This window comes from Mchenga conophoros, linkage group LG15 (assembly GCF_057382185.1).
Source record: "Mchenga conophoros isolate Kocher_MC1m ecotype Shallow Benthic linkage group LG15, M_conophoros_male_GT1.1, whole genome shotgun sequence".
Classification (NCBI taxonomy): Eukaryota; Metazoa; Chordata; class Actinopteri; order Cichliformes; family Cichlidae; genus Mchenga; species Mchenga conophoros.
The window spans coordinates 2,358,401-2,430,056 of NC_140540.1; the positions used below are offsets into that span (position 1 = coordinate 2,358,401).

General features: G+C 41.7%; 3 protein-coding genes across 5 annotated transcripts; 2 read left to right on the plus strand and 1 right to left on the minus strand.

Annotated features, from left to right (window-relative positions):
* Positions 1–30,081: 30,081 nt before the first annotated feature.
* Positions 30,082–33,952, plus strand: LOC146557478 (protein FAM177A1-like). 3 transcript variants are annotated; one of them, XM_085247462.1, is made up of 5 exons: positions 30,082–30,239; positions 30,502–30,714; positions 30,809–30,875; positions 32,608–32,705; positions 32,785–33,952. In XM_085247462.1, the coding sequence occupies exons 1-5, from the start codon at positions 30,171–30,173 to the stop codon at positions 32,995–32,997; spliced, it is 660 nt and encodes a 219-aa protein (XP_085103588.1). In that variant the 5' UTR covers positions 30,082–30,170; the 3' UTR covers positions 32,998–33,952. The 3 variants fall into 3 exon arrangements, with proteins under 3 accessions (XP_085103588.1, XP_085103587.1, XP_085103586.1); XM_085247461.1 differs by having other exon boundaries at positions 30,090–30,278; positions 30,502–30,708; XM_085247460.1 differs by having other exon boundaries at positions 30,092–30,278.
* A 22,831-nt stretch (positions 33,953–56,783) lies between these two features.
* LOC146557479 (proteasome subunit alpha type-6) lies at positions 56,784–62,491 on the plus strand. Its single transcript, XM_085247071.1, has 7 exons — positions 56,784–56,992; positions 57,865–57,959; positions 59,731–59,812; positions 60,204–60,359; positions 60,453–60,631; positions 60,805–60,899; positions 62,276–62,491. The coding sequence occupies exons 1-7, from the start codon at positions 56,917–56,919 to the stop codon at positions 62,331–62,333; spliced, it is 741 nt and encodes a 246-aa protein (XP_085103197.1). The 5' UTR covers positions 56,784–56,916; the 3' UTR covers positions 62,334–62,491.
* Positions 62,492–63,799: 1,308 nt separating this feature from the next.
* Positions 63,800–66,182, minus strand: LOC146557480 (NF-kappa-B inhibitor alpha-like). Its single transcript, XM_085247097.1, has 6 exons — positions 65,880–66,182; positions 65,209–65,314; positions 64,906–65,113; positions 64,703–64,791; positions 64,330–64,590; positions 63,800–64,233 (listed from the first exon to the last, which is right to left on the minus strand). The coding sequence occupies exons 1-6, from the start codon at positions 66,101–66,103 to the stop codon at positions 64,204–64,206; spliced, it is 918 nt and encodes a 305-aa protein (XP_085103223.1). The 5' UTR covers positions 66,104–66,182; the 3' UTR covers positions 63,800–64,203.
* Between the last annotated feature and the right edge of the window lie 5,474 nt (positions 66,183–71,656).

The window sequence follows — 71,656 nt, forward strand, 5'->3', positions numbered from 1 at the left end:
CTCTGTTAAAGCTGCTAAACCTTATTTGATGAAGATATCTCATATGGTGAGGCTCATGAAGTTTGGTGCCGCGACTGAGCCGCAGGTCCACCTAGTGTGGGCCAGATGTGATGTGACGCTTGCACCACAGCTGGCCAGGCTGCACTCGCCATAGCCCAAGTTAGGTCCACTTTTGTGCCACGACTGGCTCGCACCACATTTACCAGTGCCATAACTGAGCTGGAAATGTCAAAATAAAAGCCCAGATTATGTCCAGAGGTTTGTGCTATCTGCTCACATTAAGATCATTTTATGTGCAAAATTCAATGCTCATCAAAAAGCTACTAAAAGTAGACGTTTGTAGAATAACATACTTTTTACACAAAAACATTATGCTGTCATCATAAGCTAATAGTGTGAATGCAAATTCACTTTGAGTCTACCTGAACTATTCTTAAAATGACACAGAAGCACTTGTATCTGATTTCATTCTGCATGTGGGGCGATCGTGGCTCAAGAGTTGGCCGTTCGTCTTGTAATCGGAAGGTTGCCGGTTCCCGGCTCGGACAGTCTCGGTCGTTGTGTCCTTGGGCAAGACACCCGTTGCCTACTGGTGGTGGTCAGAGGGCCCGGTGGCGCCAGTGTCCGGCAGCCTCGCCTCTGTCAGTGCGCCCCAGGGTGGCTGTGGCCACAATGTAGCTGCCATCACCAGTGTGTGAATGTGTGTGTGAATGGGTGGATGACTGGATGTAGTGTAAAGTGCTTTGTGGTCCTTAGGGACTAAATAAAGCGCTATACAAATACAGGCCATTTACCATATTGTTTGGATACAAAATAGCATACTGTACAAAATAGTTTATTTTTGAATAATGCTTATTACTAATATGATTAAGTAAGGACTAATGCTACAGTCTCACTGGGGAATAATTTTGTTGTACATGGACAATGACAATAAAGGGCTATTCTATTTTATTCTGCTAAAACAGTGGCTGGAGATCACAGCATAACCAAATTATTGTTATTATTATGCAACATACTTGATCTAATTTTCAGTGAAATGTTTGCATCAGGACGGGAAGCAGGTCTGCAACCATTCGCAGAAGGTTGCTGTCTACAGAGTAACTTTGGTATCAGTCTGCAATCAGCTTTTTTTAAAACAGGATAAAGTTGGGAATTGCATGCAAACTGTGTAATAACAGGGTAATTAACTGTGATAAATCAACAAAAATCAAAAATGTGTTGTTGTCTATTCCAAATCTGCATACATAGAAATTCATATTAAAAAAGAAATTCAGATTAACTGCTTACACTGACCAGAACCTCATAGATACAGTGGTGCAGATTCTGCAGGGCGCCAAACTGCAGAAGCCACAGGCCGCACTTTTCAGTTAGACTGTAAGGAGAATACAGCCAGATTAGTCGAGCCTCCGATAGCAAAGAGATGAGTTATTGCAACATGTTTAGTCGTAGTTTATTCTGCGTAAAGTATATCAAGTATATGTGTAAGTTGACCCTTACACTCCATAGTGTGTACATACTGTACCTGAACAGGAGAACACTTATTGGGACCTCCTCTTTCATAAAATGCAACAATCTGTCTGCGTCTATAAAGATAGATTAGAGAGTAATTATTTGCTAACCTTTACCAGTCGTGTCAGAGACTGAGAGGATTCGAGAGGGGGAACCTGTGCAATCAGCTTGCGATCAAAAGTGGTTGCCCTGAGGTTGCACACTCAATCTCTGAGTCATCGAACGTGAAAACAATTCAATCCAATCATTCGGCAACCATCGATTTCTCCTCGGAGCCAGCGCGTTGCTGCCCTATTTGTACTTTGGTGTAACTGAGCCGTAATTCGCATTAACCGCATTCTGGAGGTTTGCGGTGTTGCGTCTGACGGCGTGTGGCACCGTGCAGGTGCATGTCGGTGTGCACTGCGTTTGCTCATGACTGGCATTTCATGTTTTTGTTCTCGTGCTCCCGATTTTAATATGCAGTGTATAATGTGTTTTTATTTATCGCAAGGGTCAAAGTCCCCTCGCAGCTGCCTCTGAGTCTCACTGATATTCTGTGAATTACAGCCACTGTATTCTACACAGGAAGCTGTTGTGGTATGGGGCTATTGTTATTCATGGGCAAGGTGTTTTTCACTGTCTCTGCATATTTTTAGAAATTTGAATAACTATCCCCCTGTGGCTCAGACTCTGCTGACCTAATGAGTCAACCTGACTGATTGACACTGGAGACCATCAGAGCAGCCATTCATCATCGTGTGCGGTGAATAAACATTGGAGATTTCATCCTCCCGATCAAGAGTTATTATGACGGTGTATTCAGTTCATGAAAAAGCCCTTTCTGCTGTAAAATTGCTGGTAGCACTAAAAAAAAGAAGAAAATGCTTTATTTCCTTTTAAAAAACTAACTTCAGTTGACAAGTTTAAGAGAAATGTCTTTAGGACAGCAATGAAGTGCAGCACATGACTGGCTGCGGTGTGAGTAAAATGTGCTGGAAGCTGTTTTAATAATTTTCGCCTCTTCTGTATTCAGAGGCTCACATCAAGCTGTCACTGAGCAAGACTTCTCCTCGTACATCACTGCTGGTCTGCTTTTGCCTCAGAATAGAGCCAAACTGCCACCTCTGGCATTGTCCTGTCAACAGGGAAGATTGTTTTAGGTGGACGTGGTGATGCCAAGAAAGGCTTTCATAGCTGCCCAACCACAACTGTCCACAGCCTGGACATCATCCTTATCTTTGGCCTACACTCACCTGGAGACAGGTAATGAACAAGCGGTTCATAACTATGGCTAAATCCTGGTACTCTCATTAACGCACACTGGTTCCCGGTATAGTCCTGCATTATTTACAAGATTCTCCTCCAAGTCTTCCTCCTCCGTGCCCCTCGTGTTCTTCGTCTCTACACACCCTCCTGTAATCTTTGTTCTTCAGACCTTTCCGTGGACCAAAAGCCTTCCGTGTCGGGGCTCCAGCTCCGTGAAACGCTCTCCTGAAATGTTGAAACCCAAAGACAATTTAAGAAATTTCCTCAAAACCCATTTTACAAACTGGCATTTGGTCTTCCCCACAAACCTGCCTGCTGTCCCACTTGACATAATCGTCATACTGTTAGCTGCTTTGGGTATCTCAGAAGGCTCTTTAGCACTAAATGCAAAAACAAACCTGGAAAATCGAGGTAAGAAAGGGAAATAGCACCACAATTATCTAAGTTGAGTAGCTTTTCAGTTTGAAGGGTGAGGTTCAAACGATTCAACGTGCTTTCATTTCACTTAAGTGGAAATGAGAGGTTTGTGTCCAAAGTCAAGCATTTAAATAGGAGGAAATATGTGAGACGCAGATATTTGGTTTGCTGTTCAGAGGCATTGCTTGACACGCCCGCTGTCTTTCTCATTGACACTCGGTTGAAATGTTAAACATCCTTCTTGTGGTTTTGTCAGATAGAAGCTATAAGGAGCACTTGGTTAGCTTGGTTAACATAAAAAAGCCTGCAAAGATGGCCATGGAGGTGACATTGTTCTGCTTATATAAAGCTACAGCACGCGGCTGCGCACAAACATATAGCAGTGGTACAAATCTTTGTGGGAGGGGCGAGGTGAAAAGTATCTCTGATGACTGTGAGCAAAACATCTGTTCAGTTAAGCAAAAAAAACAAATAAATGTGATGAATCGGATTCTAAGCACAGATTTCAGGCATGTGTATGTATGTCTGCATATTTCACGTCTAGCAATTAACTGACTGATGTGCAGCTTTTCTGATTTCCCTGAAATGTTTACTGCAGGAGATGTGGATTGCAGAAATTGCATGTAATTGTTTTTTGATGAAGAGGGCATAAAAACCCCTCTTCACGTCTTCATCAGCATTCTCCCCTCCCCATTTACACTGAAACCATGTATAAAGTAGCCTAATGCCGGCTCTCGCTGAGGAGTGTCCATCGCGTGTCAGCAGGAACTCATTTATACTGCAAGTTGGCCTGATTGCTCAAACTATTTAGCAAGTATGTGGAGTTTGTAGGGGAATTTTCCAACACCCCCCTCAGTCTGAGGATGAGTTGAGCACAGAGTTACTTTAAAAACTGCTTAGGCTGGAAAACACACAGTAGGCTTGCCCTTTATATCTTTGGCAGTTCAATCGTAAAATCCCTTAGGGAGGCACACACCCATTTAAAAGCTGTTAAATGATGATTGATGAGGCATCTTCACGATGAGCGTGCCCCCTTCCACTACTTTGGAAACAATCTGTTATCCCCAAAACACCAAAAGCCAGGCCACTTTGTTATATTAGACCCCCTAATTTTTTTTGCATCAGGGGGAATGGGAGGCATTAGCCGTTTAAGTGACAGCAGAGATCTTCCAAGGGCAAGATGGAAAGCCCTTATTCTAAGTGGGGGTCAGAGGGCTGCCTGTTTGTTGATACCCTCAGGGGGGTTTCTCACTCCACACTCACATGCTCCCTGTTAAAGATAACATATGGTCAGGAGTATATATCAGACAAAAGCAATGAGTGGGGCGATGTTGTTTACTCCTCGGTACACCAGGAGGAGATATCTGTTTTATTTCTTCTCATATTTGGTAGCTTTTGCTGTTCAGATTAGCTTCTGTATGTGACTCTGGGTTGTGCATGCTTTGTAGCTTTGCATCTTATATAACGTTAACTTTTTACATTCATCAGTCAAAGTCACCTTCAAAAATGTCAAACTTTGTTTTATTCAATTTGGTCATAAAATTCTATTCGAGGTAAGAAAATCTGAATTTGCTGACATGTAAAGAAAATAGCTCTTGGTTGTCCTTCAAACAGCACTTAGGCGATGCCACTCGAGCACAAGGTTTCCAGGAGAACAAAGGATTATAATTATGTGGCACACTGGATGTACAGTTTCTGCCTGCAGTACAGTACCTTGGACATATTACACTTGCATACCAACATTACAGTTAGCCTGTTTTATACATGGGTGTAGAAATAATAATCACCATTCAGTTTTTGTATGCTACAAATTGGTTTAAATTATTTTTAAACATATTATTGAACATCCGCAGTGTATTTTATTCTATTATAATTAACAGCAAACATGACACTCCAGCAAAAGATGTAAAAATAGTCGATAATAGCTGATATTTAAACTTTTACACAAAGAGTTTTAATAAATCTATAGTTAGCATACCAGAAGTTGCTGTTAAATGCAGATTTGCTTTTAGTGTTGGCATTTGAATTGTTTACACTATAAGCTACAACAGCCCTACCTTAGCTTGTAACGGCGGTTTGGCGAGGAAGGAGCGGCTACCAGGTCCAGCGGGCATGTGGTGTGCGGGTTAGCCGGACAACTCTGAGGCCAGTCTACAGAATAGCATTTCAGCCTTTAGCTAGTTAACGCAACCAAATTAGATTAATCTTGTGCTAATGGGTGAAAACCTGCATGCTTCTCTCATGCTAAAAAGATTAGGCAGTAGGTAGAAGTCTTTGCTGCAGTGCTTAGTGCAACACTGACACCCTGCAAATAGCTTGTTTGACTTTCTCTTATTGTCAAAACGGAGGACGATAAAGTGAGCACTTTGGTTCCACACGTCCATCAAAACTGACACAACCACAAACACAAATTGCTTGAGACGACAGTGGCAAGATGCAAACAACACATTAGAGGTAAAAAAAAGACTTTTCATTGAGTCCCTGATGTTTTGAGCACAAAGCATGAATTTAGTACGCGTGGTATACATCCCACTTCGTTTCACATAACGCCACAAGTTATAGAAATCATTTCAGAAACTGCTGTGAAAATGGGCACAACATGCCCGCAGCTCTTCTCTGCCTCCTTACATCTTTGAGCTGAGCTCAATGTAATCATTATCTTGTCCTTTAGTGGAGTTTTTCCTGTTACGACGAAGCGAACCCTGTGAACAAAACCACCTCTCACAGTAACAATGTCTCCACTTTTATTTGACTTCCACTTGCATTTGCAAATCCTCTGCTATGCACTGTTCCCTTCTTGTGTTGATGTTACATCTGAAACATGAGACCGGGGTTCAGGTCGGACAAGGAGATAAAATAAAAAGAAATGTTCGTCATTGATTGAGAGAAGCACAGACACGTCTGTAAGATGTGAGATGAAATCAACAATGGAGATACATTTTGATTCGAGACGTAGTCTCGAGGAGAATTGATTGTCAGGAAGGTATTTTCATCCCCCTCCTGTCGCAATAAATTGTCCACTCTGGACTGGTATTGATGCCCCACAGCAAAGGTACAATATGTGAAAACAAGGGAGAGTAACCCAAGAAATAACCCAAAGGATACTCTGAGAGATAGAAAGAGAAAGAATTTCACAGGGAGGATGAATTACCGGGAGAGAAACAAAGACAGAGGAAAATGAAAAGAGTGAGAGGGCTGAAACTGTCCCGGCACCCAATAGAAAATCCGTATTGGCTTCAGCAGCGTGAAAAGTTAAACCCTTTAAAGGATTTTCTTTCATCAATGCAACTAACACCGAACACCCTGACTTATCAGACAGGAGCGCACTGAGCCCTTTGCCCTTTGCCCTCACATTACAGATTTCCCACTGAGAGCAAATGGGAAAACTCGAGTCTTTGTTTTTGTTCTTTCTGGGCACGCAAACTCTGATTACTGGATGCATGTGAGGAGGATACTGAAGGAGGCTTTACTGAAGTTGCTGCATGTCTCTGGTCACTCACAGAACACAGCGAAAAGGCTGGAAAATGATGCAAGTACACGAGAGGAACTATAAAATGCTTGCATAGCTGATCTCACACTAAAGCTCTACTTAACACTCACTGATAAAAGTTCATGAGATTAGGAGGCACATGCCCCGAGGCTCAGAACAACCAAAGCCTCTAAAGCTACAGCTTCTGTTTGTGGTTCATTCATTGATGCTTTGTGTTTAATATATGCAATTAAGGCTCATTATCAATGGAAATCTTTTGGGTTCTGTGTTAATACCGAGGTCTATATTCTCAGTTAGTATCTTGCTATGTGAAGCACAGATTTGTGTCTCTGCCAATGTCAGTAAAACAGAAGAAAACGAAGAAGTTACATAATAATCCGTGAGACGCCGCAGCACGTAATGGCAATAGATAAATATTTGAAAAGTTGTCAGTCTGACCTGAGTCCTGGAGAAGCTTCGGACCCAGATGAAGGCCGAGCATGAGCAGTGGTCAGAAGAAAGCAACAAAGGTACACTGGGCACAAACCGAGCCAAATCCGCTATACCTGGTGCTCAGGGGGAAATGATCAATATGCTTTTTGTGACATTTTCGTTTGGTGGTGTGCCGCGTGATTTTTCTAATTAGGTGCCGTGGCTCCAAAAGGTTGGGAACCACTGCTCTGGAGCTTCTGTGGAGACCAATAATAATTAATTTGCCAATTCTGACCATTAAATGAGTCTGATCTGTTCTTTCCACAACAACAGGTTAACACAGTAAAACACACTTTTCATGTGAAACTTTAGAAATTTGACGCGACAGCCAACACATCGACCTATCGCGTCTGTATCGATCTGACACCGGCGCTGTTATTGATGCTGTCAGTGTATGGATCGATCTGGCCTTTCAAACAGACGTTCCGTGTTTCACTGGTTTACATTCAATCTTGTTTTGTTTCCACAGAAAGATGAAATCAAGCCTGTTGGTAGGAGAACATTCAAAGATCCATCCAGGAAGCAACAATCTTTACCTGCTACCATTAATTAATGTCTGTCCCAAACCTGCAGCGCAGTCTTATGTCAGTACATCCTGATCCATGTGTATGAATTAAACGCATGTTTAGTTCAATATAATCATTAATGATATTGCAACAGATTATAGATTTAATAGGAAAACTCTGACCGTCTTACCGTGTGCTGGTTGCGTGTGGTAAAAGAGGCAAATACTGCGCGCACATAATCAATTCAGCAGCCACAAAGCTCACTGCTCTCTGTACTCTCTACCTTGGGTCTCCTGCCACCTCTACCCTTTCCTGCCTCCCCATCCTCCTCCTCGCCTCTCACCTCCCCTGCCCTCACACATCCTGCAGTGTGGGCCCCAACCTCCACCCCACACAGTTCACATGAGGCTTTTCCTTGACCCTGAAGTCAACGGACACACTGCCAGTCTGATCATGTCAGATTAGTGCCTCTCCTTCTTATTTGACTCAGTCGCTCTCTCTCCCCACTTGTTAGTATCTTTGTGTCTCGCTGACGTCTTTTTCTATTTCTCAAAAGATAGCAGACAGCGTGAGGGAGACAGAATCAGGCGGATAAAGGGAGAGGCGAAACAGCCCATTGTGAGGGGCTGACACGACAGCCATTATCATTGCATGATGGCCAATTATAACCTCTTTTTCACTATTTGTGTTGGTGCAGTAGACGGGATTTCAAAGTGTAAGTAAAGTGTTGCCTCTTTAATGACAGTTTACAATGAGAGTTTCTCTTTATCACAAAAGCTTCCGCCAGACAAAGCCAAAAGTGTCAATTTAACACAGCAGCTTTAAGCCTCAGGCACTTGGCCACTGCAGGCTGTAAATGAGTTTCATTGTCATTGCAGAGCTGCAGTGACGACAGTTTAAAGTAAAGGCTTAAGCAAGAAAAAGCAAAAGTGGAGTAAAGTAACAATATGGTTCAGAATTATAATAAACCCAGTCTGATCAACATTATTTCAGATATTGTTTTTGACAGTTCGTTTTAAGATTCCCGACATTTTCAAAGTGATTCTGAAGAAAAAGTAAATGTAAAAGCTCCTGTTACATTATCTGAACTTTCACCATGTCAGGTTAAAATATTCTGGAACACTGTGACCTTGAATCTTTCCAAAGGGATATCTTGACATTTAAGTACAGCGTGTAGTCAAGGCTCAAAATCCATGCAGCCTCCTGCCGGTAACCCACTTTTACCTTTTTAGCATGAAAAATGTTCTCGTCTCTTCTCAGGCTGTTGGAGCGGCAGTTTAACAGGCACTGACACGGCAGATTCACACTGTGCCACTAAGGGACTGTTTAAAAATGATTGGGGTGGGGACAGATGCTTGAAGTTAATTCATAAAAATACGCTGCTCTGTGCTAATCATGTCAGATATTCAAACTGCAACAGCGTCCCCAGCACCTCACGGTGGGAAATACAAACAGGATTCCCAGATGTGCTGTAAGACTGTGCCCAACATATGAATGCTCATGTTAATGTCATCATGCTCACAGTCAATCACACTGTTGTGAGCAATTAACGGTAAACACAAAGTCATAAATAAAGAAAAAACACATTTTTGGACAGTGACAGAATTTTTGTTATTTGCATCTGCACCGAATTTTAAATCAAGTAATCAAGACGTGAATGAAGCTTAGTTTTCAACAGAAGTATTAACTGTTTAGGAATTACGGTACTTTTTATACACAATCCCCCATTTTCTGTCCCATGTTTCAGTTGGCTGCCCTTCCCCGAACCTGGTTCTGCCATAGGCTGCTTCCTGTTCAGAGGGAGTTTTTCCTTTCCACTGTCGCCAAGTGCTTGTTCATAGGGCTCGTTTGATTGTTGGCTTTTTCTCTGTAAAATTATGCAGATGGTGTTTTTCGCTTACAATAAAAAGCACCTCGATGTGACTGCTGTTGTGATTTGGCACTATATAAATAAAACTGAGTTGAACTGAACTAAACTGGATATTTATCCCATAATGAATTAAGTATCTGGAGTTGATTCCAGTGTTTGAACCTGCATTTGGTAGCTTTTCACTGGAACTTTGAACATGAGATCCAAAGAGACAGATGCAAGTGAGGCCCGCCATCATTAGACTGAAAAGGAAAAATGTTTGGATTCTTACATAGAATGACTGCAAAGGCCAGCTCAGCAAAACCAAAAGGCCCAAAAGACGATCGGAGACAACTAGCATGCATGAAGAAGTTATAATGAAAAAACTCCTTCACAACTTCTAGTCAAGTCCAAACCATTCTCAGGGAGGTTGGCATAAAGTAAACATGTTGTCCATGAGTTCAACATTTCAGACCGTCATTGGCAGCTAATGGTTTTCAACCAAGTGTCCAATTACTTTTGAGCCCCTGAAATGAAGGGATTGTGTTAAACATGCTCACATGTTTATGCAATGTTTTTGTTCAACTGACTGAATTAAAGCTGTAGACAACCACAGCTGGGACAAAAGGTGTCTCTGTCCAAATATTTATGGACCTAACTGTATTTGACCAGCGGTGGATCTGCTCCACTTGCATTTACTGCTGATAGTGGCTGGGTGAAATGAAGCGTGCAGGGCGACACTCCCTGCTCAGATTCAGCCAAATTAAAAAGAAAACTTCTTTCATTTGGCTAAAGATGGATGAAACTTCTTAAACTGGGTTAAGAAATATCCAGTGCTTTAGTAAAACACGGAAGGTGGAGGTGAAACATCATCTTCAATGAAGACATTTGGTGAAATCATAAAAAATTCAAAAAACATATAAGTGAGAATAAGAGAATTTCCAAACACACAATGCAAAGACTAATTAAAAAAGCTGTGTAGGCTTAAGAACAACACTCCCATCAGACTGCTCACAGAGCTGTGATCTGGCTTCATTTGGTTTGGTTGAGGTTCTGCTATGTTATATCCACACAAACATGAGGTCACCTAAATATAACGATTAGGTTTTTCCATCAGTGGATGTTGTTCTTCCGTGAACAGAGACTGCATCGGGATCAAACTGTGACAGAGATATCATTTTCACTCATGGATTCCCCACCACAGAGTTCAGACCTTAACTCAGCTGAGAGTATTTAGTATGTCAGAGAGATTTTAAACAGTAGTTCAAGTCTCCTTCCATCAGTACATCTGTGTGAAAAATGAATGCAAAAACCATTGTTGTCACACTGCCATTGTGCATGTGTGCTAAAGGTGGTCCAACTAAATATTAGAGAGTGGAACTTCTTTTTTTTTTCATTTCCATATTTGCCTTCCTCACCTCCCCCCAAAAAATGTCAGCAGGGAGGGAGGATGTCTGCCAAACACTAACAATACAATCTGCACCAGATCTGACTCCTTTGCAGTCGCACCCATGTACCCAAAATAAAACCAGAGCTAAACGCTCTTATTCTGTCACAGTGGAGGAGACTCAGTGCACGATGCTCACTTCCAAGTGGTCGGAACTGAATTTCCAAGGTGTGATCCAAATGTAGCAGAAGCCCTGTGAGAGATGAATGCCTGCAACAGATGAACCTAACAGACCAATTTAAACCGGGTACATATTTTGAGCCAGCCTCGGTAGCGACAGATCAGATGCCAGTGCCTCTGTCCTAGACTGCCGTTGACACACATTGAGCGTCCTGTGGGTGGTGGGCCTGCACCAGGATGGGACCATGTCTTCTCTTCGGGCTGTGCCATGAGCTGAAGCTCAGCACCGGACCCAATCCTGGGCTGCATAAACTGGCCCCTTCATTTATTTCCTTCCATTGAGGCAGGCTCTTCATCTGGCCCATCACACAGTACCAGTTCACCTTAGGAGACTCTACAAGGGGCAAAAGCCCCCATGATGACTGGGACATACAAACCCCTCCAACCAGCTATCTATAGTTCAGTCTCGATTTAAGAAGTGGAGTATCTGACAGTGCAGCACCTAGAGAGGATTGAAGAGGTTTAATGGCCCTCTCTTCGCCTTCCTTTAAAACAATAAGAGCGCATTGTCATACAGTCCCTCGCCTGCTTGTAATTTACAGTTTGTGTACGCAGGCACGTGCGACACTTTCAGCATTTGCACGATGACAGATGCAGGAAAGCGAAGCAGCCGCTGTAATAGAGTCAGTCTTTGCCTGTTGAGGGCATTTTAATGAGATGAGACGGTGAAAATATAAAACTGGAATCAACCCCCTAAACAATTACACATCTCCTTAATACCACAAATCAAAGCTTACATCCAATCACTAGGCCTGTCTTTCCAGTAATGTGATTGCAAGAGTGGCATCATATAATATCACAATTGCCTTTTCTGATTAATTGCCCTCCAGATGCGTACTGCATATAGCCCAGCACTCAACTCAAGGACAGCCACCTGGCGTCTGCAGTGTGCTGTGAAGAGAGGTGCCTGCTCATCACTGTTTGATCCTGCAAGCGCCAGCAAACCGGTGTTTTATCGGGACAGCTAATTATAGGCAGAGAAGGATGTGGAAACGGCATCCTGCCTCCGGAGCAACGCGGCGTGCCCACACATTCATTTAAACGCACATGTGCTGAGAGGCATCCGCAGGCTGACTCAGGCCTTCGTGTGATTTGTGAGTGTGTGTGCATGTGTGTGAGTCCTCTGAGGTTCACCACTACCCATCTATCAAGAGGACAGGACAGCAAAATGACACGGCTAACTGCACTGCTGTGGTTGGTCAGTGACAGAAACATTTCTCTGGCCTCAATCTGAGGCCCTTGAACTCTGCGGTCTTTGTTTGTATCCTCCTGTAACCCCTGGTTTGGAGATTTGTCGAGGTTGAACCCAGTTTGGAGAGGTAAACATCTCACTGGACTTAAGTGCAGCCTGCTCTTGCATGCCAAGGTTGCCAGAGTTCACCTGGAGCCCGGTTCACTTTGCTTTTTTGTGCACAGAACTGAGCTCCGTGAGGAGAATTGTGCCTTTAGCTTTGACAGTCACCAGGACGATAATGGGATTTTGTATTATTTATTACGAAAGATAAAAGCTTTTTATATAAATTGGGACTTTTCCTGAAGACAAATAAATAAAATTAGACATTTCTATTCATCATTCATGAATAATTAATAACTGAGTTATTTTTGCCTATTTTTGTTCGCTTTTTTATCTCAAATTACTTTTTTTTTTAAAGAAAATTAAATTAAATACATTAAAAAACAGTCAGACAAACAAATCACAGCTAAAAAGTTGGTTTTTTCAGTCTCCCACACAAATACCAAGGCTGTGCTGCAACAAACTAATCCTGGGCTTAGCCACAGTGAATCTGGATCTGATTTCAGGTCCAGATTCACCTCTGCAGATGAGTTCAGCGCAGGTGTGTCAGCCTTCAGCCCCATGATCCCATCATTCTTTGCAGCTTCCTGTTTTATTTGCCAGTCACACATCAGGGGCTCACGAGTAATAAGGTCTGTGTGGAGTTGAAATGAAAATAATCCTCCGATTTTGAGTATGTACACTTCTGCGCATGTGTGTGTGTTGTGTTCTGCTTTCTGTTCAGACACACTCCCAGCATCTCAAGGATGTTGGGAGACGGCGGTCTTAACCTTGGATGCCTACTTCAGGGCACGAGCCATAAAACCGCTGCTTTCACCTGCTTTGAGTTTTCTTTTGCATTTTTCTCACCAAATTTCCAGCATCTCTCAGAACTCCTCCTCTGAGCGCAGACATGTCATATAAGTTATTATCAATAATTTTTATGGTCATGACAGAGCAGCGTGAACTGAACTTGGCTCCTCTTTGCAGCGGAGGCCCCTCCGTAGGGTCCCATACGGAGCAGAAGATGGAAACACTGATGTGTGCCGTTCATCTTTATGTCAGGTTGTGTGCGTGTGTGCGAAATGTGTTTTATTGATAGATGTTCTGACAGCGCATCATCTTCAGACCTGTCTGAGGAAGAGGAGGCAGCCTGTTCTGATTTGTGAAGAGCTCAGAAGGCGCAGATGTCAGAAAGCAGAACAGCGAGTGGTTTGTGAATTTCTTCCTCTCTGTCTCTACTTCCATCCTCTGTTTAATACTTGAGCATGCAGCTGCAGCGCATTAATGCCAAGCGCAAATATTGACACAGTGGGAAGCAGATTTGCAAATGAAAGAATGATGAGTGAATAAGTGAATGGTTTAAAAACCCCACAGTTTCTAAAGGAAAGATTACCTGTGCTAGCTGTGGCTGAAATGTGATAAAGCATGGCAGCGTGCCACCAATCAGTGTTTGTGGTAACGAAACAATAAGAAAGTAAAAAATCTAAATAAAAGCTGTGTTGAAAGCACCACACAGTCCTATCTGTAGACATCTGTATATAAAAGATGGTCGGAACAGCATATTTAATGTATATTTTTTTCATTTTTTAGGAAACTGCACATCTGAACCAATGATAGGTGCATAGAGGAAAACAGTTTTGGGGAAAATAGTCTCTGTACCTGACAAAGGTCACACAGACCGAAATGCTGTAACTGAATGTGTGCGGACGTTCTATTATAGATTTGTGGAGCTTGAAACTCGCATATTTGAACAGGTTGTCGATCTAAGCTATCTAAAATATCAGTTCCTAAAAGTTCCTAAACATATCTGCTGTTTACAAAGTGTGACGCCAAGAATAACGAGTACTGATCACCTACAGCTGTCTTAGGACACCTGTCAATCAAAGCAGCCACACCCCTGTAGTTGTTATGAAGGGCTCAACTATTCATGGCAGCTGATAAAAGGCCAGTTGTTGTACCAGCCGTAAATGTACTATAACACTGTGAAGTTGGTCATTTTGATTTAGGAGTCTAATTGGCATTGATTTGCTGCAGGTGTGAACAACTGAACATTATAAGAATTGGAATTTTTGTCACTTCAGTATTGGTTTCATTCACGGTATCAGGCCCATCATGTATATATTTCAGCCAAAGCAGCTGTCTAAACAGACACGGCTGCCTTGCAACACAGTTTTACTGCTTTTACTGCTCCCTAGGCGCTGTCAAACACAGGTGACTAACATCTAATATCGTATCATAATGCCTGAAGGGCCAAAACTGCTTAAAACTGATTAAACTGTGTGGGTTGTCTAGACACAGCAACAATCGTGGTTGGGCCCTACAAGGAAAAAGGGTCTGTCCGTATGTATTAATGCAGAATGGTGTCAGAAAAAGGTCCTCGCAGTTTAAACTGTTTCTGGGGACGTTTGGAGCCAGTGGGGTGTCTTTTTGCTGTTTCAGCGCCTGAGCGTATCAGTAAGTCCGTAAAAACGTGAATCTGAATAAACCTGAGCGCTGGGGAATCACCCTCTCTCATTAATAACAGTTTTAGGTTGTTGGTGCATGACTTTACGAGATTATCTGTACTACATTGCTGCTCTTTTCCGCAGAGGCTGCTTGTTAATTGACCAAATTAATCTTGAGGCTTAGGTTAGCGCGCCGTCACTGCATTTTGGATCAATTATTCTTGGGTCTACCTAGTTTTTCTCTTTTTTTGGCTCTTGGCAATCCAGCGAGGGACACAGCAGCGTGTAGAAAATACATGGACGTAAGCTGTAGGTCTGAAAAGGGAAGAGAAAGCAGAATTGCCTTAAACCTTTTTAGGGACCACTAGAGGGAGCTCTCAAGTCTTCCTGTGTACATGTGACATTAATATTGTTAAATTCTGTTCTACTTTAGCATTAATTAACTCATTTTAGCCCAATTTGATCTCTACTGGGTTACACCAATAAACCTAAATACAGACATTTAATCATCACATTTCATTCAAGTACATTCTGTAAACAATCTCATTGCTAATGATGACCAACCGCTCTAATGACACAATCTGTTCTGAGCAACCTGCAACACACTGTGGTGCAAAATACAGTCAAAAGCCCACAAAATGTGTACTCCAGCAAAGGGCTTCACTCTTATTAGAACTTATTAGTTTTTTAATTTTAATATAGTTTAATAATTAACAAAGCTACACAGGCGGCTGTATCAGATCCTTTGTTGTGATTTGTCTGTGCTCACAGGTCATATGCTTGAAACCATCAATGATGAGTTGCTACCACACGGGTGTGACTAATGTCCGCAGGAGCTCAGTCACATCCACCCGTGATATACACCAAGTCAATAACATCATTCAGCTGTGGTCACTCTTGGCTCTTGGCCCCCAGAGGATTCACACTAAAGTCATTTTTAAGCTGAACACATGGACACAATGATGGAGGCCTCCACTGGCCAAACAGGCTGACTTCCTGTTAGCTCCCAAAACACAAGAATGGAATAAAAAATAAAATCAATAGTACAGCTCTTATTATTTAGGTTTTTATAAAAACAAAGGTTATTTGGAGTTTTAGATTGTGACGCTCACTTAATTCATTTTTTAAATGCACATTTTCTGAGTGAAAAGTATTTTTTGAGCTGGATTTCCATGATGCATTGCTAACAGTCGACTTCATGGCACCAGCTATGCTCCTGGCAGGTTAGTTAAGTCACTGCAGCCCTACCCTCAGTGGTGCCTGTAATGAGGTTACCCAGATGTAAATGCAGCTGAACTGTTTACTTTTATTTTATTTAACCTTTTTTATCCCATTAAGAGCCATTGTCTCATTTACAAGAGAAACTTGTTCCAGTCAGCTTAATAAAATCTCAACAAGAAAAAATGAAAAATAAAATAGCTAAAATTTTCAAAGCTTTACAGTTTCCCAGTGATGATTTCACAAAATCATTTATATGTCTTTTTAAGACTGCATGTCAAGACCCGTAAATCCCTTTGTAATGTATTCAATGAAGACAGAGCAACAAAGGAGAATGTCTTCTTTACAAACTGATTAAACTAATGACATCCTGAGATCTGCTGATCAAGCAGAAAATACCTGAAAAACTCTGATTTGTTACAATGGAATATTTCAACGTAAGCACTGTAGACACTTTATAATAGAGCCCTGCAATACTACAGATTTCTGTACTACACCAAGTAACTACAGGGCAAGATACCGATACTAATATTACCAGTACTAATACCAGTACAAGTAACAATGTAAATGTGTCTCACAGCACATTCTGTTGTTTAAATGAGATATTTTCTATTAAAATAATAGTTGTGAGGGTCAAAATGTTCAGACAAGAAAGATAATTCATTTATCACAATCCAGGGAGCTACATACTGAACCCAGAGGATAGAAACAAAGTATCAGTCCTACACTATTGATCAATACCTCTACTGTATAAACATTAATATGTCTCTATGATATGTCTCTGTAAGAACACTGGAGACTGTAACAGCTGTCGACGTGTCAGGTCACATTTCACTGAGTGTTATACCTGTATAACCGTGCACGTGACAAATAAAGAATCTTGAATTTTGACCATCACATGAACACAAATGGTGCAAAAACAGAGATTTGCGAGTGTAAGCCGGTGCTACTGAAACATTCTAAAGCAAAGTATAGATTTACCTGCAGACGGCGACTGCCGAGAGCTGCATGAGGCCATGTAATTCACGATGGACGTCACGATCGCTTTCAGCTGCCGCACTGTCACTGCTTCATCTTCTTTATTTCATGAATTCCAACACGATGCGCTTTCTGCTTCCCCTGACAACAACTCACAAGATAAATATATCAGAAGCTCAACCATGTGAACTGATCTGAGAGTACATCTGGACACAAACAGCCCAACTGGTCCCCGTGTGACAGCTGTGTTTAAGCTTGGAAGTTTAACGCCACGTCATCTCTTTGATTAAAATAGACAAATTATGATGCAGTTTGCTTTCCATGTATTTTGTACACTTACGCTTTAACATAATAAGAGACATTTTTACATAATACAAACACTCACTGGACACTAGATTGATAATTTCAGGATAGACCTCCGTACACCCTCAGAACTGTGTTAATTCTTCAATAAGGTTCAGAAAGGTGCTGGAAGTATTTGTTGCTGCAGATTTGTTGGCTGTACTTCCATCATACAAATCTGCTCCCACTGTGGCAAAGTGGATGAGCAGTTGTAATGCTCTCCACTTGTCCCAGATGTGTTGACTTGTTTTTGCACATTATGCACATTATTCTGTCTCTATATTTAAAGTAACAACGTAACAAAGTAACAAAGTAACAAAGTAACAATGTAACAAAGTAACAAAGTAACAAAGTAACAATGTAACAAAGTAACATGCTCTAACTATCCCGGGTTTGTTTGTGTAAACATTCTGCTGCTGGCAAAACAAACATTCTGCAAATGAAAGCAAATACTCAGTTACATGTTTCTTTATATTTTATTATGTTGCCGATTTTGACATGTGTTCATACTTCCTTTGTTCTTTCTTTTCAGTCTTCATGTAGGTCAGGTGTGAGGGAAAGCCCGCCTAGCATTTCCTGATTTGTCAAACATGACATCAGCAGGTGGAACCAAGAGGGGGGGTTTGTTCTACCATAGAAATGCTTCCTTTTGTTTGTTTCAAGGTCTAAAGGGATTTGTTAGACTTTTTTTTTTTGTAAATAGAGCCGTTTAGTTGTGTAAATGTGATAATTAGAAGTGAGAGCAGATTTTTGTCATTTTTTGTCATCTGTGTAGAGTTTTAGGTCCCTCAGTTCAAGTGAGTGGTATTGGCTGGACTCATTGAGGGGAAATTGATGGGCCTATATATAACCAGTCTCTGCCAGCTTCAGATGAGGGGGGAGGCGTGAGCTGTGTTACTGCATCCATGTACTTTCGAGTTTTGTTGATTAAGGTACTTTGGGGGGAGTTTTGTTAAGTTTCACGTATGATGGAGTCCACTGTGGAAACCTGAAATGTCTGCTTCCCTACCACCTTCCTTGACATTCAAGTCTGACTACTTCACACCCACATCCCACAGGTGCTCTGTTGGTTTGAGATCTGTGACTGTGGAAGCAGTTTGAGGTGATTTGAGCTTTGTGGCATTGTGCGTTATCCTGCTAGAAGCAGGCATCAGCAGATGGGTACAGCGGTCTAAAGGGATGAACATGGTCAGCAACAATTATCGAGTCGGGTGCGACATTTAAACAATGTTCAGTTGATACTAAGGTGCCCAAAGTGTGCCAAGAAACTATCCCCCACGCTATCACACCAGCAGCAGAAATCGAGACTCATCAGAGTAGGCAACATTTTTCCAATCTTCTTTTCAGCAGTTTCGGTGAGTCAGTGTGAATTGTAGCCTCAGTTTCTTGTTCCTAGCTGACAGGAGTGACAGCCCAGTGTCTTCTGCTGCTGTAGCCCATCTGTTTCAAGATTTGACATGTGCTGTGCATTCAGAGTTGCTGTTCTACATACCTTCGATGTAGCAAGTGGTTATTTGAGTTACTGTTGCCCTCTTATCAGCATTCAAGCCACTCTCCCTTGACCTGGCACCAGAAAAATGCTAACTGGATATTTCCTCTGTAAACCCTCGAGGTGTTTGTGAGAGAAAATCCCAGCAGATCACTTCACATTCAAAGTCCCTAAAGTCACCTTTCTTCCTCGTTCTGATGCTCTGAACTTCAGCAGGTCATCTTGACCATGGCTAAATCGACTCTTCCTAAATGTGTCTGGCTGACTGCGCACTAAAACATGCTAGAACAGATTCATACTCCCCTTCATTGTCGTGCTTTGTTTTCATATTTATGGCGTCTGGATCTTTTCTAAAGCTGCAAATCATTCCAACCAGACAGTGATGTCTTTTTAACGTATTGCACGTTTCACATTTATCACTTGATGTCTGTAATGCCAGCAACTCGATCAGCACCTGGGGCACAGATGAAACGTATTCGAGCTTGCCCTGAAAGGTATTTTGAGTTAAGGTGTTTGAACTAGGAAATATTTCAAATGCATAAAGATGAATCGGAGTGCCTTAGCACACAAATAAGTTTCTTTCCCTCTGAGTACTTTTTTTTTTTAATTCTGCTTTTAGCGAATAATCTTATATCCTTGCCTTTTTGCTCTGTTGATTCAGATGTAATGAGCTGCATTAATATGCCCATGCAAACAGCGAGGCCCTGAGTTAACTGGATGTTTTGATGTGTGGACTCAGAATGCAAACATGGGAAAATGAATTTCTGTGATAGGCAGTTTCCCTCAGAGGAAGATGGATCAGAGCTGATAAACACCTCAGAGTCAGAGGCAGTGATTAGGACACACAAATGCTGCCTTATTTTTTTCCTCCTTTAGATGAGGTGTTGTGGATTAAGCCAAGCTTGTTCATTACAGACACCTAGAGATGGAAGAAACACGCCTGTGTGTCTTGGTTGGATGTTTTGGGAGGGTTTGCATCATAGGTTGCGCTCTATTAACAATTCAAATGCATCTACCGCAGCACGAATGCCACCAAAATGTAAAAGGCACATAAACCCGGTGACACCCTTTCTAGCTTTTCATTCTGCTGTGGTTTCACTGCTTGCAAAATCCACACAAAAGCAGAGTAAGCAATGAAAGCCTTTTTTTATCAGCACAGCTGGTGCCCAAATATCCCGTGAAATAGTATTTAATATTCTCTCCCCCTCTTTCACTGAGGAGATGCTGCCTCATTTCCTTTGTGCTCTTGTATTACAGAAAGTCAGACCTGCCTGCGCCTACCTGCTGCTTGTCATATGCTACTCTGATGTAAGCTCTTTTAAAGGTCCTATTAGCGTACTGTTATGATAATGTGCACTGTCGAGCTTTATGCTGATTCTAATAGCTATGCTTGTTTGCCTCTAACATAAAGCAGGGAGTTAAATATTGCCCTGTGTATCGTGATATAGCTGCGGGACCTTTTTCAGGCAACATTTCTTTATATTTGGACGTGCTAGCCAAGTGCTATCAACTACATTCACATTTGGAAAAACTGCTAATTGCTAAATAGCTCATTCTCAAGCAAGTTCTTGAGTGAACAAGTGTCCTTGTTCCTAAGTAGTTTTAAGGACATTTAGGTGCTCATCTAAGGTAGTGATCATGTTAATGTAGCTAAACGCCATCCTTGAGCTCCCCACCGGTGTGTTTAGTTCTGATGAGCGGGCGTGGATACCTGTGGTGCGCACATGCTGGTAGGATGGGAGGAAGCCCGAAGCCACACATTCAAAATACAGAACTTGCGAGTTGCCAAGTGGCATCGCAGCAGAGATGGTAAGCTGTCTGAAAGCTGCTGCCAGCTAGCCCTCACCACGAGTTAGTGTTACATGTCAGTTAGAAATCGTCCTTCTGTTTTTTAACATTTAGAAGCAGACGAGCAACACGTACAGCCTGAAAGCAGTACTGAAGCTGCAGCTGAATAGTACGGGGCCCTGCATTGATTAAATGATCAAGAGATGCTATTTAAACATGTTTTTTTCTTTGAATAATGATTATGTTAAATATGGTGCAAGTTGTGCACGTGTCATTTGTAGTTTTTCTATTTTAAATTCCTGATTTGAAAATCACACAAACTTCCTTCCTGATGATTATCAGACGAACGGGTGTGTGGCTGCGCTCACACTGTCCACCCACTTCAATCACTCATGTGCTATATGTGCTATATCACTCATATTTACTATGATACATAATCTAGTAAATAGGAAAGAAGTGCAGGCAGCTGTGGAGACATTTCACACCCAGAATTATCAGAATAATTTTCTATTATCTTTCTAATTATCTCATTGTATTTTATGCCATAGACTCCTCAACAATGCTATTTATTGACGGCCACGATATCCTTAATCTATCTCTACGGTTAAACACATGTTTTAAACACACGTCTGCGTGTACCTGAGTTCATTTATAACTTTGGTGGAACTGTATCTGCCTACAAAAGCATGACACAAACTGCAGATGTGACTGTGCTATGAAGTACAAATCTGTAACATATTTGCTGTAAATGATCCCATTAAAGCAAAAATAAATAAATTTTAAAAAATAGCCGTTTTTAGCAGGAGTCCCAGTGTGATCAAAGCTGCAAATGTTTAATAAGCAGCTGTCGTATGTGATTCCAGCTGATGTTTAAATAATTGTTTGCTTTTATTTTTAATAATGTTACTCAGGCTGAGCAGAAGGAAAGCATTTCTGTGAGCACTCTCAGCTCACTTGGCCTCTTGTTTTTCTCTAGACCACAAACATCCAGGACACAATGAAAGATGGTCTGGGTGGACTACTTTTTGGCGCGTCATCAGACAGTTTTGTAGTCTGTTATTCGGTGGATGATATAGGCTTATGGGATCCATGTGATGTCAGCAAATTTTGCACCACCTCCAGTGTTTTTTGTGTCTTATATCTGCACATTTATCACTTTTCATAGTGTTACATGACATGCAAGGGTTCAGAATAGGGCTAGCAATGTCAATTGCCCCAAATGCATGATGTGAAACAACACACCACAAAGCATAAAATGCTCCGAATAGCATTCCAGGTGCCTTGGGAGCATTTGGTGCCTTAGTCATATGCTGTTTCGTCATTTGGTAAGCTGGTAACAGTATTTTAGTACCAGCATGGTGCTTTGCTTAAATTTATCATACGTCTCAATTCCAAAATAGTTGAGATGCTGTGAAAAATGGGAATAAAAATGGAAAGCAATAAATATTGTAAATCTGTATTTTATTCAGAATAGAGCATAGAAAACATGTTTAAACTTCATTTAATGGACCGTTGTGTGAAAAACATTACTAACACCACAGTGTAGCATCCCCCTTATTTAACAGTCCGCAAACGGGATTTGGTGAATTTCTGGGAGAGGAATATTGTCCCATTCTTATCGCTGTTCTAAGCTGCTCTACAGTCCAGGGTCGTCTTTGTTGCATATTTTGTTTCATGATGATCCAAATGCTTTGAATTGGTGAATGTGCTGCACTGCAGGCAGGTCAGTTCAGCACCTGGACTTTTCTACTACAAAGCCAAGGCCTTCCATGAAAAAAGACATCATCTGAATGGGAACAGATGTTCCTGTAACACCTGTATATAACTGTCAGCATTACTGGTGCCTTTTGCAAGCTGCCAGTTCCATAGGCACTGAATGTGCTGTCCACTCTTTCCAAAAAAGAACTTAAAATGTGGATTTATCTGCCCACAGAGCAGTTTTCCACTTCTCTTTGGTCCATATTAAATTAGATTTGGTCCAGAGAAGCCGTGTGTTTTTCCCACAGAGATTTCTCCATATTCTCAGACTATGAATGATGTTTTATAGATTAAAGTTTTTATAATTTAAAATTGAGGAATGTTACTCTGAAGTTGTTCAACAATTTCCAGGTGGAGTTAATTGCAGATTGGTGAACTTCCCATTTTTACTTCTTAAAAACTCTATAATATAAACTTTTTTTTTTTAAATTTCATAGCATTTCTTTTCTCCCTATGATATTTAGCTTCCATCTTCTTGTGCGTATCCATTGCAGGGTCATGGGCGGGGCTACAGGCTATCCCAACTACCTGAGAGGGAGGGTACACCCTGCACAGGTCACCAGGCCATTGCAGGACTAACACATAGAGACAGACCACCGTTCATATTCACGTTCTTGGATTCACCAATTAACCTAACCCCAGTAACTGCATGTCTTTGAAGCCATAGTACCTGGAGAACATGCAAATTTCCCACAGAAAAGCCAGATGGTGGATTTGAACCCAGGACCTTCTTGCTGTGAGGAAACTGTGCTAACGATCGTGCTGTGCAAATATTTTTATGACTGATTGTGTTTCAGAAATGATAACAAACCTTCAAATAAATGTGTCACAATAAACTGCTGTAAGCAGGAATAAGAAGCTCGACAGAGGCGACAGCACTATTCATAAATCTTAACTGAACACTGCATTGCAGTCACACAGAATTAAGCTTAATGCATGCTTGACTTGGACTGTCTGTCACGTATGGCTACAGAAGTTTTGAGTACATCTTTTAATTCCCTTTTTCACAGAGAAGAAGGGATTATTTCTTGGACATAACTCTGGTGGTTGATTAGTATTATATCCAGTGGGAAGGAGTAGTTCGGCTGTATGACAGGGAATGTCACCGTTCACTACTTCAGCCTTTCAGTGTGGCTAACCTTCAGCTGAAATACGGGCAGAGCACAATAACTGCCGGGGAGGTGCTAAGACATTTGTTAAAGTGTGACAATGAGCGAGGAGTTAATGCGAGCTGAAGAAAAGTGAGTGATTCATTCGCTGGCTGACTACTGTGACTGTCATTAGTGAAGGGAATGGAGCGTCGAAGCAGACTGAAAAGACTCATGAAATATTTTTCCTTTCAGAAGGTGGCTACGTTTCTGCTGCAGTGCCTCTATAAGCATATAACCAGAACTGATGGATAAAGGAACACTGGTCAGTTTCTGCCTCACTGAGCCCCAGAAAACTTTCCACAATGGCAGATAAATATCAAAAAGAGCTTTTTGTGACGTAATAAGACTTCTAAACTAAAAAAAGAAAAAAATCATCATATAATGCTTCACAGCAAATGCAAATGGACAAATGCATCTGATCTAAAATGTGAGCTGCTCATGTACCTTCTACTTTAGTGCTAAAAGATGCTGAAAGGTTAGCCTCGCGCTGGCGGCTACAAACCACATGGGTGATGACTGTGGCACGCATCACATTTCTAAATATGAATCCTCATGCTAAGCTGACGAATAACAAGTTAACATGAGACAATGGTAGAAATAAAATTAAAAAAGCATCAGACCTGCTACTCATACTTTTCACTGTCAGAAACCACAGCCTGGTTTTCTTATTGAAATCACAGCGTAACATTCAAAGCTGGGAAGACGATCACATCCCTTTCTAAACTCACGTGTGCTGGTCTTTAAATAATGTCAAAAAAATCAGAAAAATTATCTGAAACATCCAAACTGAACAGTCTAGTAGTGCAGGCGCATGTATAGAGTAGAATAGAATAGAATAAACCTTTATTATCCCACAGATGAGAAATTTTGGTGCTACACAGCTCTTATAGCAAGGGGAATATAAAATATAAGAGGGAGACACAAAGTGGTCCTATAAGCAACTTATTGAGCCCTTATACTTTATACACCCTGTTGTCTTAACAACAGGGTGTATAAAGGTTGGTTTTATTATTATGAAACATGATATATATGCTAAGCAAGAATAATTCATAATTTCCTAATAATGTTCTGTTTATATCTTTAAATCTTGAGAACATGGAAACAGCTTAGCTACCCTTCCACCGCCTGCCTCATATACTAAACATCAACAATGACAAAGTGACATTATTATAGTCTCACATACAGATATTCGAGGGTTCAGGAGCCCAAAAAGAAAACTATATTTATAGCTTTTCTATATATAAAAATGGTGTTTTAACTTCCAGTTCAGGTCATGCAGTAACATTTTACCTGATCATAAATTCACATGAAACAACAGTTCTGTCTCAGTCGAGTGAAGCTTTAAACTCGTCCTTACATTTGTCACCGTGTAGAAGTTTGGAGATCAACCTTTAAAACTGCTGCAACTTACTACAAAGAACCAAAAAGGAGCCATATTAATGAGGCTGTTGTTAGATAGTGCAAATAATTTTCCAAACAAAATCAAAGTCGCTCCTACAAAAATGTACCGTTTCCCTTTTCTGATTTTCAAACCAGAGGAGCACAGATGATTGCAGCGTGGGGGTATTTAAAGTGTCACTGTGCAAAAAGCTAGAAAACAGAAGGGGGTTAAAAGGAGATCCATTTGTGTTGCGGAGGTTAAATTATGGAATAATTCAGATATCAGTTTTAAAAAGTTTCCAAATGTATTTCTGAGGCTTACAGGTGCCGTTTCATTTACTTCCATTTTTAGATGGTAGGGGAGCTTTAATAGAGACTTTGGGCCTGACATGTGTAAGTGTGAGCCTGGCCACTCACTCCTTGGTACACGGACTGTGGAGTTTATGCGATTAGTGAATAAAAGAAGTCTAAGTAATCTAAAAGTTAGAGTCTGAATGTGCTGTTAACGCCAGAGTTTGGAGAGTCCCAGCAGTGAGCCAGACTCTGCATGTGGATTTAAGCCATTTCTGCCACGTAACCATGTGTCAGACAGCGTATTTTTATTTCAGCTGTCTTGGTTGAATCATCACCTCTCAAGATCTCCCTTGTCTGTTCCCGTGTTTTGCAGAGCCGTTAACGGCACTCCTACAACCTCAATGAAAGGTATGCGCGAGGCCGTATAAAGCTATAACTATCTGGAAGCAATGGGCCAGCGAGAGGGATGATTCATCTCGACAGCAGAGCTCATATCACTCCGGGTGTAAAAGGGACATCGCTGAGAGAGAGCATGCCATAATATGGATGCCATCATGAAAAGCTGAGACAATGCACTCCTTAGCGAGGAGCACACATACCGTGCAGCGCACAGGATTGTCCTGCACACACACATCATTTCCACAGAGTTTGCTCGGAACACCTGAATAAACTTTGCTCAGGGTTTAGGAATAATAGCTCGGCGCAGTCCTAATATCTGCGATTATACTGGAACTGATTTCATAAATATGCTCTTATCCAGTCCGGGAAGTCAAATCAGTGAGTCCTTATTTAAAGCGCGAACAGCTTCTCTCAAAGCCAGAAAAGGTGAACACATCCACAAACGCAGGTTGTTATTTGGCTGCTGTTTTTTTAACACCTTATTTGGTGCAGCTGAATCAAATCCGGGACTGTTTACCCTCTCGGTGTTGGCTCCTGGCAGGAGTGGAGCACGAGCCAATCAAATCAGATCAGCATGAAACAACAGCTCCCCAGCCAGCCCGACACAGGTGATTTCATGCCACTTCCAACTGAATCCTGGAGAGGACAATTTAAGGTGAGGATCCAGTCAAAAAACAAAAATTTTAAGTGCTCTCTCTGTAGAAAATCCAAAGCCTCGATCTCTCTCAAGTTTTAAAGACAAAGTAAAAAAAATGAAAATAACTTTTAAACTGTACCTACTTATTTAATAAGTAGTGCTGTGCAGCAATGCAAATTTTGCTATAAACACAGATCCCGTCTTTAAAGAGCTTACACAGCTTATGTAGGGAGATGAGGGTCACGAGATGAATCATCATTAATTTGGAAATTCTGGACACATTTAATTTATTTAACATTAGTTAAACACACCTTGGTTAATTTTGAAACTGGGTTTTTTGGAGCCCTGGAATGTAAATGTGTCTAACGCAGCTTCTGTTGTTCAAATGTGCTATAAGCTTTAAAGAAAATAAACATGACAGTCAACACAAAAAGGTTCGACATGTTCCATGCTGCATGTTTATGTTGTCATTTTTCATTTCCAACAGTAAGAATAATTTAGCACAGTTCACTGTGCTGTTTACTGAACTTAAAGGACAGAAACAAAGTATCCTATTCTGCTAGTATCAGCGTAGGTATCAGTGCTATCGATATTTGGACTGATCCCCCCACCTCTGTTAATTAGTGCTTTATTGGAGCAGGTATAATACAAAACTCCTTAGTGTGGTAGCAGATTCTTGGATCTGCAGTGAAACAATATGTAACAACTTCTAACAGCAGTGACCTTTTCCATAATTTTCCACAATGTTTTATCTGATTTCCAGCAGCCGACCTGAGTAATCGTGTGACAGATTACAAATGGCCTGTTTAAGTGCTATTGTCCGCTGTTAATGGGAAACAAGACTGAACAAATGAAAAACAGCGAGACAATTTATGATTTGCTCTATTTCAAGCAAACTAGGTGGGAAGAGGTAAAGCTGTGAATCCCGCGAGAGGGCAAAAGCAATATCCACAGAAAAGGAGGAGGATGTTAAAAGAACCTTAGCGTGAGAGGATCGAGGGACTTTCTAGATATGAGGTAGTCTAGTTTGGCTCAGAACTAATAAAACTGTTTTTAAATGAAGCTGATTTCCGACCTCAAGCAAACATTTTTGTGAAGTCACAAAATGAGGCAGACAGGGATTTTTTATGGGGTGACTTTAGCTTTTAGATCTCATGACATCATAGCTGTGAGAGTTAGTGGCTGCTGGCCCCCTGAGCAAATCCTTCCTGTCGAAGTGATTTCTTTTTTCAGCTACCCAGGGAGGGAATTCGTGACTAAACAAGATGAGTGATTATTCGATGTGCAGATATTCAGGTTCCTGCTCGTGATTTGTATAAATTGGCACCCAGAGCCAAATAATTCACCACCGATTCAATTGCACAGCTGCCTCAGAGAGTTGGATGAATGTCTACTGACATCTACTGGTTGAAAATGTAATTTCATGAGTGGGACCAATCACAAGCAGAGATGATGCAGTCAGAGTTCTATCAGCTGTTAAACGTATTCAAAGTGCCATCAGTGTAAAGTGCTGTGCAGAAGCCGCCAGTCATGTCTTTATATTTTTCTTGCAAAGACACAGACGTTTGAGATAACTTAGTGAAGAATTTTAAATTGTCGCTATGTTACTGTAACAAAAACATGTCATTTGTTTTCATTTTTTCCAAAGTCATTGAAAAATGCCAAAGATAAAACTGTTTGACAGACATAAGATAGTATTTTTCCCACAGTCAAAGAGCTATTAACTGAAAACTTGAGACATCTCTGCATGGTGTGGAGGGCAGGTGGGGGACAAAAGCAGAAGTGTCAGGCCTAAAGAAAACTATCTACAGCAGACTTTATCCGTCTACTGTTCACTGAAGCCTTATGGGCTCAGTGGAAAGGTGGCTGTCAAGAGGCCATTGTTAACTGGGACAAAGGGGTGAGTGTATGTCAAGATACACAAAAACTAGACTGAAAATGAGTGACAATGCAGTGATGAATCCAAATTTGACATTTTTGGTTCAAATTGTCATCAGTATGTCCAGAGGAGGTCAGCCGAGAGGTACAACACTGAGTGCCTACAGCCATCTGTAAACCACGGTATAGGCTCTGTCATGGTTTGAGACTGCGGTCAGCCAGTAGTGTTGGGAATGTTGTCAAATTTGATGGACGTATGATCCCAGAAAGGTACAGTCAGATTTTGATCCTGCAGCACCATCAGGAGAGCATCTGATTGCAGATGGCTTCATTTTGTATCATGACAATGATCTCAAACACACTGTCAATGCAGTAAAATCATACCAGGATAGAAAATCCACACAATGGAAAACTATCAGTCATGGATCGGCCCCCTCAGAACTCAGATCTTATCATTACTGAGGCAGGGTGGATCCTCGACAGAAAACAAAACAAAGGGCAGCCAGCACCCAAAGAAGATCTTTGAATGTCCTTCAAGAAGCCTGAAGAACTAGTCCTGAAGACTACCTAAATACATTACACGAAAGCTTGACTAAGAGAGTTCAGGCTGAAGAATAAAGGTGGTCTTACCAACTATTTGACTTTCAAGCTTTTTAGAATTGTACAAACCAATTTCAATAAATCACTGTAGCTGGTTCTTATGTTCCCAGCAAAACGTTGGTTTTAAATACAGTTGGTCTGGGACTTTTGCACAGCAGGGTAATAATATAGATAATTTATAATAATAGGCCATAATAATGTACTTATACATGAAATAAGGTTCAAAATGAAATGTTACAGCCACTTTAACAGATTCTTTGCCTCTTGGAATATTCCAGCAGGCTGTTCAATAATTCATTCATGGTTAATCCGCAGGTTAACATTAGTTTAAAGCTTTTTTAATGTTCTTTTTCTCTTAACTATAGCTGAGATTTAGTCCTATATTATGGACATGTTCTCTTCTTCCACTGTCTGTGATTACATGAACTAATTCTTTTGATTCCAGGATTGGAAAAAAGAACACTATCGCGTCAAGGCTTTAAATGTGAGTTCAAAGGGGACCAATTATGCTTTTCGTTTGTCTCTTTTATGTCATAAACAGTGTAAGAGGTCAGTGTATGCCTGTGAGCCTAAAACCCAGCGTGATCTAAATTCTCAGACTGTTTCTTCTACTCTTGGCTCGATAATGTCAGTGGGAGTGAATATCCTTAATATGGCCATCTTGGGCACGTGTCTCTGCCTGTGAGCACAGATGTCCCACCAGCGTGGCTGATAAACACTGTGTTTGTGAGGACAGACAGTCAGCAAAAATTTAAATAGGAGATCAAATGTATGTATTTATGTATAACTGTAAATAATGCAAACCTACTATAGTACAGTGCAAAGGTGATATTAACACATACCGTACAATATTTGTCTGAAATAAAATTTTTAAAAAGCCTTCCTGTTTGACATGTCCCCTAGATATTTAGGTTGATCCACGGATATCCCAGTTTAATGGCAGGTCTTTTCTGGTTTCCGTGACACTGAGCACAAAACCAGGACCCTGAAACTTCATCACAGTCGCCTTTATTTGAATCCTGTGATTTCTCTGCTGCTGCTGCTGCTGCAGCGGGGAAAGCCTTGTTAAAATAACATGTAGTTGTAATGTATATTTTTTTTATAATGTTACACCGAAACTATAAATGAAATCTAACAATAAACATTCAATATAAATAAAATAAATCACAACAAATACATAACAAGTCTGACAATAATTTACAGAAAGATTTCAGAATATTTACATATCTGTTTGTCAAACAGTAAAGACGCCTTTTATTTTCTTTTTATGTATTTTTTTTATATTTTATTTTGATATTTGTCGTGAAAAGCGCCGTGACCGTTACGCGCACGAGGCGCGTGACGGCACTTCCGGGCCGGGCCGTACGGAGGCGCGACGTTGCTGTGGGCGGAGCATCCCGAGATACAAAGAAGACGCAACAATGGCCGATATATCCCTCTATCTCACCAACGTTAATGTGTCGATAGGACGGAACATGGACGTGCGGCCGGTCGGTAGTCTCGCCTCCATAATTACCGCCGTTAGCGAGGTGATAGCAGCCTTGCTAACGATGAAAGTGTAGCTTGTTGTCACTTGTCAGCTGTGTCATGGTTGTTCTCCTTGGTGAAGATGTTACTATTAGATATTTGTCGTTTTTGTTTGTTTGTGATGTGTGTTTGTTCACAAAGGCACCTTCCAGCTCCTGGTTTCTCTTATTTCACTGACCTGCTGTTTAGTCTGAATATCTCTGCTTCCTTGCTATGTCTCCCCAGAATCACAGTCCAAACCCTCCCAACGACTTTGAGAGTGTGGAGCTGGAGGAGCTGGATAAAGGAGTGCAGCAGAAGGAGAAGGCACCCCGGCGGATCATCCATTTTTCCAGCGGTGAGACGATGGAGGAGTACAGCACAGACGAGGAGGAGGATGGAGAGGAGAAGGAGCAGGAGAGGAAGGACCTGCTGTCCTCCCCGGTCGATGCGGTGAGGGTGAGGACCAGTGAGCGGACAGTAGATTAGATAACAGAAACTGTGTCGTCTCTTTTTGTTCTTAAGTAACTGTTACATTTGATTCGTGCTGCAGTCAAAGATGACCTGGGGGCCTTACTTCTGGTTCCATATGTGGAGAGCGGCTACGTCCACCATCTCAGGTTTGTGTAGCAACATTTATTTTACATATGCTTTATTAAACTCTTTAGGACACTTCTGACTTTTACTATGCATCGCATCACTTAGGCTCTTATTTTAGGAAATGTTGCAGAGGTTTAATAGAAACTGGAAAAGCGGTAATATTGCTGATAATATTTACCTCTTATTTCTCACAGAAATTAAAAAAAAAGCAGTGATTTGCATATATCTTTTAATTTTAGGAGATTATTGGTTTTGCACAGGTTCAGATCACCTCCAGGATGCGGTTACGTAACTTGCTTATTCATAAATGTGAAATTTTAGTCCTAATAGTCAATTATGGATGTTCTGCCACAATTGAAAGTTTTCCTGAAGAAGAAGTCTTGATAAAAAATAAAACATAGAGTCTTACACAATTTACTGCAGCGTCCTCGGTTATTTTATATTTGGATGTTATCATTTTCACCCAGTAGCGGGTCGTTACAGATGTGTTTCAGCTCCACAGTGTTACAGAACAAGCAACAAGCCATCAGTTTCTAAACCAAGATTGTGTAAATTGATTTAAAACTGCTTTAAACTGGCTGCCCATCCGTTTTATTTAGCAGTCTTCCTCCACATCAAGTATTCCAGGCGGGACACCGAGGCCTTCCTAACCTGGCTGAGAGCTTAATCTCTACAACATGCACTGGCTCCGCCTCAGTTTCTGCACACATGATGCCACTCGCTTATTCCAGATGACGCTGTGGCTAGCATCTGACTGTTAGTGGATATTGGGGAACCTTCTGTTATATTACCCATCACGTCATTTGTCAGTCGCCTGTATCTTTTGCTCCAGTTTGGGTTTTTTTCTTTCGCTACAGAATGAGATTGTCAAGCAGGCCAGCACTGTCGCTACACCTGCCATAAATGTTGCCATACGATGGAGTCAGTCTGCTATCACTCTGTGATTTATGGTGTCAAGTTGGCAGTGAAATGTTTATCATAATACAGCAGTTACCTCGCCTTGTCATCAAAAGCAACACCTTCAAACTGCGGCCAATCATTTAATCGCCACAAGTTGCAGTCGGCTGCAGAGTGTCAGAAAATGAACAGACAGCGAGAGACAGAGCTCTGAATCAGCAGGTAGCTTTGTGGTGTTTCAGGGGCTCGGCTAACATTATGTCAGCATGGTGGTGTTCTTCGTAGTATTGACATTTATTTAATAAGATATCTGTATTTGGTGCTCCTCTATCAATACTATACGCGTGCAAAATATCGCAGCACTACGCAGTGATAAATTAAAGAAGCTTGCTTTGCGTTCTGCTGTAGGAGAAACCAGATTCACGACTGAAGAGCGAACACAGACGAGCTCCTGTCACAACACTGTCCAGTGATATAGGAGGGGCGGGTCTAACACAGTCCAGCTTTATCACAACGGACAGGTACGGCGTCAGCATCACCATCAACCTGCCAATCCTCTTTTTCATCCCTCCACCCCCTGCTTGTGAGGTTCTTGAACTCTTTCACTTGAGGCGGCTGTCGTCGGGCAGTTTGACAGGACCGTGACCTCTGACTCGGAGGTGCTAATTCTCATCTTAGCCAATTTGCACTCAGCTGCAAACTGTGCGACGTGCCAGCTCGAGGTCACCGCTTGATGAAGCTGACAGCCAGCTGTGAATGGCCGACCAAAGCTGGCTAACACTTAAAACCTGACTCACTGCTGCGTGACTTGATCAGCTTGTATTTTATAACCACGTATTCCTTTTGTTTCCACAGCTTGCGACTACCTCGGGGAGAGGATGGCCTCCCTGTTTGGGATAACATCAGCCAAATATCAGTACGCCATTGATGAGTACTACAGGATAAAGAAAGAGGTAGGAAGCTGTCTAATTCAGAGACGATGTTCATGATTATTCTGTGTCATTTAAAAACATGTTTGTGTCATTTGGTCAGAGGGAGGAAGAGAAAGAGGAAAACCGTCTGTCAGAAGAAGCTGAGAGATCCTTCGAACAGCTACGATCCCGGGAAGAGGTGGACGAGCCGATCACTGACCGCGTGGAGGAGGAGGCGGCGACCGCTCGCCCTGATGTCACCTATCAGGTGGAGAATGAAAATCAGGCAGCTCCGAGCACCATCCAGGTCCCTGCCATCGTGACAGCAACCTAACCATCCCTGGAAGAAGGAGAATCTCCTCCCGGTGTCTGTTTTTTAAAGCAGGAACACTGTCTTGGTTTGTGTACAGCACAGCTTTAGATGGGCGGCACTGCTGCTTTGTGGTTGAATGGCGGTGGCAGCAGAGCTGCGACAGTGCAGGAATTAACTCCTGGATAACATGTAGCGTATTTTGATCTTTGAATAAATTCAAATTAACAAGAGGTGTATTGTTAAAAAGAGAGAGAGAAATATAGCTTGGGGAAATGTCATGTGCCAACTGCTAACACAGTTTTCTTTCCATCGTTTGCCCTTTTAGAGCAGGTTTCCTCTTTGATAAGTTCATCCAGTGTGCAGTGAAGCGTCGCTCCCTTGTGCCTCCACCGGTACTGTGCCTAAATCACCGATACAGCCAAGTCAGCGCCACGTGTTGTCATTGCAGACATAAAACAGCCTTGAATTTAGTGAGCGCACTCTACACTGGATAACGTGTTACACGTAGGTTTTGTAGTTTTTGTCGTTCTTGGAGCACCAGACTGCACCAACCAGCTGGCCTTCCTAACACTCCTCACACGCTGATTGGTTCTGTTTTTGTGTTGATGTGTATTAAGCCTGCGTTACGTTTAATGTCTGTGGAAGCACTGAGCAGATTTAGTCCTGGTTACCAGAACAACTACGGATCACAGGACTGACATCTAATTTAAAAAACCAGTGGAAACAGGTTCAGCTGATCTGTGTGGCTCTTCTGCCTCATCCACTGTAAATGTGAACACAGATGTGGCGCGTAAGCCTTTGGTAATGGCAGGGAGCATTGTGACACTAAGTCTGCAAAATGACTTATTTCTAACTGTTTTTATTACCATTTTTATATTTATGTATTTATTTTACTGAACTGACTGAGCACTTAATTTTTGGATTTTTCTATTGTTTTTCATGATAAACTGTTAATAAATTTATTGTCTGACTTTTAGACTCGTCTGTGTGGGAGTTTTTTTAATTTCAGGACGGCAAACATAAACAAGATTAATAGAGGCAGCTTTCATTTTAAAAGTCGATGTTGGCAGTGCTGCTGATTCGTGCCCTTTAAAGGCTCAGAGCGCGGCCACAGTGCGAGCGACATGAGCGATTGGCTTTGTCAGTCCTGACGAACAGCCCGTGTCATTGTGTATGCAGACCGCTCTGAGGTCACAGACCCTGTCCGCTCGCAGCACAATGTGCCCATTTTCAGGCCAGAGGAGGTTTCTGTGGTCATGAACGGCCTCCTCTGCAGTCATTCTGATGACATAAACAACAGTAACGCACGCTTAGCTCAGCTCAGAGGTGGGAGAATATTCAAAACTGGTAGGGTTTTGAATAAGAGGGTGGCACGAATATCCGTCTGATAATATTTCAAACCAATTCAATACCAAACCACAGCTTTAGCACATTACAGTCATTTAAGACGAGCGCCATGAGTTTCAGTAGGGCAGCAGGTGTGAAAAGGACACTGAGAAAAAATGAATATTTTTTAGATTTACAGAAAAAATTCTCCAATATTCTCTGAAGTTCTTATGGAAGAAACCCTGAATAACTTTAAGCTTATGAAGTCAAATAATTAATAGGAAGAAAAACCGTTTGTTTAAGTGAAGACAAAAAGTCTCCCTGTTATTGCTGCAAGCAATCATGAAATGAAAAATGAAAAACTGGGGAAGTTATCAGGTCGATTCCTGCTCTATGCTCAAAAAGGATGAAATTCTCCTTCCAGCTGTTTCCTGTAGGGGTCGCCACTACGTGCCTCTACCTAGTGTCCTCTTCTGCCACAGCAAACCTCTGCATGTCCTCCGCTCTGCATCCATGAATCACCTTTGTGGTTTTCCTGTTTTCCTCCTGACTGGCAGCTCCATCTTCAGTATCCTTCCTTCAGCATGTGCACTCTCCCTCCTCTGCACATTTTAACATCCACGTTGTCTCCAAACCACTCCACAGTGAGCTTTCCCTTCGGATGCACTCATTTTCTTTCTTTCAAAGTCTTTTACACCTCCTGCGTGACCTCCTGTCTTTTGGTTAGTGCCGTCGTTTCCAAACCACAAATCACAGCAGCTCTCACACTGTCTTGTAAAACTTCTCTTTCACTCTTGCTGCTATTCATCTGCCACAAATCAGCCCCGACATTCATTTTCAATTACCAGAAATTAATGTTACCAAAAAAGTAACAACATTAAATCGATGTAACACTTCCTATTTAAAATAAATACACCAGTTCCTTTCTTAGCCAAACTCATCCCTGTGTACACAAGAAGCTAATGGGCTAACCGCTCAGCTTAGCTTAGCAAAAAGGAGCTAACCTTGTTTCACACAAAGCTCCTTGCAGCCTCCTGTAAGCTGTGCTTCAGTTTTTATGCAGATTAAAAGTATTGATTATCCAAAACTGTGTTATTCTGGAGGGTTTGGAGTAAGTAAGGCTAAACTGGACAGCTGCTGGTTTTAGCTCCATGTCATTTTTGACCGATATGCAAATCAGTATTTTAGCTTATACCACGATGAGGCATTCAGCTGTCTATGCACAATTCATAAGAATCTTTAATCTTCTTAGAAGTGCTGTCAGAATTTACCTTTCACATGAGGATCACGTAATGGGGGCTCAGTGCTCAAAGTCAAGGTCACGTGTGTTTTTCCAAGCAGTGAGAACTGTGAGGGATCATTAGTCAAATGAGATACGTCATCGGCATTCTTGTTTCCAAAATGCTGAATTTTCCACCTCTGCAATCAAAAAGATCTTTTTGATAAAATATTAAGTTTCATTTTGATTTTTTATGCAAATCGAGTTTCCCCTTGACAGCGCCCGAAAAGACAAGGCCAGTGTGTTAAGGTTAATTAGTCAAAGTGGTGTTGCTAATGCTGAGAACAAATTTTAGAGCTCAAGAAACACTAACGTGACAAACCGGAGATTTTGAAGTGTGAGGAAATTCCGCTTTCAGAGGAGTTTCACTTATTTTCTAAAAATAAAACAGGGCTTGAAAAAAAGTAGTATGCCAGTATTTTGGGGCTTAATGAGAACCTGAATGACTTATGGTGTATGTTAGGTGGTGAGCACAGAATTTCCCCTTCAGCATAATTGCTGCTTTCTCTGTCCCTCTGGTCATTTTGACAAGCTGGGAAATGATATATGTGGACACCTAAAACTGCAAACTAGCAAACAAGCTAGGAAAGAAAAGCCTGTTGGTGCATGAAGCTCCATTTGGTGGTGGCTTACATATCACAGCGCATCATTACAGTGGTGCCATGATGAGACGGCTCATCTCTAATTCTCAGAAAGTGAAGTGAATTCACTCCACAGCCAGAGCCACACAAGGCATCCTCACACAGCACCCACGCTGGGAGACAGTACCACCCACCGACAGGCTGTGCAGCCCCGTACACAGTCATAGCACACTGATCATTCATTATGCTCATAATTCAACAGAGACAGGGCAGATTTTTAAATTGTTTGTTTCCGATGTGAGTTAGGCTGCAAGATGAATATTTTTGTTAGGAATATTGATGTTGTTGCGAGCCTGAAGGTTGATCCATATCAGCGCTTGTCCAACCTGCTGTAAACAAACCAAAAACAGCTCCTAGCTCATTTGATCTATTATTTATTTATGTGCTTCTGTATCTCCGTACGCATACATTTCAAATCTCAGTTCAGCCTGGGGACCTTTTTATTTTAGCTGTAAAAGGCTGATGGGGCACTGTGGGCACGGTGGGATGGTTGTGTGGACATCCGATAACTTGAGAAAGAGGTCAGGTTTTCAAACATAGTCGTATCTAGTCCTCGGAATTTGTTGCTGAGGAGTTTCGGTCCACTCTTCCTTATAAAACTGCTTCTGTTCTCTGAGGTTTGTGTACATTTGTCTAAGCACAGCTTTCTCAAGGTCCCACCACAGCATCAGGCTGAGGTCTGAATTTTGTATCACCTTGACTCTTTTCTTTTTCAGCCATTCTGTTGTAGACTCGCTGCTATGCTTGAGATCATTGCATAAGAAATAAGAACCACCGGGGAACATGATATAAAAGTGTGTTATGTTGCATCAGCCATGAACCTCTCTGTTCTTTTTGTCTTTGGAAAGTGTGTCTAATCCAACCAAGCGGGGCACGTTGGCATTTGCTTGCCCTTTTTGTCATTAGCCCCCAATGAAAGGAAACAAAAGGCTTTTCATCTTTAAAAACCTCAAAATCTGATAAGTTTGCAAATATACTTACATTCGGTTTCAAAAACACTCAGCTCAAGGCTACATAATGGGACCTCCCTAATGAGGGGGTGACATCATGGCTAAATCTTTTATTCCATCTGTGGCGATTGTCGAAAAATCGAACCCTCAACCTAAAAGCAGAGTTGCACTAACTTCTCTTAAAAAAGGAAATGTAAATTAAAAATGTAATTCATTATATGTTGTTGTTGTTGTTATACATACACGCATGTGTCTGTGTGTGTTATATGTACATAGTGTATGTAATACTTACAAAGGCGCTGTTACACAAGCACACCAGGACAAATCTCAGGTTTTAAGTTAAATTCCCATCAGTGCAGTTTGCAGTTGCAGCACCAGACTCTGGAATAATCTTCAGAGTCAGTTCAGTCTTTTAAATCACGTCTTAAAACTCACTTTTTTACGCTGACTTAATTCAAGCTCAGTTTGAGTACCATCAGACCTGTTTTTTAATGTTAATTCATTCTGTGTTTGTTTTTCTACTTTTGTTCTTAACTGATTGTGACGCACTTTGGTCAACTCTGTTGCTTCTAAATGTGCTGTAGAAATAAAATTTGAATTGAACTGAATCAAAACATAGTATAAGTTAAAGTAATGGCAATATTTTAAATGACATGTGGACATTATTTACATCTACAGTGTACCCACTCACTACTACATTGCATTTCCTTCCTCTTGTACACCAAAAGTAGAGCAGCATCCAAACCAAACCACTAACTACCTCTTAGATGTTTGTCTTTGAGAATGGCTGGGCTATTTTTGTTTCCTTTACAAATTGAACAATTCCTTATGAGTCCAGCAGAGGGCAGCACTCTCTTTAACAGGAGAGACTAACTGAGGTTAGAATAGAGCGGGGGAGCAGCTAAGCTAAAACAGTGTAGGTGACACTGATCATGAAGTAAGTTTGTGGATGATATTGGGGTTTATTTTCTTTATTTATTTAGCCTCAAATGCAACAAAAGCAAAACCTCATTAAAACTGCAAACTGAATTTTCCTGATGAAATCTAATCACGATAAGCAGCACTGACTAGCAGCTGGATCAACAGAGAGGAAACCGTCTATCTGAGCTGCTTCCTTCATGGAGATGTGAGACACGTTGCAGTCATCGGGCACTCAGTGATTAAGAGGGAAAATCCAGACTTGAAAATTCACAATGCTTTTCCTTGTGACTTGTGTGTTTACTGGCGTTGGCATGAATGAGCACACGTGCACAAACATCCGCATGCAAATGTGTGTGCACATTCAAAAGGGTCAGTCCCAAACTGCTGCTTAAACATTCATGTGCCAATCTCCTCCTCTCCCTTTCTACACGGCAGACTCTGTTTGTCTGCTGCTCCGAGCATACCTGGCATTTTTTGTGGGTTGTGAGCGGTGGGGGCTGGGAGAGAAGGTGTTTAGTGATCTGGAGGGAGCCATTCAAGCGAGCATTTTGGCTTCTGAATCACTCAGATGTGGTGCGCGATTCTAATCACGGATCCAAAAACAGAAAAGTAATACACCATGCTAGACTGCCATATGTGCTGATACCTCCAGTCTGCGATTAATCAGGGTGCACATGCTGTTTAGTCACTCGCAAATTACTGTTCTTACACAAGGCTTAGGTGCAGTTTGCACTCCAGATGTAAGACAACCTGCTAATCAGTCTGGCACCTGGCTGCCTTGTCCTTGAGATGCTACCATAACTCCTGAGTGTGAAAAAGAGGCATGTATATAAATGGAAACAGAAGAGAGGAGGTAAGGACATCAAGACTGTGAGACATATAGAAAGACAGAGAGAGGGAGGATGATGAGAACAGCAGCAGCCCCTTTGATGTGGGCCTCAGCGGGGCCCTGTATGTCTAAGACGAGGCTGAGGGAAGGGGATTTCCAGCACTGCTCGGGCTTTTGTCTCACCCCCTTAGCCTTTGCTTCCTCCGTGGGCTACAGTTTAAAAACAGAGAGCCTGTCTTCAAAGACGAAGCCCCTGCAGCCAGGACCATCACTTGAGAATGACAGCTATTGTCATCCCAGTGATAACACATGGTTACAGTCCCACGTTCCCAAAGGGGACGGGGGTACACATGATAAAGTTTGGTTATGTTTGCATGCCACACAATGACACTAAGGAATCATTATTGTTCCGTGTATACGTCGCAGTGCAACATTTGCATGCTTTGTTGCACTTTGTTGATTTTTTTCAGTGATTTTCGTTTTACCTCAAACGCATGCACACAGACCCACACATATGCATGTGTTGATTTTTTGATTCTTTTTCACATGCATCGAAAACACACGATGCACGATTAGGATCTCCGCTTCACTACTGCCAAAGCTCTTTTTCTCACACATGTTGCAGTTCACACCACACTACACTCTCTGGCTGTCTGCACACAGTGCCCTTTGCACACCCAAACACACATGCACACACCCAAATGCAGAAACATGCACTTCACTGTCAAGTACTGTACGCACACACACACACACACACACTATGTGGTGGAAAGTCCCTGGCACTAGCTGCCTACTATCTCAGCTACAAGTTTGCTAGTACAGGTGGCTGCCACGGTGACAACAAGGCTAACACAGTATGACCTGTGAACCCACAGGGTACTTTACTGACCTGCAGGTGTAATAAACCTTGCAGGGGCTAAAATTAAGTAATAAACATCACATGTGCAATATTTTCATTACCTAGTCTATTAATTCATACTGCAAAAAAATAAAAAATACAAATTGCAGTGGGATAAATGCACAGAAATGTTTCCTAGTCTTTGCTTTGCACTATAGTTTTGGCAAGCAACACCATCGCTATAGTTAAAAAGTGCAAAACTCACTTTTACAATTCAAACATGCATCTGATACAGAAGGAAATGTCTGCAAACTGTATTTTTTTTCTGTAGGTCTTTGATGTTGATGTCTTCATGCTGCTTTATTGTTATATATATATATATATATATATATATATATATATATATATATATATATATATATATATGAGTCAGTAAAAGCACCGGACAGGATATCATTCTTATCAAGCCATGACTCCGGCTCATAAGATAAGATAAGATAAGATAACCTTTATTAGTCCCACACGTGGGAAATTTGTTTTGTCACAGCAGGAAGTGGACAGTGCAAAAGTTATGAGGCAAAAATTAGAATACAATAAGAATAAATACAGTACACAGCTGTACAGAATAGAATAAAATAATATACTATATACAGTAGAATAAAATAGAATAAAAATATACAATAAGATAAAAATAGAATACGAATGCTATATACAACTGAGTAAAAATACAACGATGCCAGAAAAGATTATTGCACATGTGTGGATGTGTGTGTTTGTTCAGTTAAAGTCTTTGTTGTGGAGTCTGACAGCAGTGGGGAGGAAAGACCTGCGAAATCTCTCCGTCTCATGACACTAATCAAACCACTGTGTCCTTGATTACAATCTGTAAGTTGTCTTCATCTGGACACAAGTCATGGTAAGTGCTGACGCTTTGTGAAAAGTCCCGGCATGAGGCTGACATCAGTCTCATTTCCCAAAACCATTTTAAGGTTATAATGGTGGTAAAATCCGTTTTATGAACCCAATTTAACGTTTAGGTGTTTTCCAAAAGCAATTGATACATGCTATATCACAAAATAGCTCTCAGAGATTAGAAAGAGGATAAGAGCAGCACAAAAAACTCACAGTTATTTTTTTTTTGGCTCATGCACATTTCCTGATGGAACATATTGCGGTTCTGTGTTCTGTGTTGTTTGCCATATGCTTAAATACCCACTGCAACAAACAAATGAACAAAAAGGGTAGCATAAACTGTTGTTTTAATGCATTCATTTCTCACCCCAAATCACTTTAGATTGGATTATCAAAATTATAGCAGGAAATGCAACAATCTAATAATTGTGCATGAGCAAGGAACTGGTGACTGTGGGGAGAAAGAAACCTCTGCCAGCACTAGAAAGGGCAGCCACCTGTTGCTAACAGTTTCCAAGTGTTGCGTGCGATGAAATAGAAGAGAGAAAAGAAGATGATAATCTTAAATCTGATTGGCTAACCTTCCAGGAGCACAGACCTAATTGATTTTTAACTGTTATTGAAGGCAGTGCAAATGAAGCACTGCAAACACGAATAAACTACAAAGTGATGTAAAAACTACCACAATAGAAAAAAAGCTACAAAAATGTAGGCAGTGTGGCTGCAAAGTGAGAGACAATGTAATCACAAAGCGCTAAAAGACTAAAAGAAAGACACAAATTGACTGAAAAAGAAACCAAAAAACCACCACAGACAGTAGTTCAGGGTTTTTTAGGCCCTGGGTTTTTCATTCGGGGTGTTTTGCCTCTATGTAGGAGGGGAAGGGGAACCATTTACGTGTCTGTTAATGAACCTACATTTTACTTTCACTATTCATGTGCTGCTGTAGTCGGGATGTAAAGTGCAAACAGGTTTAGCAAAGGTGTGCAAACTGTTCATCGTTGACATCTGCCCGACAGTTCAAGCGCCGTTGGAAGTTTGAAGGAGCAGCAGTGGGTCATTTTGGGCGTTTTGACTCTGAAAAAAGCTGAATGGTCAGCGAGTGCTGTGTTCTGCAGGGTGGAGGCCTGGTGCTTTTTTTCAGAAAGATTGATGTAACTGCTGGTCATGGCAAAGAGTAGTGAAACATCCTCTGCAGAATAATGTGCCTGCATGGGCGGAGTGTGGCACTACAAAAGGACATTAAGGTCCAAATGTAAACTTTAGGTACTTTCCTCAGTAAAGAGCAACAACCACCCCCCCTCCCCTCCCCTAACCTCCCCCCTCCCACACCTCCAATGGTGTCTGTCACTGCTGTCAGATCTGAGCAGCGTGAACACGGATCTGAAACAAGAAGGCAGTGAATATGTCAGGTGGCTTACAGGTCAGCTCGTGGTGTTTCGTGGGTTGCCGGTGACAAAAATAATGGGGGCTCTATTTGTGTGCACTCTTTGAAACACTCTCGTTTTTACCATTCACAAAACAAAGACAGAAGTTGGAATGATAAATGTCTACAAAACAAAAGAGAGATTCAAGTTCTCTGCTTCTTATCATTCATTTGATAACCATAGTCAATGAGGTTAAGAACAGTGGGCAAAGCAATTGTGGAGCTGTTTGTTTAATTGTTGCATTTTCTGCATTGTGAATATCCCTGCACAACATAGCAGCCCGCTGCAAGAGGGCTTTAGTTTCTGAAATGACCGAGATCCTTTAATATGTGTCGGATGATGTGTTTTGTGTATTCTGTGTTAAGCTGGTGCCATGTTCTGTGCTGTGGTGTGCTGGAGCAGCAGACCGAGGGTAAAACACACCAACAGACTCAACAGACTGAGCTGCAAAGTCAGTAACACTGTGGGTGTGGACCTCGCCTATCTGATTGTGGTGTTTAGACAGTCCTTCCCACCACAACGTGCTGGACAGTCACAGGAGGACGATCAACACAAGACTGTTTCCACGATGATCCGCTGCAGGATATCATTCCTACCCATTTCCATCTTGTTTATGTTCTACAATTTGTTTCATATGGAATACCTTTTATTTACAGGATTTTCATATTTTCTATCTTTAACATTTATAGGTTGATTGAGCATCTGTAACAAAGCAACTTCTCCCCTGGCATTCTGACTTGAATTCCAGGGGAGATTATGTAGCTTGTTTAATCTGTTATGACAACAACAGTAGCATAAAGTTAAACCAAAGTTAGCATAGCCTATCGTTTAATATCATGGCCCTAGCTGACCAAGTTAGCATTAGCCACCCATCTGCATTCTTGTTCAAATATGGTCATATTTGATGGTCATCCAGCTCTGCAAAGAAACAAAATGTAAATTGCTACGATGCAAAAGTCGAGACTGCCCATAAGCTACTGGGTGATATCACTGTGGATGCATCCATCTTTCATATACAGTCTGTGGTTATTTTCATGCTATAGCTCAGTTGTACACAAATGTAATGATACGTGCTATAAATAACATGATAATTGTCAAGGTCCTGAGTCTGGTGACCCAGTGTTTGTGTGTTTGGTTTAAGTTATACTCTGAATTATTCTGTTTGTATGATACTTAGAGTTCCTGGTTTCTAGGTTTCTGTTCTCCGTGTGCTCTATGCTTAGTCTTGGTTGTCTGTCTTTATGTCCTCCCTGTGCACCACGTCCTGTTACTTTTTGTCTCAGCTGTGTCTCCCTCCTGTTGTGCATTTCGCTCGTTACCTTGTGTGTAATTGTGCTTCTCTCTGTCCCTCGTTTTCCCCCATGTTGCCTTGGCTTGTCATCCTGTGTGTCTCCTCTGGATACCTCTTCTCTCCTTCCCCTCACATTTCCAGGTTTTCTACATTTTTGTTTCCAGTTTTCAGGCTTCATGTAGTGTTTAGTTTTCCTAGTAACAGTTCCTTTAGCCGCCTGTAGTCGTTCTTTGCTTAAATTTGTAGTTTTGTTCAGTTCAATAAAAACTCGCTTTCTTTTCATCGTCACCCTTTATCTCCGATTGCCTGTGTTTGAGTCCACGCTTCATTCATTTCATTTCGGCTGCTGTGACAATAATAAGAAATTAACAGGTAAAACTTCTCCTCCTATGTTAGATAACTAAAAAGCATATTCAAATAGGACGTTACTTTAAAGAGTATAAAAAGTGGTGGTGTGCAATACTCCAGATTTTGGCATTGATCCCAAGTAAATACAGGGCCGGTACTGACAATAGTTAATAGGAATGTATTTTTTCCTTTACTTTGGGTTTTCTCCTGGGTGCAGCACACCAAGCTGTAAAGAACAATTATATAAGCAACATCCTTCACTGGATTCTTGCTGAAAAGTGACAAATTAAAATAATAGGAATTCAATAAAAACTGGAAGTTTAAAGCAAATGATATAAGAAAAAAAAGCTAAGGGACGCTAAACTGATTCCATAGAGGGAGATCATAATTCTCATTAAGCAGCACACGTCACAGCACAAACTGAGATCTTATAAAAATGAAACAGAGTTCAGCTTTAAATGTCATTCATTTCCAGGGTGCAGCAGCACTCCCGTGCTTTCAGTAATGTGGAATTCATAGCACAAAAATAGCATCTGAAACTCTTTTCATTTCATAGTGAGATGTACTGATCTTGAAAGAAGAACGTCAGCTCTGGTATTTATAGCGTAGCTTCCTGTCTGCTAACAGAAACAGATGTGACAAGACATGGTGGACAAAGCGCCACTGTTTTGAACGCCCTTCCACGACGGGATAAAAATATGTCTTTACCGCATCCACTTTACTCAAACCAGGGTGTGCCCAGTCACCTACATGTTCCTGAAGGAATAACAGACAAGAAGGCCAAATAAATAGAGAGCGTGACTCTCAAGGAAGTGGTACGGTTTTATCAAAGGCCACGTGAAAAGGAGAATGGGAGCAAACCAAGCCCAGAGAGACACAACAGACCCTGATTTCTTAAACAAAGTCAGGTTCGTATTACTCGACGCCTTTTGTGCTCCCTGTTCCAAAGGAGTTATGCGAAGAGCTGCAGACTACGTTGACCTGCATCAGCGTTAACGAGAACATCCCGTTCCGAGTCTCAAAATGCTAATACAAGGAAATCTCCCGTCATCCTGGAGGAGAGGAAACTCCCTGCTTTTGTTGTGCTGCGGCCAACCCACGCAGCAGCAAAACAATAGATATTTTTAGCCCCCTTTGTCAAATTTAACCCACTTAGCAGTGCCGTTAAACTAAAATTGCTATTTTCATTTCTTGAGGGTTTTCGGCAAGCAGAGTCCTGTCTCCTGCTCGCTGCTTTAATGAAACACTTATGGCTGAAAAGCGTTTCTTGTTTTGCTTTTTTCCCTTGTCATAGGACGTGCGGTGAGGTGCACTCAGAGCCCACGGTACCAAACAAAGCTTCACAGTTAAGTGCTTGTTATGTCTGTGCTTCAGATGCTGCACCGTATATTTACAGAAAAAGATTTGGCTCTTTTATCCTCCCTTTAAATTTCCTTAACACAAAGGATCCCACACCAGCCTGTTTGTCTGTCTGTGGGGAAGCCGATCATGACACACGGGGGAAACATGAGAAGAAGAACAGAGGGAAGCAGTCGACCAATTCATTGTCCCGACTTGAGGATTCAGGGGGACGAAAACACACGGAGGCATGCAGTGAGAGAGGAATTCCCCTTAGTAGGTTCAAATGATTGCAGATGTGCGCCTGGCGGACCGCTACTGTGCACATCTGGGCCCAGAAAGCTGCCCCGCGCCTCCTCTTCCATCCGCCGAGCCCTCCACGTCTCATCTGTATAACGCTGCCCTGCGCTCTACCCTGGAAAAGTAATTAGGTGGAACACATGGCCGCGGTAAACTGCTGCTTGCCAGGCAGCCAGAGTACCGGCTGCGGTGGATCTGTAGCAGAGCGTGTATCACGGGAGTCCTGAAAAGGCCATTATCTTGGCGGCGGGGAGAATAGATTTTGGCGTGCGGAAAGTTTGGGGGATTTCAGAGAGGAGAGATGCAGCCTGTAAGCTTTGGTGCTGCTGGAGGTCAGCAGTAGTCTACAGCCTCTGCAGAATTTCAATTTTAGCATGTAGTTTTATGAACTCCAACACATGTGGGCATTTTGAAAGGCACAGTCTACTCTTGGTATTAAAAACAGAGGCATTAATGAGTAAGCATGCTTGCCTGGGCAGTTTGTTGCTAGATTTGGAGGACAAGATGTCCTCTTGAACAGAGAATTACTTTTACTCATCGACCTGTAATAACACTCATATAAACCGGAGTCATCGCCTGGCACCTTTTACCTGACACACACCTGTTTTATCTCCTGAAACGGAGCCGTGCACCTGAGTCAGGCTGGCGTGTTTGTGTTCAGTTAGAGACAACAGCCGTTTCACACGAGCTAAAAGTCACACGGCGCGCATGCACACCGCCGCTCGCTCACGCTGCTGGGAAATTCCCAGCAAAAATTCCACTCTAGCAGTCCTCTGTGAACACATTCCTGAGTTTTTCATAACATCTCACAGCTGAAATGAAAGCCAAACTTGCAGTTATGGGGCAGTTTTGAAGATCCAGTTTACCCTCAAGCTAGCAATAAATCTTCCCAGACCGAGGATACTGCATGTAAGCTCATATCCCTGCTAGATTTCCTGGATGCAGCTCACTCTGGGAATGTCAGAGAGCTTGAAGGAACAGGCAGAGGATGAGACGAAAGGAATTCTCTAGGTGCTTGAAAGTATTTTTTTAAATCTGAATGTGTATTAAGGTTAATTAACGAACCAGGGTCTATGCTTCTGCCACGCCAGCACCTTGTATGGTTTGTATAATTTTCAGGAACAGCTTTCTCATTCCAAATTCCCCTTGAATTCCCTTCACTGACTTCACAGCTATTTATTCCGAATCCCGTTTGCCTATCTAACATAACCAAATAAGGTCGATGAGAGCATGATTTCCATTTGCGGACAATGTGGATACACAATTAATGAATACATAAGTGTGCAAAAAGGGGGGATTTTTATAGGGGGGTAACTGGGATCTTTCATTTTCTCCTTATTAGCGCACCGCAATCTATCAAGCAGTGGTCACACTTCAAGGGTGCTTAATATTTGGTAGCACAACAGTATAATTTTCTTGTATGCTGCTGACACCGGTTTGATATTTCTCTTTCATCCTCGTGTATATACTGGTCCAAAGCCCGGTTGGTTTGGCCGCTGCTGCACGGTACAGTTGGCATTGCTGCGATTGCAGCAGGGTGTTTCCTCTCTTCCTAAGCCATCAGGAGATCACTGACTTCAGTCTGTTATTACTGAGGCCACCACCAAATAATGGCCTCCAAAATTACTTGACATGGGCTTTCCAGTTTTTTTTGTATCTACCATCCCTCTTTCTCCTGGTATTGTGCAGTTTTTCCACTTTATTGCATTTCAGAAATGACCCACTGACTTCGACAGCTGAAATTAGAAATACAGACTGTAGCAGGCAATAGTCTCTTACTGTTGACACAAATTTAAGAGAAAGGCGCATGTTTTGTCTGTTTTTTTTTTAAATAAATACATAAGGGAAATTTTCAGAGAACTTTAATAACGTTTAAAAAAAAAGCCACACACACACAACATTACTGCTTTGTATACTTTGATCAAATCGTTTTAAGAAGTGCAAAAAGTTATGCAATGCTAGCAACTTTATGCTAGTTTATGTAGGTAATTATCATTTAGCTTTGTAGTTGTCATCAAGGCTGCTGGGGCAGTAATTACTCTTTAGCTCAGTTTTCCAGACATGGCTTAAACATGGTCTTAAACTAAACGTTTTATTCAAAGTCTAGGACTAAGCTTAATTCATGTCTATAAAGCTGGCTAATACTGTTAGCTGACCTGAGCTTGTGCTAAGCCAAGCTAGCACTGGGGGCATATTTGAGTTAGCTTAGCAATTAGCTCACTAGATTTTCTTATTTTTATTTTCATTGTTCTTTTCATGCCATTTTTCTTAAAGCAGTTAGAACAGCAAAGTAACATTTGTTGGTGACTGTAGCGGAGCATAGCTGAGGCCTAGCTAGAGAGCTAAAAGCTTTTACAAGGTTTTGTTGTATTTGCAGCTGTCAGTGCCTCAAAGTTACCACAAATTGAGCCTACACTTTAATACATTGACTTCTGGTAATGAAAACGATTTAATTATCAGTCAACTTTGTAAAAAAAAAAAGAAAAAGTAGCATAAACAGGAGCTGATCATCCAGTTAAAGCCTGAGGTGCAATGACTAAAGTAGCACTCACTCAGCTTATGAGTAAGGCGTCTCAGCTGCATCACTGTACATTTGGCACTGGAAGTACACATGATGAGATCACTGCACACAAGACTGCAGAGGATGATACAAGGACAGGACACAAGGCACGGTTGATAAAGCCTACTTGGAAAACCTGTCTGAATACGTCTGCTGGCATGTACTGAGAGAGGCTCTGCAAAAGCAGGCGCGAAAGCCAGAGGGGGCTTTGAAAAAGAAAAACAGGGTTTGGGTTTCATGCAGTCCTGTGACACAGACTGAGACATGTTCACTTCCTCAGCTTAGGAGAAAAGAAGCTCAGGTTGTTCTTGTTGGCTTTTAAGTTTGCCTTCTTCATTTGAATTCTACACATTCAGGCCTAGCTCTAGCGTAGCAACGCCCATAGTCTATAGTAAGCCCAGATACAGGGCCTGTTTGAATATGTCCATCCTACAGGATAACTTGGTGATACATACAGGATAAAGAGGAAGTCTGTGGGAGTGAGATGGCTGTTTAAAACCGCTATTGATCTCACCCACCACTCTCACATCCAGGCATGTGGGTTTCTTTGCATATTTGCGTATTTTTAGATTAGACAGAGAATGCATTGACTTCAAAATAAATAGACTCAGCGCCTGTGAATGTCATTTGTTTTGTGTCTGTCCAGGGGATTTCATGTGCTATTCATGTGTTGTTTAAGGTTTTTTTTTTCCTGAGACTTTTATAATAGGATATGTGGGTTAAAACCACGGATACCTCCCCTCCCCTCAACGCTCGCTCTATTGTTACCACAGACACCTGCTCTTAAACAGATCACTCAGAGAAACCCCTCAGCTCTTGCTCACTCGTCATATTATACCATATTGTACGACTCATAGACCCTGTTTTTACTGGAAAAAGAACAAAGAGCGGAGGTCATGTCAAAAAGCTGAACTTTACCGATCGTTACTGCACACTTACCATCACAAAGTCGTTAAGGCTGGAAACACGTCAAAGAAACCTCTGGGAGGTCACAGCCTTGAAATACCCCCTTACTAACATTTATTTTAAATCAGGAGAGGACTCGAGGGGGAACACAAAGGACTTGCATGTGATAAACTGCACAACTTGTAGTGTGCGGCATGATTGTGTAACCATCGTAATTTCTGCTCTTAGCAGTTAACCTGCCTTTGACTTTGGCTTAAACTGCACTGTCACTGCACCGCATCATTATCAAAGTTAAATTCTCAATTTTCCAGCTACAACTCAACAAAATGAAACGTGGATATTTTGGGGGCAACTGTATAAACATGTCCTAACCGCCTGACATAAACACTTGGAAAGTTGTTCATGCTGCATAAGAATTACGATGCTGGCCCCGTCACGTGGACCCACAGCACCAGTTGTTATTGGGTGGTGTGTGTTTATGTTTTCTGGGAGCAGAAAACCTGGATAAATGACAAAGTGCCATAAGTTAAATATATAATATTATAAAGGTGCAATGCGCATATTTTACACATCAATCACACTTTATCAGTGACAGTGAGTACAGATTACCTCATGAAGACACTGGCAAGCTGTCTTTATGATCACCATGCCAGGTTCTTATTGGAAAGGCAGGCATGTAGACATCCCTACAGACCCTTGTGCTAACCTTCTCATGACGAAATGTACTAAATTTTAGCTGGATTTAATAAGGGGGTCACCACCCGCACCAATGTTTTAAAAGCAAATGCAAGATAAACTGTAAATGGCTTCTCTTACAGTGCAAACTAAGAAAACTGTGGGTTTTATTAGCACTAGCCTTCTCACCTGGTGGTCCGTACCTGTTCACTGTAGCGTGCTGAGCAGGATCCGATTTTTGGAGACGGATCGGAAACCAAGTCAAAATAAAATTGTAGAAATTCACTCACCATAACTGGAGCACAGACGTCTGGATCTGGATCATCTGTTACTGCAGATTTTCAGCACAGCAAAAGGTAAAAAGGCACCAGCACCCCAAACACAGTGTGACCTAAAGTCTTACTAAAATAAAGAAAGGATAAGATAAAAGAGAGAAACTTGTTATGAAGAGAAATGTTAGGTATAGCTACCATCCATCCATGCGATTTGTTGCACTTGTCCCTATCGGGGTCGTTGGAGAGGGCTGGAGCCTATCCTAGCTACCACAGGGGCAAGAGGCGGCGGGCACCCTGGACCCTGGACAGGTCACCAGTCAGGGCTAACACAAAGAGACAGACAACGCTCACACTCACATTCACACCTACGAGCCATTTAGAATCATCAGTTAGCCTAACCAAACTAACTGCATGTCTTTGGATGTGGGAGAAAGCAGGAGTACCCGGAAAGAACACCTTTTTTTAACATTGACCCCGTACAGGAACTGGCTTAACTGCAGAGCCAGTCTCACGTGGCAACTTCAGGTTTTGGCATGTTTACGTTCGCTTCATTCTTCACCTGTTTCCTGTTCGGAGTAAGAAACGGATTCAGAGCCTGCATCGTCTTACTATGCAAATCAGCTGGACATATCAACAAACCTGTCGGGGCAAGCAAAGCTGCAAAGGTTCCGCCTGCTACAGCTACTGTCGTTGCATTCATTATCGTTTACAAAGTAATTATATGGAAAGAACTGGCCTTACTGGTATGCTACGCAATGGCTGCGCGGTGTTTCGCTTTCCATTGTACAGTCAGTTTAGTGCCCCCGTTTCCAGAAGAGATGAGTAGCAAGTGTTCCAGTTTGATCATCAGAGCAGCGCCGTAGTGAATAGGGTCACATCAAGTGGATAGTCAAAAAAGTGCAATTTTCTTGCTAGTTAAGTAAATACGAGCCAATTCATTAACTGGCAGCCGGCCAGCTCACCAAAGCTGGAGTGCAGACGTTTGATGGAGGGGAAAGTTTGCTCTTGTGTCAACCACCAGATCATCACACCAGACAGGAAACCAAGGTTTATTATAGCTATGATATAAACCAGCTGTGATCTTTATCTCACGCTTATCTTATTTACATCTCAAAACCACACTTAGTGCATACTGTACATGCTGATCCCTGTCCAAAGCACAGCCAAAAACAAACCAAAACAAAATGTTTGCAAACAGACGGGAACGACGGCATTCTCTGTTCTGCTTAATGCATCTCAGCACAACAGGCGAAAGCATTTCCAAGTAACTGTGGCACCACTAATTGCAACACACCTTGAGGCTGCTGTTGCAACCATTTAAGCATTTGCAACATGACAATTCACTCAACAATTTACAAAGAACAACATGAAAATTCTAAAGAATATGCATATAGAAGAAGGAAGTAACACAAAGCATTATCTCTCTCTTTCACACACACACACACACACGTTCAGCAGACTTATATCATCTTTGCATCACTCAGCACTTTAGTGCACTTTAGATAAGCCGTTCCCAGAAGCTGCTCACAGCACTGGGGTTCTTAGAACCTCAGTGCTTTGTTTTGGTTTGTAAAATGATTTTTTTTTTGCCTGCTTTATGTCTTTAGGGTTTCTCGCAATATGAAAAATTGAGGGGAAAAAAAGTGATTTCAGGGAAAGTTTTTCAAATACACATTTAAGAATGTTCATTGTCATGGAAAGAAAACGTTTCATACAAAGTGAGTCAAAAAGTGCTGACATTTCATCTTACACCGTCAAGGTTTTCAGAGAAGGGCTTAATCACGCCGTTCCCCTTGTTGCTTAATATCTAAACTTTTGAGCTTGGAAAACATTAACCAGGCTGTGGCTTTCTGAAAAAGTATTTTCATCGACAGCGGAGATCCCCCTGCACTCCAGAAATCAGCCCCACGCCTCTTTGTGCTGGCGAGGGGGTGGGGGTCTTTCTGGTTTCAGATGCAAATGCTGCGAGCGTTGCACCGATGCAGCTCGAGCTAGCCGCGCTTTCACGCACTCAGAACAGAAGCTGGAGGAGACAAAGAGAGAAAGACAGCAGAGATGGGGAAGGAAGGGGACAGGCATTGTGATGGAGGGGGCATCTGCAGGGGACGGTCGAGGTCATGAAATGTCAAAGCAAAAAAAAAAAAAAAAAACGAGAGGTGCACAAGCTCAGTGATTTCATACCATCATCATTGCTACATTTGGCCTTCTTTGATAGAGTCATGTAAAAAGTCCTATTAATAGTCATTTTTCTACAAACTGCACATTTTGGAGTTTTTTTGTGCTGCACACTTAAAAAGGAGTGTTTGTGGTTGTGCATGAGTGGATGCATTTTTGTCTTTTTTGTAATACAAGGTTTTGAGCTCACATGATTAATCGCGTGGTCTTTATTTTTTACCATCGTATGACATCTACTGTGTGCGGGGCTGAGTCACAGGGTTAAATTCAAATGCCCTCCCATGTGTGACATTTATCACTAATTACTTTTCACTAAGTTTTTTGTTTTTTTTCCCCACAAAGATATAATCATAAAATTTTACAAGGAAGCCCAAGATTTGACTTCTGTTAATCATATCGACACGAAATCACACTGAACAGGTTTTGTGAGTCATCACCTGGATGTGGTAGTAACTCATAAAGAGGAAGTGATCATCTTTTGTTCAGCTGCATTAGACAGAGGGGAAAACCCGGCTGACACATGGACATTAGACGCTTCTTCATGAATAAGGAAATGGGAATTGGCCATTGACCAGGATACCCGACAGTGATTTTTGTTCCTTGAAATGATCATGTTGCCTCTGTTCGGGTTTTTTTATTTTATTTTATTGTTACACCGTGGCATCACTTTCACCTTGGCTTGTTATGTGATAGGGAGAAGTTGAAATCTATTTTCATTTTCGTGCAGCAGGATATCATTTTGTTTCTTTTAAATATAGTCTGCGCCATATTTTATTGGTGTCCAGATATAGAAAAGGGGAACTGGTTTCATTTGTGACGAGGCAATATACAGCTACAGTTTTAGCCTTTAATCTCATGCAGTAGTGCACAGTGTAGCGCATGAATTCATGTTGTATGTATTCAAAACACCAATGTTACAGTGTACATCGGGACTGCGCCAGACACATGCTGATTACATTCTGCACACAGAACTTACTCATTACACTGTAAGGATCTGTTGGTGTATCTGGTAGTACTCGTCACAGTTCACAGGAAACATTAGTGATTATGGGAAGAACACATTTTTATAAATGCTCAAAAATCCTGGCATCTCTCCATGCATGCACAATGTTTCAGTCCATCAGCAGCCATTTAAAACTTTTCCAAGTAAAGCCCAGGTGTGAACGATGAAATGAATCACTGGCTCTATGTATTGTAAGTGCTACCTCACTGGCAGCTCACACTGGGACACATAATGCTTTTTCTTCTACAGTAAGACAATAACATGTAGAACTCTAATAACTTTTGCTGAGTTCTAATTCGGCACGACATGTTTTCTGCATGAGTTTCTCAGTCTTTCACAACGCTGGAGGAGTTTTGGGCCTCTGTTCTTTACAGCGTTGCTTCAGTTTTGGGGCCTGCGGGCGTTCATTTACGCACAGCTCTCTTAAGGTCACAGGATTTCAGTCAGGTTTAGGTCTGGACCTTAACTGTGTCACTGCAACACCGTGATTCCTTACTTTAACCAAATCCTCACACCCCTCCACCACTGTCCTTGACAGCTAGTATGAGGTATTTGTACTGATATGCTGTGTTTGGGTTTCACCAAGCATGGCACTTTGGTCTCCTCTGTCCAAAGGACATTGTTCCTGAAGTCTTGTGCCTTGTTAAGATGTAACTTTGTAAACCAAAGTGTTGCCTCCATGTTCTTTTTAGAAAGAAGAGGCTTTCTCCAGGTAGCCCTTCCTAATAATACTGTACTGCCATAAACTTGAACCTGCTAACTGAAGATTGTGAGATTTTATTCCTTTTTTTAGTTTCGCAATGGTAAATTTGCTGGGACGTCCCATCAGGGAGCATTGTGTTAACGCACACCTCCAGACCTGCAAACTGATGACATTTCTGCTTTTTACAGAGGTGCTCACATTTACTGATGGTCAATTAATCAAGTCCATTTGAATAGCAGCACCTGGCAGCTATTCATCTTCTTAATATCCATGGACGCAGTAAGGGTGCACATAGTTTTTCTAATTTTATTTTCCCATTACTGATGCATACTTTTGTTGCAGGTTGCATGTAAGCAGTCAACATGCTGTAAGTGCTCCGTGCCAACGGGAAATTGTAAAAATCAGAATCAGAATACTTTATTGATCCCTGGGGGAAATTATTTTGTACATCACAAAAATACATCACTTCCTCATTGTTTCGGGTAATACAGACTATACTGCTACATATGGAACAGATACAAAGCCAGTTACTGTTACCACTATACATTTCTCTTTCTTTGGCCATTAACTGAACTTAATTAATGGCTAAAGAATTTTAATAAAGTTAAAGTTGGGGTGAAATAGATCCTTACAAGCCTTACAGACTCCTATGTTTTAGATATCAACATAATAGAAGCATATAGGATTAGTGAGATGTGGTTCTGCATCACTGCTGACAGTAAGTCAGTTGGTGATGATGTCGCGTGGTGATGTTTTAATGTTTTGTTTTGGGCTTTTTTAGATACCATACATATTTCATAGATCACTTTGTTTTTGGTAATCAACAATTTTCATTGCAATTAGTAATAATGACGTCAGAGTGTTGTGTTATGTATGAGTATAACACAAACAAGTGACAAGCGAGGTCAAAGAAGGGCTCTTAGGAAACTCTCTTATCTTAAATTATAAGAAAACTGAAATCGTGGTTTTTGATGGTAATTTTCCTCGCAGACAACTTTGTGATGCCTTTGGTTCCCTTGCCAGCTCCCTCTCTGCCACTGTTAGCAATTTGGGCATGTTGCTGGATAGCTCTTTTAAATTTGATAAACATGTGTCCGCTGTAGTTAGATCTAGTTTCTGCATCTCATTTCTAAGGCTAGGCATTATATTCCGCATAAGGACCTGGAAAAGCTCATCCACGCCTTTGTGACCTCTAGGCTGGATTACTGCAACTCCCTTTATTTCAGTCTTCATTCTGCGTTTCTTCATAGACTGCAAACTGTTCAAAATGCGGCGGCACGCCTTCTGACCGGAACTGGGAGGTTTGCCTCTATTACCCCTGTTCCAGCTGACCTGCACTGGCTACCCATTAAATACCGCATCCAATTTAAAATACTGCTGCTTACCTTTAAAATGATCAACAACACAACCCTGAGCTACCTTATCGAACTCCGTAGATCATACATTCCCACTCGAGCACTAAGATCATCTACTCAGTTACTCCTGGTGCAGCCAAGATCTCGTCTGAAGTCTAGAGGCGACCGTGCGTTTGCCTTGGCTGCACCAGATTTATAACCTTCCTCTTGCTATCCACGCGTCTGATTCTCTCCAGTCATTTAAATCACGGTTAAAAACCCATTTATTTAACCTTGCCTTATTTAGAATAGAATAGAATAATCCTTTAATTGTCCCACAAGGGGAAATTTGGTTGTAACAGCAGCCAAAAAGACAAATATACAAACAAACAATACACAGGACACGGAACAGAAACATACACAATTTTTTCTTACATATTTACATTAAGGACAATGGTTACTATAAACAGAGAGTACTGTACAGTTATTAAATTAAATAAAAATAATTACAGGTAAGAGGCAAACCAGGTTGTAGTGCGAATCGGTTAATTAACTAACTTATTGCAGTTACAGCATTGACGTAAACATCTATGTTTGTTGGGAGCAGTTCAGATTGTACAGTCTGACAGCTTAATCTGATCCCTCGACTTACTCTATTTTACCTTTTATACATGTGCTTTTAACATGTTTTACTTGATATGCATTTTATGCTATTCCTGTGTATTAGTGACACTGACCTGTTACCATACCTGGTACTTTGTTATGGTCCTATAATATTTAATCATATTTAATATTTATAATATTTATGTCTTATTTTCTGTCTTTTATGTGAAGCACTTTGGTATACCATTGGTTTTAAATGTGCTCTATAAATAAAGTTGTGTTGTATTGTATTGGATAAGCAAGTATGCTAGAAGAAGTACTCACACACTGTGTAGGAATAGCTCAAAACATGCGACATGCTACACTGAAATTATTTTCACAAATTTAAATTCAGTGTCTAAACCCATATGGAAAAGATATAAATAAATCTTATAAAGTTTGTATCTGTCTTGTGTGAAACTTGTATGAAAAGCATACAAGAGTGAAAACAGATATAAGATCCCTTGAAAAATTATATAATGAAACTTGTATGTTTTGGATACTTAGTAAAATAATATATGGAAGTAATGAGAAAGTGGCCACTTTCATGAGTATATCATATACGTTTTTACTATTTCTTTTCCATATGGGAAATTTTGTAACAATAAAAATGTTTAGAGCTACACCAATTGCGCAGCCTCAGTTGTAAATTTGCATTATTCAACATCATGACAGTAAAATATATTTACTAATGCATTTTTGTGTAATGCAAGATCAAATGTAAATAGCATTTTTATGGTGAAGCTGAGGTGTAGCTACTTATAACCACTTCAATTTCTGATGGCAAGTTAAAACTTGTGCTCATAGAGCAGTCTATAAAGACACAATAGGCTTGTAATCTGAAATAATAAAACATTTAAAGAGATGACAATTAAAAGAATGTAGTGGGGAGACAAGACTGATGGATAATACTTGGAGAAATGCTCTCTTCACTGCAAAATAGCTGATAAGTGGACATGATGAGTAAATGTAACAAACTGGAAAACGAGCTTATATTTCTTTGTGAAGGCTTAAAAGATCGTATGTCATATAAAGTAAGGACAGGTTTGACCACATGTTATTGTGTTATTGTACATTTTTCCTTTACCAGAAACCACAAACATCAGTAGGACCCTTGGTTTTATCACCATAGAAACGAAGCAAGCCTTTGTCACCGGATGAAGTTCACGTCCCTTCAGTTCAGTTCCGGGTAGAAATAGTGTGCATCAAGTGAAGTCTGCTTGCAAATTCATTTGGACGAACTTCTCGGCCAACTTATCCTTGTAAAATGTCCCGAGGCTCGAGTGCAGGGTTTGATCGACACATTACCATCTTCTCTCCTGAGGGCAGACTCTATCAAGTCGGTCAGTATGGGGATCTGTTTACATAAAAAGCCGGTTCGCTGGCTTACTTGTTTGCTAGCTAGCTAAATGCTCTGTCATGGTTCGCTTAGCCGAGGTTATAGTTAATTAAAAGCGACCCGCCAAATCGAAAGTAGTATGATATGTGACCACCACAGTCTTACTAATCCTGTGCGAGTTGTTATTATGGGGCTCCTTTTACGACGCTACTATCAAACTAAACACAGGGGATCAAAATAGCTAGCTGGCTGTTAGGCTAGTTAGCATAGTTAGCATTGCAGCCAAGCAAGCTGATTCATTGCTGAATGAATCAACGTGTTATTCAGTTAAATATATTGGCTAAATAAAGTATTTTTTGTGACTGCACTACATTTAGCTTTTTTGCAATTTTTCTTAGTCACAGGAATATTATTTTGTCTGAGAGCTGCTAGTTGGATGGATTGAAAGAGACAAGATAACATTTAATATTGTAAATTAGCGGTTTTTCCTCTAATAAAGCTGAACTGAACATGGCCATGAATTTTGTTGCTGTCTTCTAATCAGCAGTCATTCTACAGATGCCCGAGCACCTGCAGCAACAGTTAAAATCAAGTCAAAGGTTTGCAAATTTACTCAAAGTGAAGGGTTTTAAATGACACTATTTTACTACTACTGCTTTGGATGTAATGTTTGAAGCCAGACTACACAGAATTGGTACATAATTCGCTGTCAGCTGCTCAACCAGATGACATCTGATAATAGTTCTTCACTTGTGGCCCCAATTTTCCAGCTGAACAAAACAGCTCTCTGTGACTGTTAACCACGAATCCTAATGCTCGTAGCCATTGTCAAGCAAACGTGTGCTTAAAGACACCCTCTTTGTTTTTCTTTTGCAGAATATGCTTTCAAGGCTATAAACCAAGGTGGGCTCACGTCAGTAGCAGTCAGGGGAAAGGATTGTGCAGTTGTTGTAACACAGAAAAAAGTACCGGTGAGTTGATGTCAGATTGTTTGTTGTTATTTTCTTACAGCCATAACAGTAGCAGTGTTACGAGAAGGGCTATAGATGTTCTGAAATTTGGAGTAGTAGTTAGAAACAAATGAATAAATAATGCAACCGTCCCTCCATCCATACATGCTGCTTCTACTGCTTTCTGTGCTGAGGTTGTGTGGCTTTTCTCCTGTTACTCCAGCTTCCTCCCACAGTTCAGAGACCAGCATGCGTTAGGTTAGTTGGTGATTCTAATTTGGCCTTGGTTGTGAGAGTAAGTGTGAATGCTTGTTTGTCTTTCTGCGGTGACCCCATGACAGACTAACAACCTGTCAACGGTATACCCAGGCTCCCAAAACCGTCTCATATTCATAATTCTGGGATAATGTGGAAAGTGACTCTCTTTGCACGAAAATATGGTCCAAGTAGTTGAACTGTTCCTAAGGCTCTTCGTCGCCCAATCTTTAAACATTTACCCAGCACAAAGTTGATGTCACACAGCAGGTAAACATCAGCATCTACCATGTGTAAATGCCACAGATGTTTGGCTGGTATATCTGTGCATCCTAAGAACTAACCGTTAAAACCTGCACCAATCAGGAGTCGCCACAGCAGATCATCTGCCTCCATTTCACCCTATGCCCAGCATCCTCTGTCACACCGACTCTCTGCATGTCCTCCTTCTCTGTGGTCTTCCCCTTTTCCTCCTGCCTGGCAGCTCCAGCTTCAGCATCCTTTGTCCAGTATATCCACTCTCGTTCATCAGCACATGTCCAAACATTCTCAGCCTCAGCTCTCTATGTTCGTCTCCAACCTGCTAAACCTGAGCCTATGTACTCATTTCTAATCCTAATTCTAATCTAAGCCCAATTAACTAGAACTAGCAGTGGAATTTGTACTTTACAATTTGCATTTAGCCCGGGTAACAATTGAGAACACAGATGGCCGTAAAACAAACAAACAAACAAAAACAACTTTTTCAGAATTAGTACTGGACCAAAGCGCCCAGAGCTCCTGATTGGCAGTCCAATTAAGCTCAACAAGTAATTCGGGTTGGCTCGTCACAGAGGTTTAAAATAGCTGATTCAAGTCCAACACCAGAACCACAATAGAAACTTCCAGTTTCCCTTATGTTGAGCTGTGAATGATTGCTCACAGCATGTTAGTGTGATGAAAGCTGCAGTGCTTAATGGCAATAAGTGACCTGGAAATAAGAGTTAATTTAGTTCATGATGTAATCATTTCGAAGCGATTAGAGGCCTTCTGCAAGCTGACCTGTAGTTACCAGCACGTCTGCCCAGCTTTCACGGCTCAGCGCGATATCCTGTTCATCCGATGGAAACAGTTTGTGCACTGGCAAAATGTTTCAGGCACAACTGGTGTAGTTGGGGACAAACAAACAAACGGGTTACAGTCCAGCCTGTGAGAGAGAAACCTAAACTCTGAGGGGAATTTAAGAGGCTGTGTTTTACACGGCACATCCCAGTGTAGATTTAAGGAGATTTTTACAGGTTTTAAATAAAATGAAAAATGTCACATTTTTTTGACAGAATGCTTTTTTCCCCAAGTCGAACTGCTAATTTGCTTCGTTTGTCTCTCCAGCAGCTTGCTCCTTGTTGTGTTTATTTTCTCACGTAATTCTAAAAAGTTCAAACCTGATTGTTACTGATTATATTTACACTAAATGTTTGATAAGTTATGTAATACACTGAGTAATTTGTCAGTTTCACAGTTCTGTTCCTTTACATGTTCATGCTTTCCTCCTCTACAGGACAAGCTTCTGGATGCCTCCACAGTGACCCACCTTTTCAGAATAACAGATAATATTGGATGTGTAATGTCTGGGATGACAGGTAAGAAAAAGGCTCAAAATGTGTAAAATTGTATCAAATCTACTATTGTTACATAAAAATTGAACATTAAAACACCCAAATCCATTTTGTCTTTCAAATATACAGAAACAGCTGTTTAGACAAAGGCTGGTTTTTGATACATAAAAGGGGGGAAAGCATCAGGGTACTTTTCTGAGTTAAACTTGGCGAGCCTTTCTTCTCAGTCCGAGCTCTTACGGCAGCTGACACTTCCTCTTTCCAAGTAATCATTTCTTTTGCAGCAAGAACAACTTTCTTACATAAGTGTGATGTTAGAGACTGGAAGTGTCACATTTATTGGCTTCTTTGGGAAAAGAAATTGACCTTTATTTTTTTTTCTGGTCCATCTTACGCATCATTTAATGTGTTACAGCCGATAGCAGGTCCCAAGTCCAGCGAGCTCGATATGAAGCAGCCAACTGGCAGTACAAGTACGGTTATGAGATTCCAGTGGACATGTTGTGTAAGAGGATTGCTGATATCTCACAAGTCTACACGCAGAACGCTGAGATGCGACCACTGGGCTGCTGTGAGTATTGCGCATTCACATTCACATTGCTGATTCTCCACGTAGCACTTCATGTCGTTTGAGCGCCCTTTCTAAATGCATGCTAACACGCAGGTATGATCGTGATCGGCATAGATGAAGAGTACGGCCCTCAGGTGTACAAATGCGACCCAGCAGGCTACTATTGTGGTTTCAAGGCCACGGCCGCCGGCGTGAAGCAGACAGAAGCCACCAGCTTCCTGGAGAAGAAAGTGAAAAAGAAACTGGATTGGACCTTTGAACAAACGATCGAGGTATCATAAAATATTTTCTTTTGCTGGTGTAGCAAAGGTTCATACGGAACAAACACCAATGTGAAAGTAAAGTGTGTGCCTTTGCGGTGGTGGTTTCCAGGCATCCAACATTCTAAGAATGAAAATATCACCAACTTACCTTTTTTCCCCAACCCTCCTGTTTTCCCCTTCAGACGGCAATCTCTTGCCTGTCAACTGTTCTCTCCATTGACTTCAAGCCCTCTGAGCTAGAGGTGGGCGTCATAACAACACAGGATCCCAAGTTCAGGTAAAAGTTCAGCAGCACAACTCTGTTGTATTCCTTTGAGCACTATGAGTCATTAGAGCACACAGTTAGGTTTATTTGAAATAGTATATTTGCACCAACAAGGTGATTCCCAAAGAGGCCTATCTGCAGCAGATGAACAGCATCTTAAAGTTATGTCATTAAAAACTGAGAAGAAATTCAGACCTGCAAGATGTCTCTGGTCCTGTGACAATTTTTGCCCAAATTGTCGTCACTATTTACAGAGCAGGTCAGGAGAGAGTGAGTGTCTGCAGCCACCTGTAAAACACGGTGGAGGCTGTGTCCTGGTTTGGGGCAGTATTGTTGGAGATCTTGTCAAAATTGATGGAATTGTGAACACAGAAGAGCATCATCAGATTGTCCATCATGCAGTACTATCTGGAGAACATCTGATTGACAATGGCTTGTTTCAAAAACACTGCCAGTGCAATTAAAGGATACCTGGACATAAATAGACACAGTGGAGCACCATCAGTCATGCATTGGCCTCGCCAGAGGCGGACCTCAGCATTATTAAAGCAGTGTGGGATCATCCTGACACAGAACGGAACAAAAGGCAGAAACCTCCAAAGAAGAGCTTTGAATGTCCTCCATGAAGCCTGCAGAACTGCTCCTGAAAACAACTTAAAGAAACTGCATGAAAGCTGCCTGAGAGTGTTCAGGCTGTGCTGAAGATCTTCCAAATACTGACTTTTATTTAAATTGTGCAAACCATGTGTTTGCCTTATGCACTTTATTTCCATGAATGTTTGCACATGGTTAAACAAATTGCTGCAGCAATTTCACATTTCCATAGTAAAACACACAGCGACGAGACCTTCGTACAGTATTTGAAATGCTGAAGTACTTAAAAATATTTGAATTTAAGACATCATGTGCTACAGGTGTTTGGCATTGAGTGAAATATGACTTCATAGGGACATATTGTGCTTTTCATCTCATTTACTGTTGCTATGGTGGATGCCTAAATATGGGACGCCACACGAGCAATTGACCCTAATGGGAACATCCCTGTGTTGCTCACAGTGCTTTGTTAGAGACCCTTTTTTTCTTAAACTTAGCCCATGTATGGTCATTAAGAGCGCAGAGGCCCCACCCACCTACTGTTCAAACCTTCCACTTACTAGAGTTAGCCAATCAGAAGAAAGTTGTTTAAAGGTAGAGTCAAGATAAACAAAGAGGCTCCACAAGAGCTAACTATATGATAAGTACGGCTTATATTCGACTGTGAATCATGCAAAGCCACCCTGGTAGAGGCCAAGAATAAAGATATGGAGCTGAAAGTGAGCATAAAATGTTCACTTTAAAAACGAGTTAGATTTTGGAGTCTTTATCTTCATCTCATTTTTGTCCTGCAGGATCCTCGCAGAGACTGAAGTGGACACCCACCTAATGTCCCTCGCCGAGCGGGACTGAGCGAGCAGAGCGGCGTCGCCTGTTGGATTTAGTTAGAGCATGATGGGAAATGCAGTTCCCAGATTGGAGGCTCGTGTTATCTTTGTTTGCTGTACATTTACCCCACTGTTTCATTCAACAATAAAAAGAGGTTTTTTGAGTAAAACTATTATAAATGGGCTGTTTGCATTTTTTATCATTTCTTTTTAGGTCCTCTGCTTGTCAACTGAAACCTTTTACCGTCTGTGTTTAGCAGCAGGGGAAACTGTTTGTGGGAACATGCAGAGCTTCTACTTTTGAGCTTCCTGTTGTGGCTCTTGGTGCACAAAAATCACATGACTTACAAAGGTGCTGCGGAGAGGTTATTCTACTACAAACTCGGTGATGCAGACTTGATTTGACCTTGTTTTCTCTACTTTTTTTGGCTTTTTTTTTTTTTCTACGCACATGTCAGAAATAGAATACTTTAACTTTCCGGAAATGTCACACAACACAAATAGTTTCTCTTTGCGAGGGGAAACTTTATAATTCAGAAAAAGGGGGGGACTTGTCTTTCTCAGCTCTCTTTGTCATCCACATGAGCAGAAATGATGGCGATGTGACCTCAGTGTGTCATTGTGAGTGGCTTCTAAAAAAATCCCCCTTCCATATTGGAATTCTTTGCAACACACCAGTTTCTTTTAACCAGAGTATAAGTCTTCACGTCTTCTTCTTCTAATCAAAGAGGAATCTTAAGTCAGTTACTCGACCAAATTTCCAGGCTGATATTCTGTCTGAAACTTCCGCTGTCCTTGACAAGTTCTGTAATCACTGGAAACAAAAAATCCCCATCCTACTGTAATAGTTAATGTTTACAAGCCAGAGAGGATACAGCAAACACAATTGTGTAACCGAGTCATTCTGGGGCATTCGAGCGTTGCTTCAAGGATAACTTTACTGGGAAATTCATTTCGGTTGCTTCAGATAATTCCTTTCTGAAAAATTCCCAAGTACCTGCATGTGTCGGCTGACGGACAGCCTGGACTTCCTTGTAAAGCAAAGAAAGTCTCCTGGTCCTAATGACACGGCGAAAAAGAAAAAGAAAGGGTCACTGAGCTCTCTGGAACGCTCGCCCATATTTGTAAAACATTTCCTCCTTGGTATTTCTACCCAGTAGCGCCAGTTCCTAGCTGCCACTCACAGCCATTCCAGGGGAGGGTGGAATATTCAAGCACATCATGTTCCTCTTATGCCGCCCAGGGACTTTCAGCGCGGTGACTCAGAGACCCTGTGACCTCGCCCAACAAAAGGAAATCCCAGACTGTTCCAAGCGGCTGAGTGTGATCTTTTTGGGGTTTTTTTATGTGTGTGTCTCTCTCTTTCACAAGTCTGGTTGGTGACTGTGCTTCATCACTATAAGTGAGAAATGATGCTCGTATTACAGCGTGGAAAGGCCAAGACAAAGTCATCATCGTCATGAGGAAGGAAACGCACAGCAGCCGCTCAAAGCAGTTCATGTTCATAAACTCCTTTTATTTTTCTTTATATAGTGTTTAAAATTCACACACATGTACAAAAATAGTCTCTGTATTTACAAAATATTACACTCGTCTGTTCTGGTATATACACATTATTTTGTACAGTTATTACAGTAACATCAGGACCATACAGAAGTCATGGTCTTGCTTTGGTGTGGGGTCTTTTGGTACGGATCGTTCAGCGATCCCGACCAGACTGGGCGCCACCTTCATACTCATTCGTGATCCCAGGACCAGCACCTCTGGACTTGGACGGTAGAGGGTACGGAGGGTGGAGAGGGAGGGACGTGGGTTGAGCTGTCCCCCCGTTTGGGAGCCGTGGTTTCGACTAACCCAGTAGCAGCTTTACATCACCAGTGGACAGGCTGTTCTTGTTACTTTCCAAACTTTATGTCATCATAGAGCTGTAGAGAAGAAAAAAAATGTTATAGATTCACGCCTTAAAGTGTTTTGACTCCATCGGATCTCAGTGTGATATTCAAAGCTGAGCAGATACTGACCTCGTCTTCTGACAGGTCCAGATCCTCCATGTCGCTGTCGTCCGATTCGCTTTCAGGCAGCTCCCTGAGCTCCTGTGCCGTTCTCTCATACAGCTGGCAGCGGATCTCCTCGTTCTGCCGCCCGTAGGTGAGGTGGTACGGGGCGAAGCCACCGTAGTTCAGGCAGTTAACGTCTGCACCGAGGTCGAGGAGGCGACAGACTAGTGTGGGGTTCTGGAGGTCAACGGCCAGGTGGAGCGCCGTCCGTCCACTGCACTGTTCCTGCAGGAAGCAACAGAAACACGAGGTCAAGTTTCTGCACGTGTGTGAATAAGAATAATAATCATAATAATCATAAAATAATCCAAATGGCTTCCATGTTAGAGACACCTACCTGTGCATTGATGTCTGCACCAAGCCGAACGAGGCTTTCCACCAGAGAAATGTAGCCATTGATGGATGCCAAGTGGAGACAGTTATGTCCTATGGAGAGGGAAGGAAGTAGAGCAAACTCAGTTACACACACTTCAACAGCTGTGTAAGTGAAACATAAGAGTGTGTTTGTTTCTTAGGACGCTATTTGAACTCGATGCTTACCACTGTAGTTGGGGAAAGACACAATGGAGGTGAGGTGACGTTGGCAGTTCTGGGTGATGACGCCAAAGCAGGCCAGGGAGCCCTTTTTACAGGCGATGTGGAGGGCTGTGTTTCCGCTGTCGTCGGCCAGCAGCGGGTCAGCGCCGGCCTTCAGGAGTCTGTCCACCAAGTGGGCCTGCTCTGTGATCACTGCCAGGTGGAGGGCAGTCTGTGTGGGACACAACAGAAACATATGTTAACCTGACTGCAAAGTGTGCAGGTTTCGGAAGGGATTCGTGGATCTGGCACAGTGCCGCTTATTACCTGTCTCTGGTGGTTCTGCACATTGAGGAACGGGTGATTATGAGACAGTTTAATCATCTGGACGGCATGTTCGGTGGCTTCGTGAATGACGGCCAAATGGAGCAGCCTGTGTGGGGAGGACAGAAAAAGAGAGGGGAGTTAAAATAGAGCCCTTCAAAGAAAAATTACGCACAGAGGAAGTGGTTCCAGTCAAATATGAGAGAACAAAGCCTGAGCAGTGGAGCGTTTCGCAAGAATGGAGTTTTGTCGGGTTATTTCCACCAGTTGTGGCTTGACACATCTGATGCTTTATCAGTTACTGGCAGCAGGCCAGGGACTTTCCTGAACGCGCAGAGCGGACTTTAGCACCGCCCAGACTGCACGCTCAGCCAACACACGCACACACACACACGACTATGCACTGCGCTGCCAACACATGCGCACAAAGTATTTTTAAGACCTTTAAAAGATGTTGTTTCCATGCAACTTTTCCGATATTTCTGTGCAGCTTTTCAGATCTTTCATGTGCACCGATCCTGCGCTCTGGTGCAAAAGCCGATTTCAATTTACGCACAAAGCGGAATTTTGCAAATGCGCAATTAAAGTTCGACTAATCGACGCACACACACATATACATGTTCATACTAAATAAATACATTGATTTTTTTTAAAAACAATAATAATCCACTTACGTGTCACCGTCTTCGGTCACCACAGTTCTCCAAGGCTCGTATTCCTGCGAGTGATCCTCGCTCGGCAATCTTAGCTCCTCGAAGTCGTTCGCCAGTTCGTCTTCCTTAAGCGAATCCACACCGCTGTCAAAACGGTCCTCTTGGCAAGGCAGCATTTTCCCGTGTTTGGGCTCCATGTTGTCCAAGTTATAATCCATTTGGTTGTGGTTAGAAACTCTGTACATGCTGGCTTTCCTTTCTCCTATAAGCAAAAGCTCCGTCTGTTTCAGAGGGCGAGAGCAAAGTTGTGCTACTGAGGGAGGGCGCGCTGGGTTTTGTGTGCGCGTCTGCCGGGGCGGCGCCTAAGTGGGGATTTCCAATTGACTTATCTTAGCAAGGGAAATCACATCGGGCCTGTGCTTTTGTGAGAAAAATCCCCCCCAAAAGACTCAGACTGAAAACTTGTAGTTTCCTATTAGACACCTTTTTTCACCTGTGATGTAGGTTAGGGGACATAGATTTAATTTCAGTGAATGAGACATGATTGGCATGAATGATAGGGAGACAGCCCCTGACTGGCTCTTGAAGAATTCCCTACTGCACTGGGGAAATTATCTGTTTCAAGTGGCTAACCAAAGTAGCACTGCATACTTTCCTTCCTATGCTTTCAACCAAATCTAAATACTTTTTTAAATAGACAGACATCCAAATTTCCTGTGTTTCAAAAATTACGCATATCACGGGCTCTTCGCAGTTAACCTCAGCGTGAAGCCTATAAATATTCTGTGGTTGTAATTCTCAGTAACAGACAAACCTAATATTGGTGCAAAGTACAAAGAGCCAAATCAATATCACGTGCAGCCTGCTATACGTTCAAATGTACAGCTCAAATATTTATTATTATTACTATTATATTATTAAAGATTTAGGACTTTGGCACGAAATACAAAGACTGTATTAAAAGCTGGACCTTTTTATATATGGTCTTCCATACATTGAATCCATACCTAGACACCTGTCATTTAGTCCCGAGTTGCACGCTCAAAAAATACCAACGTTTCACTGTCCAAAACTAAAACATAAAAATATTAAAGGTTGGATTCGTTTCAGTTACAGTTGTCACGAAGGCAGAAAATAACTGCAGAACTCAAAACTATATTTTATTTACTTGTTTATGTGTCCTGTAAACACGTAAAGTTGAGCACTTTAACATTAGAGTCTATGGAGACTTGGAGCTCGCCTGATGGATATAATCAAACCTTAATGTTTCTCTTCCATAATCAAAATAGCACAGTTATGATCACACATCACATTTAGAGACGTGAAAAATCTTCTCATGTTGTTTAACTGGGACAGATTTCGGTTTACGCTACAAAGTGAAGTTATGCAGACAGAGATTCTGGGGGAAGATTCTAAAGTTTCCTCATGGAGACTCCCTTATGAAAGCAACACTGCATGTTCCACAATAGGATGTTCTGGACTTGCCCATTCAGCATTGCACATGCCTGACACCATGAGCTCCTGGAAAACACTGTGTTAACTCATGCAGAAAACTCTGCTGAGATTTTTGGGAGGAATTTTAGGAAGTTTTCTTGGTTTGATCTTGCTTGGGATCTTTTTTTTTTTTAAAGGAAATTTCTTTCTGTTACACAACAAGGTAGAAAGGTGCGTGACAGAGCTACCTGTATGTGCTCTCCTGACATTTCACATGAAAAAAATCCCAGGATCACTTCTGTTTGCATTGTAAAAGGTAGGCTTGGTGAAAACATAGCAACAGTATCCAAGCGCAGCGAAGCTTTCACGCCTCTGTGGGGCGATTCTCAGTAGAGATTGCAAAGAAAGCACACACACCTGGAGGAGGGTCTGTGATGTCACTATCTAGAAGCCTGCTGTATCCCTGTGTGTGAGAGTGCGTCACATCAGAAAAACGTCACCGCTGCAAGCATGCACGGCTTTTTCTGTGTCCTTTAGAAATTCCAGACATACTTTAACCGCTGCCAAGTATCAGAATGAGGAATCTGTGGACAAACTGTTCTTGCAGACCTCTATGTTTTCTTCCTGTTGCCGTGATTGTGTGCTTTTGTGTATATATGGTCACACATTCACCGTGTGTGAGAAATGCCGGGACTTCCACTTTACGTTTATGAAAGCTGCCTTTTTTTTTTTTTTTTGGTGAAGCTATGCAAGCGCTCTCGTCTCCACGGGCCCTGTGTTTACCGCTGGTTCCCATGGACACCAACCACTGACGCTGTACATTGCCCTCTGTCTGCGTGTGGGTAAATTACCACTTATCTGAGTCAGTAAAATGCCTCAAGGGGCTTCACACCTCGAAAGTCATGAAACTTTCCCACTTTCGTAACTGACCAACTCCAACCTCACCGGTGCCGGTTTATTAAGTCCAAGCTGAAACCGATGTGGTCTTACATAACAGCTCTGCAATAAATACTGCAGCCATGGAGGTGATAATGGTTTTTTTTGCTTCCATCAAAAACTGCTAAATGCAACAAAAAACATCCAGGGTAACTTTGGAATGGCCACAAAGGGAACAAAAAAAAGCACACAGTGTGTTTTGAATTTTCTGAACTTGTTTTACAGTAATACCAAAAGTCTGGTATACAGATGACGTGCATGGCTACTTTTTTTTCCAGTAAAAAGATGACAATGAGGAAGTTTTGGTGTGCAGTGCATGTTTTATGTAAAAATCCTGGAGTTGCAGGACTATATTTAGAAGCCGAAACAAGGCAAATTCTGGAAAGTATCTATTTTTGTGGCTTTAGCTTTCAATTTGGGGAAATGCACACATTTCCTTTCCCACTGATTAATGAAAAGCATCGAGTTCTCTGTACACAAAGTGTGAGTCTGAAGCCAGTCGATGGCCAACTCGTCTGGAGCAGGGTTACAGTTGGCCTGCATTCAAAGACACACCTCTCTGCACCTTTCAGACACAAGAGCTATTATGCATAATCTGTACGCAAACCTGTTCAAGATCAGCCCTGATTCCTTCATTAGCATAAAGACACACCCTTATATTTGTTAGAATGGTTTCAGGGCATTTCAGCCTGTTGCCAGGGTGTGTTTGCAGCCTCAGTTTTCCTTTCAATATTTTTTGTCTCGCTGTTGTTTTGCCTCACGCCCTGGAGGACGGGGCTGTGGCCCCCCCACACCCTCTAGCAGATTATTACATGAAGGAACCTTTTAAAAAACAAAAAACAAGCGCGTCCATGCTCACAGGTGTACACACGGGTGATCACACCCACAAACTACACCCTTTTTGGCTCCTACCTCAAAGCACACTGTGTTCTGTTGATCTTATGTGCTGCACAATAATGTTTAACATTTAGTATTTACTGTCATATTCCCATATATCATTGTGATGTTGTTTATTCTATTACTCTTGTTCTCTTCTGCTTGCTTTCTTTTTTCTTTCTCAGCAGGTGATCCAGGTGATTGATATATGCATTTTTTTTCTCTGCCCGTTCTGTTGGTTTTTGTCTTTTGCCCTTCTCCCCCGTCCCTCTTCTCAGCTGTTTCTCTTTCCCTCTTTCTTTCTCCCCTTCTTTCCCCCAGTCAAGTCTGTCCCGTATTCAGTAAGTGAAAATAAAATAAACAATAAAAGGTGAATCAAATGGACCATTACGGCAAAGCTGGGATGGTCAGTTTGGTAAAGTAAATCCGTTGGGCATCTTTCTTTGCCTTTAGACAACAATTCTGATGCAAAAGAGCCAAACGGGACAGGCCAAAAAAAAAAAAAAAAAAAAAAAAAAAAAATCCTGGAGTTGCAGGACTATATTTAGAAGCCGAAACAAGGCAAATTCTGGAAAGTATCTATTTTTGTGGCTTTAGCTTTCAATTTGGGGAAATGCACGCATTTCCTTTCCCACTGATTAATGAAAAGCATCGAGTTCTCTGTACACAAAGTGTGAGTCTGAAGCCAGTCGATGGCCAACTCGTCTGGAGCAGGGTTACAGTTGGCCTGCATTCAAAGACACACCTCTCTGCACCTTTCAGACACGAGAGCTATTATGCATAATCTGTACGCAAACCTGTTCAAGATCAGCCCTGATTCCTTCATTAGCATAAAGACACACCCTTATATTTGTTAGAATGGTTTCAGGGCATTTCAGCCTGTTGCCAGGGTGTGTTTGCAGCCTCAGTTTTCCTTTCTATTTTTTTTTGTCTCGCTGTTGTTTTGCCCGTATTTCTGGTTGGAAAGCATTATTCACATCACCTGCACTGTGTGACTACTTTCATTTAAAAATTTTACTAACTTGAAGACATTCTTTGTAGGCAAATGGAGTCTGGAGGTCGGTGGATTAGCCTCTGACTCTCGACAGTGTTAGTTACCATTTCAGTCTGTTCTTGTTTTTAATTTTTTTGGGCAATTCAATTTCTTTTAAGTTGGAAATACCAATTTACCAGTCCTACCACTTATCAGTTTCTCATTCCATAATTAGCCTGCATACAGTATATTCTTTCACTTGGACCAGATATTATAGACGAGATAAAACATGATGCTCCAGCCACCAGATGGCGATAGCTGTGGCTGCAAAACCCTTCTGATCCTATAGAAATCGATGGGGAAACAGCTCTCCGTCCTGACGTCTGTAAACACTTAAATGATGCATTAAAGGTCTCAGTTCCTCATTTTGGGTCATACTGAACAAAAAATTAAGTGTGTTTTGTAAATCTACCATGCATCAAAAAATGGAGGATAATTCGGGGGGGGGGGGGGGGTGCCCATTAGCCAGTGAGCGTGCAGCTTCACAGTAAGACCCACCACTCTTTACAACACGCAGTTTTTCATTTCAAGGCTGCAGAAACTAAGGAATGATGTCACCTTCCATCTTTTATTATATATTATTTTTATTTTTATTATTCGCATTTAGCTGATGCCACGTTAGTCTAAGGCAGTGGCTCTGTTGGAGAGAGTGGTGACTTTTTATGACTAAAATGTCATAAAAAGCATATTGATCATTTTCCCATCCATTTAGCGGGTTAGTTTATCCCCAGTATATCTTTGTTGCTTTCTTCTGACCACTGCTCATGCTCGGGCTTCATCTGGGTCCGAAGCTTCTCCAGGACTCAGGTCAGACTGACCACTTTGTCTTTTCAAATATTTATCTATTGCTATTATGCGCTGCGTCTCACAGCATGACTATTATGTAATTTCGTCTTCTTCTGTTTTACTGGAAGTTGGCGACCCGTTTAATTAGAGCAGGTAGTTGTACTGCTCTCTAATGGAAGAGAATGTAATTGTTCAGCCCGTTACTCACGCTGGTGGCTTAGAGTACTAATCAGGTGGAACCAGATAATCTTCCACGGCACACCTGATCGTTTCTCACGGTACACCTGTGTGCCGCGGCACAGTGGTTGGGAAACACTGCTCTAAGGAGCTCATAGAGGAGGTGTCACATTAGTTTTTGAAGCCAGAAGTTATCGTTTATTTGGATAGCACAGTAGAGTGCCCTGGTTGGGGTTTGAACCAGGAACTTTCTTGCTGTGAGCTAGCATTGCTGACCACTGTGCAGTGGTACAAAAATAAGATAAATGCTCTCTTTAGCCTAAATACAAGGATGTGCCAGTGGCAAGCCCCAAAATGAAAGTAAACAAGAAACAAAAAATCCATACATGCATCTAGCCTCATTTATTTATTATTTTAATTTTCCATGTTTCCAGCTGATTTCTCAGCCATTTCTGACTGAGTGTCAGTTCAGGGAGTCAGCGTTCAACATCACAACTAAGAGTGTAACTGTTCAAAGGTGGATGTTTCCAGATTATTTATAGTTTGTAACCTGAAG

Excerpts from the sequence above, each read along its gene's own strand:
- LOC146557478 (XM_085247460.1), top strand. The coding sequence starts at position 30,171 with ATGGCCGATATATCCCTCTATCTCACCAACGTTAATGTGTCGATAGGA. Across the intron at positions 30,279-30,501 it reads TAATTACCGCCGTTAGCGAG|AATCACAGTCCAAACCCTCC; the intron begins GTGATAGCAGCC and ends ATGTCTCCCCAG. Across the intron at positions 30,876-32,607 it reads GGCTACGTCCACCATCTCAG|CTTGCGACTACCTCGGGGAG; the intron begins GTTTGTGTAGCA and ends TTGTTTCCACAG.
- LOC146557479 (XM_085247071.1), top strand. The coding sequence starts at position 56,917 with ATGTCCCGAGGCTCGAGTGCAGGGTTTGATCGACACATTACCATCTTC. Across the intron at positions 56,993-57,864 it reads GGGCAGACTCTATCAAGTCG|AATATGCTTTCAAGGCTATA; the intron begins GTCAGTATGGGG and ends TTTCTTTTGCAG. Across the intron at positions 60,900-62,275 it reads ACACAGGATCCCAAGTTCAG|GATCCTCGCAGAGACTGAAG; the intron begins GTAAAAGTTCAG and ends TTTGTCCTGCAG.
- LOC146557480 (XM_085247097.1), bottom strand. The coding sequence starts at position 66,103 with ATGTACAGAGTTTCTAACCACAACCAAATGGATTATAACTTGGACAAC. Across the intron at positions 65,114-65,208 it reads TGCAGAACCACCAGAGACAG|ACTGCCCTCCACCTGGCAGT; the intron begins GTAATAAGCGGC and ends TGTCCCACACAG. Across the intron at positions 64,234-64,329 it reads TGGACCTGTCAGAAGACGAG|CTCTATGATGACATAAAGTT; the intron begins GTCAGTATCTGC and ends TCTTCTCTACAG.